The sequence below is a fragment of the Ammospiza caudacuta genome, chromosome 2 (assembly GCF_027887145.1).
Source record: "Ammospiza caudacuta isolate bAmmCau1 chromosome 2, bAmmCau1.pri, whole genome shotgun sequence".
Taxonomy (NCBI): domain Eukaryota; kingdom Metazoa; phylum Chordata; class Aves; order Passeriformes; family Passerellidae; genus Ammospiza; species Ammospiza caudacuta.
In genome coordinates this window covers 10,962,749-11,034,837 of record NC_080594.1, presented here as the reverse complement: position 1 = coordinate 11,034,837, position 72,089 = coordinate 10,962,749, and the positions used below count along the sequence as shown (strand labels likewise).

The 72,089-nt window shown below is 39.6% G+C and overlaps 1 protein-coding gene across 1 annotated transcript; it reads left to right on the top strand.

The window, feature by feature from the left end:
- The first annotated feature begins 19,945 nt into the window (after positions 1-19,945).
- LOC131571510 (putative uncharacterized protein ENSP00000383407) lies at positions 19,946-57,269 on the top strand. Its single transcript, XM_058824258.1, has 7 exons — positions 19,946-20,032; positions 34,267-34,403; positions 43,462-43,599; positions 49,712-49,752; positions 52,105-52,142; positions 53,622-53,708; positions 57,172-57,269. Exons 2-7 carry the CDS (start codon positions 34,380-34,382, stop codon positions 57,267-57,269), a joined length of 426 nt encoding a protein of 141 aa, XP_058680241.1. The 5' UTR covers positions 19,946-20,032; positions 34,267-34,379.
- The last annotated feature ends 14,820 nt before the right edge of the window (positions 57,270-72,089 follow it).

Below are 72,089 nucleotides of genomic sequence, written 5' to 3'. Positions count from 1 at the left end.
TGCTGGGCCGTGGAGGAGCCCTGGTGCGGGTCGGGGGCAGCAGCTCCTTCCCTGCCCTGCCCTGCCCGGCCCTGAGCGGGCCCCATCCCTGTCCCGCTGTCCTGGCCCGGTGCCTCTCGGCGGTCTCTGTGGTCAGGATGACACCGAGATGTCTCAGAGAGTCTCTTTTCCCACAAAAGGAGTCAAGATTCTTCTGTCCTGGTTTTCTAGGTTATTTTTTGTTATCTACAACATTGTTTCCCTGGCCTGCTGAGATCTGTCCAGCAGGTCAGTCAGTGGCACACTGCCCGCCCTGGCGGTGTTGTCTTTTTATACTAAAAACTACTTGTACTTAATTTTTTTAATACTAAAAATTACGTGCACATTATTTACAATTATTTTCCAATACTTATCACCCATGTTAGACAGTCCATCTCTACCCTAAACCAATCCAAAAGTGCCACCATCACCCAGAAGATGGAGGCTAGGAAGAAAGAGAAAGAAGGACAAGGCATGCCCAAATCCCTCCATCTTTGAACTCTGAGACCCCATTCTAAAAACCCCAAAATTCACCCTGTGACAAACTAACTATCATTCTACTTAAACTTTCGTGGCTTGTAAATCTTCATATAAGGTTGGTAATTCTTTCCATGGGTCAAAATCAAAGGCAAAGGGGTCTTGGGCTCTGTGCCAAGGTGTCTGAGCCCCCGGCAGGGGCTTGAACCATGCAGGGCAGCCAGAGGGATGTCCTGGGTTCCAACAGGTGCCAGGAGGCTCCTTGGCCATTCCCCACAGGCACTGACCTTGCTGGGTTACAGTAGCACCATGTACTGACTTTATTAAGGCACGCCCTTTCGTGAGAGTGTGTTTGGTGAGTATGTTGGGTCTGTAATTAAAATGCTAAAAGGTGGTTCTGGGAGAAAGTTTAACAGATGATTATCTTTCCTGCGCAGAAGAAAGAGAGTGCTAGGACATATCTGTTTAAAGTGGCTGTGCAAATGACATTTTGATGTTGCATATTTATAGTGCTCTCCCCCAGCCACTTGCATATAAAGGGCTGGATTATACCAGCCTGCCCCAGAAAGAGGTTGGAGAATGAGCCTGAGTCACAACCATTCCCGAGGGCCACGCAGCCTTCCCTCTTCACAGAGCCACACAAAATCATTTAGGCTGGCAAAGACCTCCAAGATCATCTAGTCCAACCTTTTCCCCTGCTTCCTGTGGCTGGGATGCCACTTTGATCAGGATAACATCAAAGCCTTCTTCTTCCATGCTGAGTTGTATCTCCGTGCTGGTGTGACTCCTAGCCCCTGCTTTCAAGATAAGCCAGAGAAGGATCAATATTGTCTCATCTGAAATCCAAGCTGCAGTTTTAACTCGCCTGTCCCACCATGAGTTTCACTGGGGCACTTTGTAAGTGAGACCACCTCCTGCTCCCTTCCACTGCAGTGTCTTACAGTGTTGGGAGTAATACACTCCTGGGTTTGTCAGCAGAACTCACTTGAGTCTCCCTGCACAATTTGTTCTGGTTGGTTTTTCCCTAATTATCTTTTCTATGGAGATTTTTGGAAAACAAACAAACGAACAAACAAAACAACAACAACAAAAAACAAACCAAACCAAAACAAAATATCACCAAACCAAAATGGAAGAGCTTCTGTAAGTTTTAATCCAAGTGCAATCAGAGAATTCCAGTCAGCTGACAATGGCAGGGTAATTGATGGTGCAAAATGTCCTATTGGCTTTCTGGAGATGTTTTCTGTGAGCTTAAATATTTGTGTTTAATGAATTCAAGGTACTTGGCTGAAGCTGATTCAAAACCCATAGCAGGCTTAGACCCATACACCTTATGGGCTTTGCAGGAAAGACAGTGTTTAAAAAATCAGTTGAGTGGAAAGACAAAAATTTTTGTATTCCTTTGCCATGTGGATCTTCTGACAACATGGACTTGTTGCATCAGCTTAACTAAAGCTGTGGAAGTTGGAAGAATCTCTGGTTTGGAGTACAAGATCCAGTTGGGTATGGAGTGGCAAGTCAGAGACCCAAAGACATTGATTTGCAAGAAGACTCCTTCAGAAAACAGTTCCAGAGGGAGTCTTTTAATTAACACTATATTTTTTCCCTGTTTTTCTTCCTTACTTGGAAAAAGATATAAAGTTCCTCTTCTTTGAGCAAAAGTGTAGTGCACCAAAGTTCAACCCCTTGGAAATTGGGTCCGCCAGAAAGGCTACAAAAGGGATTTTGTTCCTTGAATGAACCTGCAGAATTTTAGATATCTCTCCATACTGTCCTATATCCCACCAATGGCACAGGGTTATTCTTCTGAGTTGTTGAATTTCATCTCCTAAAAGAACAAGGGAAAAAAAGGTGTGAATGGTACTCTTATCTACCTGTGCGTTCATCATCATCACTAAGATGTTTGAAACATTTTCTGACTGTTTCAGGTTTTGAATAGTTCATACTATTTTTTACTAGAAAGAATACTTTAAAATTTGAAGACGGCATGTAACTGTAAAATTTGAAGACTGCCTTGATTGCAAGTTTTAAATACTTATTTAAATGAGACACTAATTTCACCAGGAGAACAATTTCTTCCACTATTTTTCCACACAGAATATATCTGCAGTGACTGGAGAGAAAAATGTAGAAGATAATCTGGAAAATTGTCAGCAATAAGGCAGCAACTAGGTGTCAACAAGGTACTACTCTGTGGGGGGATAGAATGTAAGAAAATAAAGATAGTGCAGAAGGCAGTCTCACACCTGAGGAGTTGGAGCTGTACCAATCACCAAAGATGAGGAACAGGCCTGCCCTTAATGGGCCACAGCTGTGTCCAATAAGAAGAGGAGTGCTATAAAAGAGTCGGTTAGCTGCATGAGGAGAGCTGGAGTTTGTTGGTTGTGCTGTGATGAAGAAGGAGTCAGTGCTGTGAGGAGCTGTCCATGAGAAATCGCCGAGAAGGTATGTAGATTTGAAATATGATGACAACACTATTCGAGTTGGTAAATTTCTAAGTCCTGTGATTACTGAATACTCCTCAATATTAATGAGACCTCCAACTTCCTGTAGCTCTGGCATACTTTTACTGAAACTTCAGAAAGTGCGTTTCTACTGGGAATGTTTGCATGTGTTTCTACAGCAGGAAAAACCCTGCTGACCTCTGTTTAAAGATCAAATTGACTTACAGTTGGGAAAGGTTTAGTGTTCTAATCTCTTTTTTGATAATACCATTTGTCTCTGTTGAAATCTTATCTGTGTTAGGGATTTTTTTAGTGGACATATTTATTTGAAGAGGTTGGGAGGTAGTGGGGAATGTTATTTTAGTGGGACTCCTGCTTTGGTTAACAGCTTCTCAATGTGGATGCTTGTCTTCACACACAACTTCTGGGAGCTCATTCAGCCCTGGATAATTATTCAATGGGACACAGCTGGTTCTTCCAGTGTCAGCACTCCCACTGATTTCACTGGGACTGCTGCTGCAGGGCTCAGCCCCTCAAGAGGTAAATAGAGAAAAGAGATGAAGCTGTTTTGCTGAGGCAGAGAACAATCATTGATGAAATAAATCCACTGGAGGAAGGAAAGGAAATATTACTGCAGCATTGTGTTGACCTTTGGGAAACTACTCTAAGGTATTTTGCCACTGCAGCTGGGAAGGGGCCTCAGGAAGAGCTAAGATACATGGGGCAAGTTGATTGCCTTGGGGTTTTTTGTTATCTTCTGGAGATTTTTTTGTTTGTTTACTTAGACTGTTGTGGGTTTTTTTGTTGTTGTTGGCTTGTTTTGTTTGTTTGGGGTTTTTTTAAAGTTTCTAATTAAGCAGGTTTGTCTGCTTTAGTTCCTGTTTTTTGCTGGTGTGACTTCTGCCTCATTTGGTGTCTGTTGGGGCAAATTTCTACTAGGACATCTATACCCAGACTAGCAGTGATGAGAAAAAGACAGAGAGTATTTTCAGGTCATAGGACAGAGAATGAAAGTGCAAGTTTTTCTAATGTGAAAGGGAAGAGGAAAACATGCTTAGTTTTACACCTGAGGTACTACATTTAAAGAGAAATGTAAATACAGTTCATGCTTCAGAATATCACTTCTCATTGGAAACAGTGTTGTTGAATAGAACTGAGGCCATTGAAATATGAGTAGTACAGGTAAATTATACCAACACCAACCCTTTCATTAAAGAAAACTGAAGCTACAGGATACAGCAGGACTTTAGGGAGTGTTTCAATAAGACTGATGGTTTTGAAGGTCGCTACAGAAAAAAAAATAAAAAAGATTTGGAGGATGAATAGTTCTGATGGATAAAGTGAGCATCTGATAGTGCACACAGTTTGGGGAAAGGAAATGCAGGTTGTTGCAACTAATTAGGGATAAAGTGAAAGGAACTGCAGGTCATATGTTGAAGAAGCTCATGAGGGAAGCAAATTCATGTGAAAACTCATGGCAGTTCATGGCACTTGCTGGGGGAGGGGGAAAGACATGGGGAGAAGGAAGAAAGATGAGCCTTGAGTGTGAGGAAAGCTGACAGTGGCCTAAAGCATACCAGGCAAAGCTGAAATCTAGTACTGGAGAGGGCTTTCAGAGAGAAATGGAGATGCTGAAGGCAGCATGAGAGGAGAAGGAAGGAAATTGCAGAACAAACCAGGGGTGAGGCCAATGGAAGGAGCCAGAGGAAACGAGATAAAATGAGAAATGGATTTGGTGAAGAGAAATATTATCTGAAAATTCAGAAAATGTGGGAGAGCTTTAAGGAGATAGTGCTCTTAATTTTCATCCTACAACCCTGCAGCAAGTATTGTAAAGGGGACATACCCAAATCTTTATTCATTGGTGATCTCTATCATAATGGCCCCTTGGAGTTTTGGCAGACTCCAATTTAAAATGGCTCTGAGATACACTGACATAAAAAAAAGGCAGTTTAGCTTAAAACTGCTGTAGCTCAATGAGGACCAACTCAGGGTTTGAGCTCAGCTTTGTATTTCAGTTTCTCCAAGGAGCTCCTGGTTTTACAACCTGATAATCCAGTGATCCTCTTCCCTGAGCAATATCACCAGAGGCAGTGCTGAATGGATGGGGACAGATGGGGGTGACTTAGGGCTGTTTTGGCAACTGTGTTAATGAGGGGGCTCATTAGATGGATAGCTTAGTGGCAGGGATGGTAATCTGACCTAAGCAGGGCTTTGCCTCCTCAGTGTAGCTTTTCCTTCTGACCTGACAATTTATGAACATGAATTTCTAGTTCTCTGCTATCTGTGCCTTCCTTGTTACTGCAGGTTCATAGGACAGGCTGTTTTCAGAGGCTCCCAGAAGCATATAATTCCCTTAAGGGAGTTAGATAAAAGACCTATTTCTCATAGTGATGCTTATTGGGAGGTTTTACACATCTCAGTGAGGAGGAAGGGAACCAAAGGTTGCAGATGAAGTATATCTGGAGCTCAGCTGAAAGCAGCTGTCAGCATTGTACAGGTTTGAACCCAGGACACTGTGCTTCTCTGTGGCCAGGTGGCAACAGATGTGGGCCTGAATGACATTCTGGAAATGAAAAGGAAGCCTGTAATTAAAGTAATATCAGAAATCTGACTCAGAGAGCCTAAACAGGTAACTTTTACTTACCCTGGTGAATAATTCAGGGTAATTGCATGTGAGTCTACCAATGCTTTATGCAAGTTGATGAATTAAAAAGACAGAAGTAGAGCTGGAGGTCCTTGCTGGTGTAAATCACATAGCTGAACTCAGTGAGACATGCCTAGTTGCACTGTTGCAAAACTGACAACACTTCTGAAGAGCACAAGAGATAAAAACATTAAATAAGAGAAAAAACTCATGGTTGTGGTTATGGTGTGTCCCTCCCTGGCGGTGTATGGACAGAGGAGAGAACAGAAATACTAATTATTTATGGATTATGTAAATGGTGGGTGTTTATTTTTCTGTTAATTCCTTCATGAGTTTTCTGTTGAAGAGGTCAGAGTTTTCTTGGCTCTTACTTTAAATTATTTGTCAACGTCTTCCTGCAAATGCTTCAAATTTAACTCATGTGCAAGGGTCACTGTGGAAGAGTTTTGAGCAGATGTGTTGGTGTTTTAGGGTCTTTGAATTGTCTTCTTCTCTCCTGCTGACTTTACAAGGATTAGGTCACCAGCATGAATGATGGATGCACATCAAAAAAATTGCACTTTAATAGCCATGAGCTACACTTGCTTTTCTGGTTTCATAGAAACAGATCCTGTTCCAGCTGGGAAATGTCAGGTTCTGAAAGACAACATTTTTTCCAAGAGAAGAGGGCTCTGGAGGCTCTTGTCCCAGCTGAGTTCAGTGAAATGTTTATGAAGCAAGTTTGAGAAATATTCTTGTCTCTCTAAGAAGGTGTTTCTCCATAACCTCCTTCACTGCAGTCAGCAAGATCAATAGTCAATTCAAAGGTGAAAAAAACATAAAGTGTCATTGCTAGTTTTCAATCTCACTTTAATATTAGAAACTGAGCCACTTCAGGCAGTCTGGGGCTGGTTTCCACCCACTGAAGTCACAGGTAACTCAAGCAGCTGACATGGGTTTTGTAAATGCTCCCAAACTGGGAGCATCTTTAAAAACCTGCATGCAGCTTGTTTACAGCACTCGTAGGAGGTCAGAGCCTGCCCTTTCAACAGAAACAGCTAAATCAAGAGGGTATAATAAAAGCACTGAAGGCTTCTTTAGACCAAAAGAGGATAGTTTGAAACTTATCAGCCCTTCTCCCACATAGAAATTGCTGTGTCTCACAATAACATTTACAGTTCTGTCTGTCTGGTTGTGTCAGCAGGGAAAACACCACTCGAGCAGGCATGGAACACGTTCTGAGGTTGACCAGGAATAGAAACAGACGCTGGTGCCTCTGGAAAGTGATGACCCAGATATTTTTCCACTGTGAAATTAACAGTCAAACATGTAAATGCAAGACTTGTAACACCTTGATATGAATTCTTACAGCATTTACTGTCACAAGTTGGGATGATGTCATGACACAAATGATGCATTTACCAGATCAGACTTTAACAAGTTAAGAATGAAGTGTTCCGAAACAGAAATTTTATATGTGCTGTTTATACACAAGGAGTATTAAAAAGAAAAAAAAATGGCCTGCCAAAGCAATGATGACATGCAGAATATTGAAATAAATAGCTGATGATTCAAAAAGTGCTGAGAGAGGAGTTTACTCAAGCAGAGCAACATTCATTGTGTGTTTGTATCATTTTTTGGGGCTGTGTCACACTGGCTACCACTGTTACAGTCCCGACTAGAGTGTATGTAGAACATCAAGGGCAATTTTTCTGCCATGCTGAGAGGCTATTAATTAATAAATATCAAGTTGTGTATATTTAAGTGTGAGAAGAACAGCTTGTTCACCCACCTGAAAGTTGTTGTTGTTCCTTTCTTAATGTCTGTCTTTGGCAGGCCTCATTCCTAAGGTGCCTGATAACAGCCTAACATTGGGAATTATCTCTGAAACGAAGTGATTCATATAAGAAAAAAATCTCCATATCATAATAAATCATCCAAACCCCCATAATGCAAAGCATGAGAACATCAACATTTGTATGAAATCTTCCACCCCAAAGTCTCAAACTTGCTCAGTCTAAACATCCTTTGTTTATATTTTTTGTTGCTATAAATACTAAAGAATTTCTTCTACATATTGCAACAGATACTTAAAAATCACTGATTTTTACACATCCTCTGATGTGTATGTATTTTTATTCTCCTTCCAACACCAAAATTCCTGTACTTTGAAGGTTAATGGTTGCTGCTACTGAAAATTATTCAGTATGATCTCAGAACAGCTTGTCAAAGGACATGAGCTAGAAACACCCAGTTGGTGAAATAAGGATATAGTTGGGTGATATAGAGTTACATAAGCAGGAATTCTCCAAGGACATTTTGATGAAGTCCTTTATTGCTGTGAAAAGCTGCACAAGATTATTAATGATCACAAGTGGTCAGATTGTTTTGCATGCTCAGAAATGGGATAAAAATAACACACCATTTTTATTTTAACACTGTGCCAGTGTGGAAATACTCTTTGCGTTATAGTCCCATCCTTGCTGTGATAGATCACGAATCTGTTGATCTATTAATTTTTCTACAAGCAAGTGAAGTGCAGTGTCCAGGGAACTGTGCATTCATTGCTCTGAGCTTGAGAAGCTCTTGAATATACCTGAAAGTAATAACAGATTTCTGAGGGGAAGCAACTGCAGTTCCCTGTAGAGACTAAAGGGTGTGTGACAATCAGAATCCCCCCAGAACAATGAGGGAAGGCCGGAAATGGGAATCACATCCTTGTTGGTGTGGTATTTTCCCAATCATGTGCTCTTAATGAAAATGATGGGGCAGGGTCAGTGAAAATCAGATTAGCCATATGGCGAGCACAGCGCTTGCTTCGTAATGCACGGGTTTGCCGAGGATTAGAAATCTATTAGAGAGCAGGTTTGGAATTCCATTGAAGAAAGTAATGAACTGCATTTTGGTGCAGGGAAAGTAATCTCAGATAAGGAGAGAGCACAGCCAGTCTGACAGGGTGTTGAAGAGGTTCAAGAGGTGAAGTAAAAGTCACGCAAAGCCACTGAGGAGATACACCGAGGTGAAGTTCTTTTATTTATTTATTGTGCTGTAGGTTTCTTGAGGAGGAGTTCTGTGAATGAAGTGCATGCAAGAGTAGGTCTATTAAAGGCAGCTCTCAAAATGCTGAACACATGGGGCTAAAGAAGCACTTAGCTAAGAAGCAGATAAAGTCTCAAAAATCATTCAAATAAAAAATTAGAAGTTAGTGTATTATGTTATTTCTAAATGTTCAGTGAGCTATTGATAGATCAAAAATATGTGTGAAATGAGCTTACAGGATACACAGAATCTGTAAACTTAGATGTGGAGATACTTTACATCTCAAAAATCTAAAAGGACGCCAAGAGGCTATCCCTAATTTTCATTTTGCAAACCAGAATACAAACCCCAAAACCCTAGAAAGGATTTCTGCACAGTGGTAGGTTGAACTGTAAATGAATGAGTGATTGTGGTTGGGTTTTGTCATTTATTTGAATTTGGTACTTCTGTTCCTAGTGAAATTGCATAAATACGTTTTTTCAAAAGAAAAAGTGGTACAGAAATCAGTATGCAAACAGTGTGTTGCTTCAATATCATTGCCAGGCTTCCTTGGATTCCAGACTTGACATGTCATAAGAATTTATTTTCTTTGTATAGCATGTATTTTTGGCCTAAATTAGCTGTCAGCACAGGTAGATGCTTCACAAGTAGTGAGTTTTTACTCTTTGCTTCTCTGTGCTATGGGGAGCATTAGCTCCCCAACTCTATGATGTGATGGGGTGTAGTTTGATTTCCCCCCTCTGCCCAACTGTAAGCAGACAAAAAATTGAGCCATTTATGGATGTCCCTTTGTTCCTACAATGTCAGAGTTCATACTTCTTACAGAGCACTGAGGTAAAGTTAAAATATTTGGAGACATAGCCTGAACTTCACAAGATGCTCTTCCATTAGTAGATCTATAAAAAGAGACTCTGCAGAGAGCAGGGGATATCAGACTTCAGTCTGCACCTCAGAGACAGTTCTTAGCTCACAAACTGGTGAGCTGTGAGTTCTTAGCTCAGAAACTGTCTGACCCGGGGTCTTGGGGTCAGTGTTTGGCTCTGATTTCTGTGTCACCTCACACAAATCATTTAATCACTGCACATGCCTGTTCTGCATTAATAGAATTCATCTGAAGTGTGGGATTTATCCACCCTGGAGGACACATGGTAAGAAAGTATTTATTCTCAAGATACTGAGATCAGCCACCTACAGGTCTTCTTGCTTGATCTTTTCCCCCATCATTTCTTACAGACAGTTGCAGATAATTTTTCATCCACTCTCAGGCTTTTCTTCTAGTTTGGGATAGCTTTTTCTTTTGTAGGATGTGTGTAGATCTGGTTTGCTGCTTGTTTTTAACTAGTATATTAATGCATTATTTAATTTCACTCCCTTTTGCCATTCAATGTGTTTGTTTCAATGTGTTTTCTAATTGCATGGTGTGCCCAAATAAGTTGCAGCTTAGAACTACTTTTGGTGTTCACCTTGTAGCACTTGTGTCTATACACTGCAGTTACAATGAATTCTGCTTCTCCATGCTTGTCTCCTCCTGCTGCAAAATAGTTTCTATTTCCACTATTTCCCTGGCTGAACAGTTTTCCTCTTCCAGCTGAAATTCCATGCTTATAATCCCAGTCACATTTTCTCCAGTTTGCATCCTGATTCAAAACTTTCCACACCTTCATTCTTGACTTCTCTGTACAAGTATCAGCAATTTATTCCAGTGAGAACCTTCCCCCCAAAAAGACCATTTGAGCTTCCCATCCTCTCCCAGATTGCTTTGCAGCCTTTGTAAAGATTCTGTGGTCTCTTCTCCCCTGAATCCGGTGGAAGTTCCTGACTATGCTCCTTCTTTCATCAGCTGCCTCAGTGCCATCCTGTTTTGCCTTCAGTTTGTATCTATGTTTTCCCTCTATTCCTTCTTTTCCCTTCCCACTACAGTCATGCTTCAGTCTTTCATAATACAAATTTCATACCCTGAGCTTCAATGTGCCTTTTATGTGTTCCTCCTTTTCATTTATGTGTAACTGAAGGTGCAATTTAGAACTTTGAAGGTCAACTTTTCTTCCCCTTTTGCTTCATCAGACATATCCCACTGAAGCCACTAAAACCTTTTCTCTCAGAAATAGCCAGGACTGTTATTAAGGGTTTCTTCTTCTTGACCCATCACTAACACTCATATCAAATATCAAACCTTTCTTATGATAGCCCTCATTCTTGGGCAATGGTCCCAATAAATACCTGCAAATTGTCATGGTTATTGTCTTATCATGTTTCAAATCTTCAAAATTCTTGTCAATGAAGGCATTGGTGATGCAACTCCTCTCTGCCATTCTCAGCAACACTGTTTCAGTTTTTCACATCTAGATCCATGTTAACTCTCAATGCTACTCATATTGCTCTTGTGAGAGTACCTGTCTTTTACCCTGGATCTGTGTATCCTGTGCCTCACTCAGGTCCTGCTCCATAATTGCTGCTCTAAGTTCTACAGCAATAGTAATAACTTAAACAGTAGACAGAATCCTATTGACATTCAGCCCTGTAATCAGCACCTCCAAAAATGCTTATAAATAGTACAGGGAAATTATTGGCAGGAAGGTCACATGTTTCCTAGGTTGCTTAAATAACAGAAAACAAAATTAAATTCCTCTTAATGAGCGTGGCTTGAGACTGATTTTCATGGATTAAAACAGATTAACCCACTAAACATAGCTTCAGATCCTGATTCAGTTTTTTTCTTTTCCCAAAGCTAAAAGATGTTTAAGTTCTTCTTCCATTGATTCAGAATTTTTTTTTTTTTTTTTTTTGTCTTTGGACAAAAAACAAAACAAAACCAAGGATGTAAATGAAAAATTTGGCAAAGAGAGGATTATAGGATAGGTTGCAGACCCCTCCTCTGAGTGTTCACTGAGGAGAAGAATAATCAGATGTGGTGAGCTGACTAATACAGATGTGGGCTGAGCTTTTAAAAAACATGAAGTCTTTCTGAAGAGGATTCCCAAGAGACAAGGATGGAAAGGTTGTTTTCTCTGGTGTGTGGCCAAGATTTTAGTGCGAGTATTGGGTTATTAGAAGCTGTTATTTATGTATGGTAAAGGAACAATCAAGACCTTCCTTATGCTTACATTTTTCTGCTGTCCTGTAAAGGCAATACCATTTGTACATCTCTCAAAAGATATTTAAGCTTTGCATGAATTTGCAGCATCCTCTCCTGACTTGTTTTGCAGGGCTTCACTATTCAGCTAGGTCATCATTTCATGATTAAGAAAAAGGGCTCTTTTTGTCAGGCTCAGTAGAATCTTTACCAAAACAGTGTTCTCTGACTATATTTCACATTCAGCTTCTCATCTTAGCCTCGCTAACTCAAATTGGCCTTGGATGCTCTCTATTTCTTTTGCAGTGATCTCCAGTTCTTTTTAGTGGCTGTCTTGTCAACAAAAGCTCTTTATTTCCCAGCTCTCAACTGCTTTGTACTTCTCAACAAGGCAGTCTCAAAGATTATCTTAACATGAGTATCAAACTTAAATTAACCATCTCTTTATCAGACTTCTAATTGGCAAAACTCTGACCCAGTACATGTGTTTTCAGAGACCTTTAAGATCATTGAGTCCAGGTGTTAACACTGTCGTCGAGTCTATCACTAAACTGTCTCCTTAAGTGCCACATCTGCATGTCTTCTAAATGCTTCCAGTGTTGATGCCCCCACTTCCCTGGGCAGCCTGAGCCAGTGCTTTACCCTATATCCATGAAGAATTTTTTTCTGATTTCTGATTGACCTGATCTAAATCCCTGCTAAAATAACTTGAGGCCATTTCCTCTTGTCCAGTTCTTGTTACTTGGGAGAAGGGACCGACCCCAACCTGGCTGCACCCTCCTGTCAGGCAGTTGTGGACAGTGATAATGTTCCCCCTGGGGCTCCTTTTCTCCAGATCAAACACCCTCAGCTCCCTCAGGTGCTCCAGGCCCTTCCCCAGCTCCATTGCCTTCCCTGGACACACTCCAGCCCCTCAATGTTTTTCTTGCAGTGAGGAGCCCAAAACTGAGCACAGGATTTGAGGTGTGACCTCAGCACAGGGGTACAGTCACTGCCCTGGTCCTGCTGCCACACCACTGCTGACCCAGGCCAGGTGCCATTGGCCCTTTTGGCCACCTGGGCACTGCTGGCTCATGCTCAGTCACTGCTGACCAGCACCCCCAGGTCCTTTTTCACCAAGAATCTTCCCAGCCACACTGCCTCCAGCCCATAGCACTGCCTGGGGTTGTTGTGACCCAAGTGCAAGACCTTGTTGAACCTCAGACCACTGGTCCCAGCCCATGGATTCAGCCTGTCCAGCTCCCTCTGTTGTGCCTTGCTGCCTTCCAGCAGATCAACACTCCAGCTCAAATTTGTTTCATCTGCAAACAGACTGAGGGTGCGCTTGATCCCACCATTCAGATCATCAATAAAGATGTTAAATGGAATTGGCCCAAATACTGACCTCTGAGGAACACCTCTAGTGACTAGCCACCAGCTGATTAAACTCCACTCATCACCATTCTCTGGGCCCAGGCATCCAGCTAATTTTTTAATTCAGGAATTTAATCTCCTGTGTCTCCTTATTACCATGTGTTTGTGTTTTCAGTTTCCATTTTTGCTTTCCAAGGTACAGTAGAACACAATTTAAGAGATGATTGAAGTGTTTGCATGGTTATTTCCAGCTTTATTCTTCATGGCTATTACAGTGTATTGATTATCAGAATTTAATGGTGGATGGAGTTTCAGGAAATTGAAAATTTCTTTGTGGTCTCTGATCTCAGTGCAACTGCAGGATTAGGGGGATATTGTCCATGTAACGAGGGCAAATTAAAGAGAAATTCTACCTTGAAAGGTTTCCACTGTCAAATCTCACAAGACTTATTTTCCTTGTGTTTTGCCAGTCAAGTAAACAATTTTTCCTTTCTCATTTTTTTTCTAGTTTATGAGAGAATCAGAAATTGAAAGGACTTGAAGTTAACCTCACCTAGGGGGCTGAAGTACCCTTCCTAACCTTTCACATCCATCTGGTTTTGCTTCTGGAGGGGAACAGGCAGAAGATATCGTTTTTTGTAGGAAAGGACTGACACATTTGCACCCTTCCAGGTGAACTCCTCTGGTGGCTGCAGTCTGCACACACTCTTTGTCCCCTCAGTATAGGGAAGGTGGAGTTTTCAGGATGCTTCACTGCCAGCCAGACCCTCTGGTAAAGACTTGGGTCTATCCATGCATCCTTGTAAAATACAGGATTTGGGCTAAATGGCAAAAGGATGATCACAATTGTAAGGAGTCACTAAAAGCCCCCTTGAATTTCTACAAAGCCTCTTCTGCAGAGAAGGCTGTGACTTAAGGGTTGTGGCATTTCTTGGTGTGGAATTTTTGAAATCTGGTGGGTCATAAAAACAAAAAGGGAAGAGTTGGCAGGAGGAAGGATGCCATTTCCATGCACAGCAACTTGCTATTGAGAATGGACTGTCTTGGGATTTTATACTTCTTCATACGCTGAAAATGGACTTCAGTCCCTAATACCATCTTTGGGTCTCCATCTCTGATGATGAGTCCCTTCAGGCAATATTTAATTGAGTAGTACAGTAATTTTGTGATCAAGATATCAATTTATTACAGACTAGATTATGACTGACAAACTCATTTCACCTATGACCTAAACTGAATATGAACTCAACTCTTCTCAGGTAGGAAACTGATAAAATTGTTTTCAACTCATTGCCAGGGGATTTAGAGTGCACATTTTTAGTGGTTTAATCTGGGATTTAAACCTGAAACCAGTTACTAAAAGAGTTGGCCAAACCCAAGATAGACAGATAAGGCATGATTTTTTTCCAGAGTAGGATCACCTCACAGAATGTTAGTGTTACCAGAATAGTGCTTTTGGTGGCAAAGACAAAATCCCTAGTTTTTATTTTAGCTTTAAAATACGTGGATGTAATATTTCTTGGAAACATGTCTATGTTACGTTCTTGACTATACACTAAAAAAAAGCTAAAGTAAATATGACAGCATTCACAATGTGTGTTTTTGTATGGTTTTGCTAGTTATGATAGATAAAACAGTTTTAAAAGATACTTTCTGTAAAATGGCATGCAGGCTACTCTAATGCAGATGTTGGTCAGCATCTTTTTTCAAAATAAATCCCTAAAAGTTTACCGCAGCTAGAAAGAAAAGCAATGACTTTCTCAGGCATTTCAATATGCTAAAATTAAACAAAGCAAAAATTACATTTATGCTGTACAGTTAATAACTTTTAACAATTATCAAAATTCTCTCTTTCTTTAAATAAATTAAGGACTTTCTAACTTTAAGGTTGAGTGAACAAAGTCTTTTCAAGAATGTTTTCATGTGGTTTTGTAAGTTTATTGTATAAATAGATATTCTCATTGGTCACTGTTTGCTTTACATTTTTTCACTTCATATTTAAAATTGACATATATTTGAAGACTTACTATTACATGGTCAGTGGAGCTATTCATTTAATAGGTCAAATAATCATTATATTTCACTAGGATGCTGGAGGTTTAATTCATTTAACATTTTAATCTTCCATCAGTTTTTCCTTTAAGAGGATTTCAGTGCATATACAGGATTTGTATAAATCTGTGGAGTAAATTTATTCTTTTAACAGTTTTATTCTTTCATCAGAAATTCATTTAAATGGATTCTACTATAGATCACATTCATTGCCAGGGTGGCTTTAGGTCAGGCTCTAATTGATGCAAAAGCAATGAGGTATTAAAAGAGAAAGGAAATATCTGAAATTGGAAAGGGTTCAAAAAGTCTGCCATTGTAAGGCCATGACATTCCTCGGATATAATGGGGGCAGGGGATGGACCACTCATAAACCATTTTTGTCCAAAGCCTGGAATAGCTGCTGATTTCAGGTTCAGCTGGAATCTGTGCTAAGAGGGCCAAGTCTGAAGTGGCACATCAACACAAGGATCTCGTGTCAGGGTTTAAATATGGTCCCCTCTATTTGAGACAATTGTAGAAATATCAAACCAGAAAAAATTGGGGGAAATGCTTTCTTCTTCTTCAGTTTGTTGGTGCAAAGGATTTGGCATATTCAGGATTTTGTGGTGTTGCTTGTTTTGTTTGGAGTTTTGCTTGTTTTGTTTGTTAATGTTGGCTGCTCTGTTGGTATGGCATGCACAGAGCAGTGACTGGAATATCTTCCTTTTCCCACGTTCTGAGGTGGATTTGTAATGGCCAAGCTTAGCAGAAGAGAAAGAAGGTAAACTAGGGGTTTTTCATGTGCACAGGCACAAACAGAGTGAATAGGATTTATGGGGAAAAGGAGAATGGTGTAGATATGCTAAGATTTCCTACATATAGAGAAAAAAGTAGCAAAAATATCTAAATTTCTACATGTCACCTACTACCATTCAATACATGCAGCATAAGGACAGACTCTTGAAAATATTAATCAAAGCTAATTAATGACTTAGCAAGGTTGTTGTACTGCAAGAGCTACAGGCTGTGGGTTCATACCTCTGTCCAGATCCAGCCCCTGTGTGGCTGGGTGGAAGTCAAAGACTGTCCAAAATACACCTGGCTGTGTGATACTTCCATTGGTATTTGCTGCAGGAGATGATGGAACTTCCAAGTATATCCGGGGTAGCCTGAGAACCTCTGATAGTGCTGGTGCACTCAGCCAACTTGCATAACTTCAAAGTAAATAGAAGAAAACAGTGGTTTTAAGCTGACAATAGACAAGAAAAAATTGTAAAATAGCTGACAAAAACTCAGAAATTCAGAGGAATACGCTAGAGGGATAGAATCTGTAATATTTATGTGTGTGTGAGGAAGGCTACATATCTTAATTCAATTAAATAATATTAGTAACATTAATGGAAAAAAGTTGCCAAGAAAATAAATTTATGGTAACATCACTTTTTTAAAGGAAAAACATAAACCTGGATCATTTCTTGTGTGTATGACACATAGAGTATATCTTAGTCAATTTAAAAAATTGTTCTTTTGCTGGAATTGCCAATAGTTGGAAGGAAGTTTGGACTATAAGTAGCATTTCAGCACTGATGAGGAATGGCTTATTAGATCAATGAAGAAAGATATAATGAAGGGTCTGTTGAACATGTACTGTGCTTCTGATTTTAATTTGGCAAGTAAGCTATAAAAATCAATTATTTACATGTATAACTAAAATGCCATCTCAGAAATTACACTAATTACACATAATGTTCTTCGTTTTCACAGAGACCTTTTGATGGTATCATGTAATTATTTCTTTTGTAATAACTTTTTCATTTCAAACATATATTGGGTACCCAGACTATGGCTGAGAGCACAACTCATTTAGGCTTATGGTTAAAAGTACAGTAAAGAGAAGTTTTAGTATTAGGAGAGGCACAATGCCTAAATCTCCAGCAGCAGTGGGGTGCAAAAGGGTTGGCGCAAGGGGCAATACCCTGCAGAACATTTTCTCTGCTGACAGCTTTTGTCATCTGGGTGATGGCTTTTGAGTGTGGGCCAAGTCTCAGCCCATCCTGGTGGTTGGGGTTAAGGTTAGGAGAGAGTTTGCACTTTCTTCACTCAACTTGATAACTGGTTTTTCATTTTCCTCTCTATGAGAGCTCTGTATTTATAGGATATCCTTCCATCACACTTGAAGTTGCACCCTTGGAGTGGTGTGATGGCTTTGTAGGCTAGGGATCTGGTGCCTTCAGCTTGCTGCAGTCAATTTACTTTTGACAACCAAGAAATTTGATTTTTATAATGAGGTGTAAATCACAGGAAAGGGTTGTCTATAATGGACTTAGTAGAGTTAGGAGCAAGAGTGCAGCAGCTCATAACAAGAGGATTTTAAAATAGCTGCACAGTAAAGGACATAATCTTCATGGAGAAGGAGAATTTGAAGAAATTTGGGACAGCCAGTTAATAGTTACACAGCTTGGAGGTTCAGAAGCTGTTGTTGACTTGTTATGGTCCATTGTGGCTCTGGTGTGGTGCTTGGTTTGATATATAAGAATTCCAGGAGCCAGGAGGCTGGCTGAGAACACAAAGATGGGGTGAAGTGCAGCATGCCTAAAACAGCTGCAGTGTCTCACTGCTCAGTACACTGAGCTGCATGTTTATTAAATTGAATTATACCTTTAAATTAATTCAATTGAATGTGAGACGAATGAATTATAGATCATTCTTGGTGAGGCTGTAAATATGGCTTGATAGAACCCAGCTCCACAAATAGGAAAAGCCTACAATAATGTATTTGTGTGTTTACATATCACTCCCCTGTGGTGGCTTAGCAAGCAGAAAGAAATCTAAAACCACAGGGGGAAGGCTTAAATAGGATGATGCAGACATTAGTGAATGATTAACCATAATTTCACAAAGGTGGAGGGTAAGCTGTTCATTTTGCAGAATCTCACACATGTGTTTTGAACGATTAACTAAATTTGCTTGGCAAAAGTTTAATTAAGGCTGCCACTGATTACCGGCAATTATTTAACCCAGTGTCTAGGCTGGCTACTCACACTGTGTGGAGAGCACAGCAGTAATGATAGGAAGGTGTTCAGGGGTTCTTGGGGCTGTCTGTGCTGGCTACCCCACCTGCAAGGAGCAGAGGGAATCAGAAACATCCCACAGCTCTCCTGAAAGGCCCCACGGAGCCCTGGTGGAGTCTCCCTAATGGAGAGCACAGACACAGCATCCATACGCATCCAGCCCTGTGGGCCACTGCACCAAAGCAGGGTCAGAGCCCTGTCCTCCCTGCTGAAAGGATGGATGCTGCTCTCAATGCCCTTGGCATTCCTACAAAGCTGCAAAACCAGACTGGGCCTCGTGTCTGCTAGGAAACTGCAGGCAGGGAATGAATGGAGCTCTCCTTTGCTCCTTCTTCCTCCAACAGCCCACCCTCCCCTTCCTTCTTGTTGCTCTTCTTTGTGAGAATGAATGTAATCTGGCTGGTTACACCAGTATTTTCAAATGCTGCTTATGGGTAATACTATTTAATGATGTCTGTTTCACATACTTTTTTTTCCTTTTCAGAAGGAAAAAACAAAGTGCTCTTAACAATAACTTATGACTAAGCTGATTAGGAAATAAGTATTTCCTTGAAAGCATTTTGAGAGGAAGAACAAAGCACAAATATTCCTTTAAAAAAGCACAAATTCTCTTCACAGGTTTATCACAACCCTCTTACTTGTATTTTTTACTCAATTGTTAAACATTCTCTCAGCTTTTCATGACCGAGATCCTGGTTTCATAGTGAGGTTCTGTTGCCTGTGTCTCAAGCCCCAGTGAGGTGTTGGTTGTCAGATAATGGCAGACCAGGTGAATTTCTGTGAAGGCTGCTAGATGCAGCTCTGCCTTCTTAACAGCTTCATGAATGTTGCTATAAAATTAGGAAATATGGTTCCCTTGGATGGTTGACACAGTGACATACAAGTTAAACATTTTTTATTATTGGTGTTCTTTATAATTAAGAAGACCTGTGCAATCTGGGCAGGATTTCAATGCCTTCCCAAGCCTTGACAAAGATATATATCCTCCTGTAACTGAAGTGTCCGCTGCTTTTATGCTCAAATCATGCAGTTTGCTGGTGTTCCATCCATTTGTGCCACAACTTGCTGTGAATATTTATTATTTTGGAGACACTGAGTGTTTCATTTATATCTCTGCTATATTGTGATGTTTGCAGAGTCACAAGCAGTAATGTCACACATTTCAAAAGTTCCAGCATTACTTCATTAGCAGTTTATATGAATGCTCAGTTCCAAAATATCTGTTACCTTGTTTACAATGATTTTCAAGCTCATACACAAATTTACTAAAAGGTGAACTCATGTTACTGTTCCATTAAGGAAGCCATGTCTTGCTCTATATTTGCACCTAAGACCTAAACTTAATGTCTACTATACCAAGTATGGTATTTCTATTTTTCTATCAGCAAACTATAAATCTGACTAATTTTTAGCCTGCGTGCTTTCTGTTTTTATACCTCATTATTGTATATCATTACTGCCTACAGCACTACAATAAAAAACATGTAGTCAAGAGGTATCATAGCCACAAAAAGCTTAAAAAAACCCCAAACAACTGGAAATCGTGAATTATCTTTGGATCAGGTTATTAAGAGTGTTCCTATCAATCTGCTTCTGTGCTTCGTTTGTCCTTTGAATACTCATAAATAATTAGCTTATCTCTTTCTATCAGTGTCTAAAATAAAGGACTAATGATGTCAGGACAGCTTGCTTTGACATTTATGAAATATGCTATGATCTACCTGTAACTGATTGTAGGGGTAGCTGGAAGAGCATATTTTTAGATTGCTTCATTTTCTGTTATCAGAAAATCTGTCAGCCTTAGCTGGAAGGTTTAAGCTGTTCCCCTACTTCAAGGAGGCCTCTCCGTGTCGTGCCCTTGGGAAGCATCTGCTGTTTAATTTTGTGAGCCGATGTTCAGGTAAAACTGCGCAAGATTAGCCAGGTCCTTCTCCTTTTTTTTGGTGCACCTGCTGTCCCCAGGGCACAGAGGGGGCTGAATGCTGTCCCTGGGGATCAGGGTTGTGTGGGAGGCAGACCCTGGGGCTGGTTTGGGGTTCCCAAGGAAAGTGTAGGGAGAAAGGAGGGAAGTGGGGGGAGGATGTTGCCAGCAGGTCCCTCAACCTTCTCAGGCTCAAGGTAACCCATTCTCCTGCCTCTTGAGGCACCACCTGTGAAGTGAGCTTTCCTTCCCTCCCAGAGGCAGGGTTTAGACCCTGTCCCTGCTTCTCCTACATGATCCCTTGCATTACTGTCTTTATTGATAACGTCACACCAGGTACCCAAAGGGGCCAAGTTAAGACCACACGAATGCCTTATATTCAGGTATTGTTATTTTCTCAAGGGCTTGCTGAAATTTCCATCTTTACAGTAGCATAGCTGTGCCACTTCACTATTACTTCAACAATATACAATTACAATTTAGCCCCGATGGGTAGCTCTTCATCATTACCAAGCTGCTTTTGACTCCATGTGTCACTTCTCCCACTGGTGAGCACAAATCCAGGTTTGCCCACTCAGGTGCCCTTTGCTCACCACCCACCCCACACCACGCTGGAGGAGCAGATGTGTGTGGGTCAGGTGACGGAGATGGGGCCCCGTTCCCCTGCAATCCCAGCAGCCAGCACTTGGCATGGGGCTAAAGAAAATAGAACAAAAATAGGAGTTTCTTCTGGGCATAGGCAGGGGGAAGCAGCGTTGTTTCAATGTCAGCAAGGTACTCTCTGCAGAGCTGGATTGCCTGCCCCCACAGAAAAATCCACGGTCCCTTTTCCCCACCCAGAATTAGGAGATTAAACTCAGGTCTGACATCTTTTGGTCTTAGAAGCAATTGACAGGTTTTAGCGAAAGTGCCGGATTGCCATAATCCGGTTGTAGGGTGGCAGATGTTTGCTTAGCTGGGTTTAGGTCACCAGGTGGGATGGCCTCTCTTCTTCAGGTTAGTCCCAGGACATAGGAGACGGAGTAAGATGATCTTTTGAAACTCAAAGTAACAAAGGGTTACAGAGGAACTCTTTCTCTATCAGAGTGATGATTTGTGGCAGGCTGCTTTAGATGCTGCACTGTGGCTGCAGATTCTTCAAAGTATCTGCTGCTTCTTCTAAGTATAATCTCAATTTTGTGGAGGTTTAACATGAACCAGCTGTTCTACAACCATATGGTGACCTGAGCAAGACACTGAACTGACTAGATTTTTTCAGTTTTACTAAGTGTGGTGTTTTATGTGGATAGAGAAAAAAGCAAGATAGAGAAGTTTATAAAATATCTCTCACTGCATTCACTTCTAGACTTGGAGCAGCTGCTTATGCTCAGCCTCTGAACTGAGTCAGTCAATTTACTCCAATAGATAGTAAATCAGTCCCTTTATCCTTAATGATTAGACAGCAGCAAAAGGCACATCTGATAAAACATGGAGAAATCCAACACAAAACTTAAGCTTTCCTCATGGAGAAAGAAATGAGCCCTAACTGTGACTGAGCAGGTTAATGGCAAAAGTGTACCAAGTAAAATCATTCTGCAAAGTGAAAGCAGGATCAAAGACATTAGACACAGGCAATAGCGTGTTTAAGTTACAATAAAGAGTGCCTCAAGCCATATTTGTCAGCTACTATTCCTGTCTTATAATTAACAGCAGATTACAATTGAGTTAAATCTTAACACTTCACATTGCAAATTTTCTGTAAACAAAGTAATTTGTTTGGTTTAATTCTGTATTCTAAGTAACCCTTATAAAAGTTTTACTTTGAAAACTACCATCCATCTCTTAAATTCAAGAGTTTTATCTGACCTGGCTTCCTTAGACATTTTACTTATTTTTTACCAAGATTAAAAATACACTGTGGAGTAAAATTATCTCAGCTTTGAAAATATGAAATTGCATCTGAAGCAGTGCTTCAGTATGTAGTAATTTACTGTGGTGCCTCTAAAGCACAGATGGGAGAGTATAGAAAGAGGATTAAGCTGCTTTCCATATCCTAAACTTTATCTGGGATAACACAGAAAACTGTGTCATTCATTACTGCCTGGGGAGTTCTTAAGTGTTAACAATTTATCCAGCTGATACAGTAGAAAAACTAGGAAGAATTTTTTTTCATTAGCAATAACAGACTGCAACTAAAATGAAAGTCAAAGTTGCATTGCAAGAGTTTTGTTCACCTGCCAAACAGAGGAAATTAATTGCTTCACCTTACATCTAAGCCAAAGCCTAAGTGCGTGGACTCAAGAAAAGCACTGCTGAAAAATTTATCTGGAGTCCTTGTTTCTGAAAAGGCTATTTTTGCTACATTAAAAATAAAGAATAATGAGACACTAGTTTTAATACTTAATGCCATGCAAAGTTTATGTTCATACACCATTCTTCACATCACACAACTAAAATGGTTTAGGATTTAGTTGAGAACTTATTAAAATCAGAAGGAATACACTCATTAACATTTAGCAGCCTTTGGATCAGAGCTACCCAAAGATTCAGCTGATAATACCAACACATGCAAGAGATAACAACCAAAGTTTTGTTGTCCCTTGTAATTATATATCCCTCATGTTTGTTTTCACTTGGATACTTTGGCAATTTTTCTAGACACTTCTGCTTAATCTGTGCATTTGGAATTAGCAGAATTTTATGACTGCAGTAGTTTTTCAATGATTTTTGAGTTTCTACAAATCCAAAGTTGTAATGCTCAAGTGGCAAGGGTATTGTGTTTTTTCTGTAAAGATGTCATTGCAGAGTAGTTCTTAAGTTTGTAAACAGAAGCCCATTAATATGACATGTGTATTTTAATTTAAAGAAAGAAAGAAAAGGTCTGTACTTGCAGGTTTTCTAGATGTTGTCACAAACCAGTTTATGGAACCCAGGGTATGTGTATATATATGCACATACGTATTTAGATAGATAGGTATGCACAAAGATTTCTCTGCCTCAAGAGAATGCATATAATCCTGAAAGTGGTAAGTTGATTGAAAATTTTTCCATTACATCTTTCTGTCAAATTCTGCAGGATTTCTGCATGAAAGCCTTGACCTGCATTGAATCTCTTTTTACATGGTATTTTTGTCTCAGTTTCCACTGAAAACTCTTGCTGCAGATCTATTTCTCTTCTCCTAGCTTTTGTTCTATTAATGTCTGCTCCCAGTTTCTTTTTGTAGGCTGGGCTTTATCTTCTGCTACTACAATTAGTACAAAACCCACAGGTAACATGGAGATGTAGGATACCATTTGAAAATGGGAAAACATCTCCAGAGTACTTAAGATCACACAAGCAGATCACACATTGCACTCAGATGTTTGGTGAAGAACAGATGAGTATCCCATCTCCAGCAGTGTCTGAAATTTTTATTAGTCATATTCAGAAATGTAATTCCAGCCCTCACATTGTGTTTTTTTCTTTTTGACTACCTAATCCCTTAATAATATATTATGCCTTTCTTGGTGTCTGTGAGATAAATAATATGCTTTTTTTAAGGAAGTGTAAACTACACCCAGCCAAACTTGTGGCTGTGGCTGACACCACTTGCAGAAGCAGTGGAAGTTTCCAGGCTAGGATATGTGCACACCCATTTATCTTCTCCTATTCAGTTTTCATATGGTGCCATCATTTTCTTTTAAATAAGATTCCCTGTGTCCAACTCAATCCAACTGGGTTTTTCCAGCAAGACACTGGTGACAAAATGGACTGATTGTGTGTAGCACTAAGCCTGTGGTTAGTGCTACACACAGCAGCAAGCTACTAAAAATCAGCCCATAGCATTTGGCTTTGCCACTGTCTTTTTGGAATGGCTCCTTCCTCACCCTCACTGTTTCCCTCCTGGAGGAAGGAATGCAGTGGTGAGCAGAGGGAGATGACACAGTAAGATGCATGCCAGCCTTTGCTCCTCAAGAGGTCACATAAAAGTAATAAAGAAAAAAAGATTGGCAATTGTACTAAATATACTGCACAGTTTACAAACTAACTGCAGAATTAGACTGTTTCCAGTTTCATTCAGAGGATGAACAAGTATCTTTGCTGGATGCTTAGTACACAAATCTGGTTTGTGGTTCAAATTTTGGTTTTCTTCTGATTTCTTCCTGAGCACACATAGCCAGTCCTCCAAAACATTCTATTTTACTTGCTGCAACAATTTTCATTTCTGCTTGAGTGAAATCAATATTTGTTATTGGAGCTCTGACTGGGGAATTCACTTGTATCCTCTGTCAAGTGATGACTGCTCTGGCAACCAGGCCAAAAAGTCATGCTCAAGCTCTTACACATTTATACACACCTCTCCTTAGCTCCACTGGTGTCTAATTAATCTGCATAAAGCAGAACAGCTGATTCAAGGCTCTGGAGAAGGAGAAAGTCACCTGGTGTGGTGGAATCACATGAAGGGAACAGAAAGCAAGAAGAAAATTTGAACCCTAGAGATAAGGGATGCTGTGACTGGTGGGTTGCAGCAGGAAGGGTAGAGTTCTGTCCACTCCTCTACCCTTATTCTCTGCAAAGATTGCTTGGGTAAGGCTGCTCTGAAGAAAGCAGTCAGATTAATTGCAGAGATACCATAGGAACATGAATGCATAAATTAGAGATCCTGATTTAGCTTAAATGTAGGGTAGCTGTCTAGCTGCTAAATATTGTCAAGAAATCTAGAGTGTCTGAATTTTTGCACAGATAGACTTTACATTTCTAAGTATCACTAAGCATCTTAAGAGTGAGGAAGCAACTGAAACCACAGATTTGAAAATCAGCATTTTGACTTCAGACATTCCTTCATCACTGACTGCTAGGTGACATGTATACGATTTTGGTTTTTAGTAGTACAGACAATAAACTCAGCTGTATGACAACATTGGTGTAGTGCTACATTCCCTGCCATGGGGCTGCTGAAAGGATAACTCTGCTAAAGATTGTCAAGTTTTAGATCTGATGCTACTGGTACCATGTGAGTGCTTGTAATGAAGGTGGGAGAGGATGGCCAGCAGGGCAACCTCTGGAGTCCCTCCCACCCACTATCCTGGGTAAAACTGCTTCTAGATGTTTGTAGCACTAAACCAATACCTGTGTGATTCAATAAGCTTTTCCTGATGGATATTTGGAGTTTATTTGTGAACATTTCTTTCTGCATACAGCAGTGTTTGACTTTTGGTGGTTTTAGGGTAGCAGGGTTTTTGAGCTACATGTGGATTCAATAGAGTTAGAGTAAATCTTGGCTATTCCATGCTTATCCAGGATAAAAAAACCCAGTAATCTATCCCACTGAATCCCACTTTGAAGAATTTGAGTGAAATAAGAGCAGGGAGAGTCACAGGGGAATGGGTCCCTCTTTGATGTACAAGCCTTTGAACTGTAACTGTGCCAGTTGTCCACACCCTTTTTGCAGATTGCTGGATGCCTCAAGAACTGTCCCAACTGTTCCTTGCTCTCATAAATTAAAAGAAGTTGGCCTATCCAGGTAGAAATTCCTATTTAAATACAGAAATACTGCCTTGGGTTTTTTCCCTGTTTCCCCTCTCAATCCATCTGTAATTCATTAGAGTGATAATTGTCCTGCTGAAAGACTGTTCTACTTAATGTAGAAAAATACTGACATTTCCTCAGCAGCAGGTTTTTTGTTGTATTGTTTGATGGTTTTTGTATACTTTTTTTTTTTAATGTATGTTCCAGTTTAAGTTATCCATCACAGGCTTTTCGTCAGTTGCCTGAGGTAATCATGTTCTGCTAAATCAGGGCATGGGGGCAAGAAAGGTTACCCTGCTCAACCTTTATAAAGTTTCTGGAACTGCCAATTCCAAGCATCTTGTTTAACCAGGATGATGAAAAGAGTGATAATATCCAGTTACTAGCTCTGAGACAATTTGGCCATCTGAGGTACCATGAGGACTCAGCTATAGCAAGCAAGGCTGTTCTCCACAGAAATGAATATGTGCTGGTGTGCAGCCAAGATTATTCTAGGGCTGCAGATGGCATCTACTGTTCCCACTGTATAAGCCTGGTTTAATGTGACTGGTGCAGACAGTGTGTAGCCGATGGATTTTTTTTTTTTTTTTTTTTTTTACTGATGGGATGTGATAATCAAATTTAAATTTTGTTTTCCCTAAATATTTTAGAACACACCAGCCATGTGTTGTTCTTACAACATGTCCTGACAGTAGTGTAAGAACTTCTTCCCCAAATATGGATCTTCTGCATATTTGATTATCTTAATAATAGCCTGCAATAGCTGGTACAGATGGGTCCTGTTTTGGAGGTACATGAAGTCATGAGTTGCCATTGGGCATGAGAACTGCCATTTTTTAAAGGGGCCATAAAAGGCAAATACAGTTTATCTCTCACATGGCACAGTATGTTTGTAGAAGTGATGGCAAGTGCTATAACACATGGGGAGGCAGTAAGACAGTGTAGCAGGGTTGTGGATAGTCAAAAAAGAGGACACTCCAAGCTGGAGGCTCTGCAATCACATGCACAGGGATGTAAACAGCTCAAATTGCCACTGTGTCAGTTGATGCCTCCTTGCCTCTAAAAAGCAGCCCTGTCCTAAGGATTAGCTACCCGGGTGTGACTGCTTGGGGACACCAGATCAGCTGGCACAGCCCAGAGGAGAAATATCAAGCTTTGCTGATAGCCACCAGCTCAGGATCTATCCAGAGCAAATTCCATGAATATCAATGTTCCATCCAAACAGCGTGGAGCTGTTAAGCTGAGTAAAACAGCAAGATGGGAAGAAGTGCTCTGTGGGCAGCATTCATTACTTGCTGAAGCGTGAACTATTTTATGTGGGCTATTCCAGCTCACGACTATATTTGCAGCCCTTCAGTGTTTGGACTGTTGTCTTCCAAGCAAATTTGGTACTTCTTGGATGCATTATTACTTGCACTTCAGAAGTCGTTTAGAATATTGGAATCTCAATGGATTTTTCTGAGTAGAGTTTGATTCCCAAGTTGCAGAGTGTTAGAGAAAAGCTTTATTTGACACAACAGCAACTGTTGCATTGTTGTACTCTTTAATGTAGAACTGCTATAGACTGCTGATCTTCTCAAACTGTATCGAGGAATTGTCTTTTTTATCAAAAAATGGTTTTATACAGCTCCTGAATCTACGTTAGAATTGGTGTGATCAAAATGTGTTTCTTGTACAGCAGAATTTGTTGGGAACAATATATAAAAGAATACATATCTAAATCAGCTAAGAATCCATGGGATAGGTAAGTGAAAACTAAGTGGAGAATTTCTGAGTTGCTAATTTGGTTTCCAAAATGGGGAGTCTCACAGAAACCTAATAAGAAAATGAGAACATGAGACAGGAGCTTACCAGTATAATTGTTAGGCTTTATTTATTTACTTTTATTTTAGATACTGCTGCAGCCTCACTGTCTGCTAGTGAGTTCCTCCTGATTTGATGAGCGTGTTAAAGAGTGTTGGGGAAGATTCCTGAGGACAGAAGAATAATTTTGTGTTGGGTGTACAAATTTAGGCAGATGCAAGCTGAACTGGCTGGCTAAAAGCCAGGTCCAGCCCTAAAAACAGCAGAAAATAGGGTGGTATGGACAAAATAGTACATTGTGCTGAGAGGCTACTCCTGGAGATGTAGGGGTGGAGGGTGGGCTGTGAGAAGCAGCTGGCTCCTGTTTCTCTCAGAGCGTGGTGCTGTCAGCAGCCATCTGTGGCTATGTCCTGAGGATAAGGCAGTGCTTGGGAACAGGAATAGGTGTCTGTGGCCACAGGAACTGGGGGAAAGTTAGGATAGACTGGGGGCAAGTTAGGATAGACTCATAATCATAGAATCACAGAGTGGTTTGGGTTGGAAGGGATCATCTCCTTGCAACCCCTCTGCCATGGGCAGGGGTACTTTCCCCTATCCCAGGTTGCTCAGGGCCCCATCCAGCCTGGCCTTGAACACTCTCAGGGATGGGGCAGCCATAGTTTCTTCTGGGCAATCTGTGCCAGAGCCTCACCACCCTCACAGGGAAGATTTTCTTCCTAACAGTGACTTTAAACCTACTCTCTGTTAGTTTGAAGCCATTTCCCCTTGTCCTGTCATTCTAGGCTCTTGTAATCTCTCTGCCTGTCTGTAGGCTCCCTTCAGGTACTGGAAGGTGCTCTAAGGTCTCCTCAGAACTTTTTCTTCTCTAGGCAGAACAACCCCAGTTCTCCCAGCCTTTCTTCCCAGCAGAGCTGCTCCATCCCTCAGATGCCCTCGGTGCCTGCTCTGGGCTGGCTGCAGCAGGTCCCTGTCCTTGCTGTGCTGGGAGCCCAGAGCTGGATGCAGCCCTGCAGGTGGGCTCTCAGCACAGGGGGCAGAGGGGCAGAATCCCCTCCCTGCCCTGCTGCCCACGGGCTCTGGGTGAGCCCAGCACACGGGGGGCTCTGGGCTCCCAATGGCCAGGCCAGGGCCAGCCTCTCACCCACAGCACCCCCAGGGCCTTCTCCCAGGGCTGCTCTGGGTCCATTCTCCTCCCAGCCTGTCTTTGTGCTTGGGATTACCTCGATCCAGGTGTAGAACCTTTTGGTTTTGTTGAATTTCATGAGGTTCACACAGATTCACCACTTGAGCTGGCCAAGGCCCATGTGGATGGCATCCCTTCCCTCCCGCGTGTTCACAGCTCCCCACATCTTGATTTCCTCAGCAAATCTGCTGAGGGTGAACTCAGTCCCACTGTCCTGCCCCCCCACCCTCAGGCTGTGTCCTACATAATGTATAAATTGCTAGGGGAACCCTGAATTAAATTGCCAGAAATGCTAAGATCAATAGATGGATTCTTCTTGGCTTCATTTAGCTCTGGATCATGCTCTCAAGGAAGAAATAGATGACTACAGGCCTTAACCTGAATTCTCATAGGCAAGAGTGGAGAGGTAATCTTTCTTGCAGAGTGGATTGGAAAAACTCTGCTAGCCTTTCCAAATTCTGTTCCAACTGCTCCCACCAGGCCTGGGTGGCTTCAGACTTAAATGGCAGCACTGATTGTTTGGAGCTCTTTCCAGCAGGGTGCTGTCATCTTGATATTAAAAAAAAAAAAAAATCCATCAAAGTAAAAGGTAAGTAGGGTGATGGAAAACTAAATGTTTGCAAAACAGGCCAGTTCTTCGAATTTCCCAGTCCATTACATAACAAAAATGCGTGAACTGTGTGATTAAGAATACTAAGTAGTAAGTACAGAAATCAATTCTGTTTAGTGAAGATTCAAATCCCCTTGAGGATTTAAAATGTTTTTTTAAAGTCTGAGGAGGTGTGTGGGGGGTGACATCTTTTCTATAAATGCATAGAATTACTAAACACGAGGGATTTATTTAACCAGGAAACTTACATTACTGAGATTAGACATCTCGTTTTCAAGGTGCTCTGGGAAGATAATGACTCCTATACCCATAATTCACTGTAGACATCAGTTTTGTCTGATAATACATAAATTGACCTGATGATAGAAGTTAGCAGTTTTCACTCTAAATTGCAGTATAGTGCTAGATAGCAATAAAGAATGTGTGGGGGTGATTCATTGAGTTTCTGTAAATTATAGAGCAGGGGATTTGGCCCTCCTGTTTAGGAAATATGCATTTCATCTCTAGAACAGAGATGCAGTTTTTCCTTTCATTAAAATATAAATGCTCTGAAAAACAAAATTAAATCTTTTGGAACAAGGGAAAGAACAATGTGGTTATTTAACCTGAAAAGAAGGTTAGCCTCAAGGAATAGCTGAATGTTACAATGAATCACATGGAAAACACCTTAGGCTTTTGTGATGCTGTGATTAAATGTGATCAGTTAGCAGGAGAAGGTGCGTGAAATTCTGATTACAGAGAATTTGGTGGGACTTTTGCCAGTGACTTTATTATGCACAGAGCTTCCTTTGGATCCTGGAAACTGTGAAAGCATTTTACTTGCCTATTTGATTTTGAGTTAGGGAATATTGGCTCTTCTTGTCTTTATTTGCCTGATTTTTCTGGGGTGAAGTAAATGTTAGAGCATTTTATGTTGAGTAAGATTAAAATAGAATCTAACTGAGCTAAACTCTGCTGAAAATCCTTGTTGCAAAGGTGTAAAAGCTGCTGTATTGAATTGATCCCTGCGTCTGTAAGGTTTTCTTCTCAGAGGAGGAGCAGACTGTTGCAATTTGGCAGAGTTGAGGAGGATTGTGAAGCTTTTTCCTTACCAATTTTTAATTAGCTGCTGAATGTAAAAGGAGGAAATGAAGAAGCTGCCTCTAAATTGAAGGAGATTCTAAAAGAAAAAAAAAAAATCAATACCGTTTAAGGAATTAGATTTTTAGTTGGTACTTCATGGGTCCTTTCCAAACTATTAAGTAGATGTAATTTAGAGCCACTGATTGGAACATCTGATTCAGGAATATCAAATGTTAGTAGCTCTGTCTTAGAGACTCTATTGTGTTTGTGGTCTGAAATGGAGCTTTCTACCATTTAGAGTGTCTTGAGGGCATGTGCATGGCAGGAAATGTTTAACTTGTGTTACAGCAGAAGTCTCCCAGGTTCAGACAGGGATTTCTCATGGAGCTCTTGGCCATGGGTTGTGGGTCACACAGCTCTGCACAGAACTGCTTTGTCACCTGCCTGTTGGAAATGAGCAGGAGCACCTGAAAGGAGACAGGGGTTTTATGCAGTGTGCACCAGTGTGATTGCCCTCATGTGTCAGGGAATAAGTGGGGTCTGGAGTAGGCATTGGCTCCAAGGAAGTGCTGAAAGTTTTTCTCTCCAAAGAAATGGGACAGCAAGAGGGAAGCCTCTGACTTCATTTCTGAACTTCCACTTTCCACCAAGATAATAGCAATGCGCTGTGTTTACTTTGAAATGATATTAAAGTAATAATTCAGCCTTTTACATGGAGTGACTAGAGAAATGTGGCCACTCAGCCTACAAGAAGTTGCGTGTTTAACACTCAGACTATATCAGGCAGTAGCATTGTTGCTTTTGGTTTTCAGCCTGTATGAAAACATTCAGATGACAAATAAATGATGATCAGAAGACAACTAGATGTAAATTTAATTAAGGATTGATATGCTGTAAGAGTAAAAACTGGAGGAGGAAGAAAATAGGAGCAAAAATTATTTCCATATTTACTGAAATGCGTCCAAGTTAACAACTACTAATACATTTTTTTTATCTTTGTCCATCACACAAAGAAATCTGTGAACCACACAGCCCAGCTGAGTTCTCCCAGTGGCAGATGAAGCTGCACCAGTAGAGTGGCTGTCATTAGAAGGGGAGCCTGGAGCTAGGGCTCAGTTGAGAGTACCTGCACCATAGCTTGACCTTTCCTGCTTGTATGCCAGGTTAGATTATGGATTCCTACTTACTGGGAACACATACCTGAAATCCAGTCTCCTCAAAAGGCCAAGGATGCCTTGAGATGTCAGCTATGAAGTCTGTCATTGTGCAGGATAGAAAACTCAATATACGAAAGTCTCAATTTGTGTGACTTTTTTTTTTCTGTTTTTCCTTTTTTGTTTTTTTTCTTTTTTTTTTTAGGATTTAGAGCCCAAGCATACAGAAATCATGGAGCAGTGACAAAAGAGAATTAAATGCTAACCATAATGTAAGATTAAAGCTGCAAAGTGAAGGTTCAACTATTTGATAAAAAACTTTTTCCTGTCCCCTGTTATAATGGGTTTGCTGTTTTGTTATGCTACTGCTGCAGAAAAATGCACTATTTATAACAGATAAAATATACTTAGAGGTTACAACACTGATGCCACTTTCAAATTTGATCTATTTAGTTACTGTTTTTTAATTATTCCCCAACTCAAATTCCTTCCACAGAGCTGTGGTGTCAAACGGCATTATGAACTTACTGAGTATTTTATTTACATTATTCATCCTGATAATGATCTGTTGCTTCTTATTTTAATTATTCTAGTAGGTGTTTCCTTACAGTTTGTGATTTATCTAGTAGTCTAATGTCATCTCTAGTTTAGGCCTATCAACAAACTTGACCCTTACAGAAAGTTGTATCAGTGAATAACAAACATCTAAAGTGTTACTTTTTCATAAGAAGAGTTTTTTACCACTGACAGTATCTAAAACCATGTAATATGTGCATTTTTGCCTTCCTACACAATTTCCTTGCCATATATTTGTATCTGTAGCTGTAGGTACAGCTTTTTCTATTTTAATGGTTATTCTTTATTTTTTCTCTGTTCTGCATGTCTATAAATATAAGCAAAATGAAAACTTAATAGCTTTAGTTTAAGGTCTGCCCTTGTAGTTATTCTTTCCTTGAGGATCTGCAGTATAAAATCAAGAAACTTTCTCCTAAATATTTCAGAGTATATAGCCAAATCACTTCTAAAGCTACAATCCAAAATGAAGAAATTAAATCAGTCTGAATGGAAGATTCAGAGTTACTAATTTTCATTTTACTATAGTAACTTATATAGTACTCCAGTCTTTCTGGAGTTTTCCAGATAGCTATTACTGTAAATAGGCATTAAAAAAAAACAAAAGCAATTAATTCTCTGTAGCTGGAAAGGGTGCTTTTGGTCATTACTTTCATAGTGCTCTGCACATGAGGTTTCTGCTGGTAGTTTAGTTTTTCCAGCTGGAGAACCTGAGGCACAGGAAGGATTAGTACTTGCTCCCTCACAAGAAAACTAGCAAGTGAGCCATAAAGCAAATGCAAGCCCATCTGTGGCAAGCTTGGTCTCTCAAATGTCTATTTTTGTGTCACTAGGTGGTAATTGACAAAATCTGGTACTATTCCTCAAGTTTATAGAAGAAGTAAATGAGAAATCTCTCATCAATTTTCTTCCAAACAGTAACGTTTGTCATAAAGCTCTTCACAGCCATCCCTACTTTACTAATATGTGAAACCAACCTGAAATTATAACTGGAAAGGAGGCCTGGGAAAAGCCTTCAAGAAGACTTCTACATACTTCACAGCAAATTGGAAACATGTAAATTAAGGATTTATCCTTTTAAAATCCTGTGTTTGTTTGTGTGAGCCTTGTTTGGGTTTTGCTCATGGCAGAAACTAATTTATGTTAAAATGTATTTATCCTGCCAAAGTACAGACATTTCAGATTTGCTGGCATGCAGGTTCAGACTAAAAAATTACTAGAAAAAACTGAAAAAGTCAGAAGTAGGGGTGATGAAAGAGATACCTGTCCTTTACAAATATGAAGCTGTGGGCCCAAAGAAAAGAAATCAAGATCATGGTCACAACACGACACTGCCTCTCTGTTAGTGGTGAATTTCAGCTTCTCTGTTCAGTACCAATTGCTCCTTGTTCATGTAATCAAATTTCATAGCATTCACATAAAAACTGTCAGAAATTAATTTATGGGAAGTTATTTGTGGGTTGGTGGGCAATATTATTCCCAACACTGTCTAATTTCAGGTATTTAATAATCTATAAAAATTGAGACTGACAGTGCTTTTTCTGCATTAATTCTTTGTTAGACTGTTCTACTTCACTATTGGTGATGGAATTTTTCTGGTTTACACCAGTTAGTGATATAGACTAGTGTTTTTCTCTACAATCCCTTCTTCTTTGTTTGCTTGTCTGTATACATTAAAATACCTCTTACTATAACCCATGGATCAGTTTTAGCCACTCTCAATGTTTTTTTTACTTTCCAGATTTGCCAAGTTTTCAAACAGCAAAATTGGTTTAATCCTAATCTTCGTCATCAAGCAATCAACATGTTAGGCAGTAGTTTGGTAACTGTGTTTTAGAGCACAGGTGAACAATTTGAGATTTTGCTTGATTTTTCATTGGTTGGTTGTGGGTGTTTTCAATCATTTGTTTGTGACTCACAAGTTGGGGTTATTTTCCCCAAGATCTGTAAGTAAGAAGGTTCCATTCATAATGTAGCCACTAATAATTACTGATTTTTTTTATATTAATTCATGTGTATAGGAAACCAGCATTTCATGAGAATTTCTGTTTTTTCATAATCTCAGTAAATTGAGAAGATCTGCCTTGGAGTTAGTTGTATGTGCCAGTAGTCTCAGATAGAAAAAGTTTTATTTCTCTTAGATGATAAACTTTAATGGAAACAACAGCCTGCAAGAGAGCATTTTCTGAGTTCATGAAAATCATTCAGACCGTGCTTTTGTTTTGCTAGTAAACACTGCTCTTTAATTCAGAAAACAGTTTGTATTGGCCTGGGGAAGCCTGTCTCATTTGATAATGGGCTCTGAATCCAGTGGATTATTGCAGGGATTTTATCTTGCAGTAATCTCCAGGGAGAAATGTACAAACAGCTGGGAGAGCAAGAAGGAACCGCATTGTGCGGCAGGAGTTTGTGGAGCAGAATTTTAGGGTGCTGGAGTGGATCTCAACACCAACATGAATCTTTTCTGTTTTTCTCTGGTAAGTGTGAACAGACGTGTTTTTTTTTTTTTTTTTAGTGGGTTACTGAGTTTATAAACTGAACTGGTGGGTGTGCTTTTATGGAAAGTAATGAAGGGTTTAAATCACAAACAGTGCAAGAGTTGTATAACAACAGTGAGTCTCTCTAGCCTGGACGAAGGAGGTTTTGTGTAAGAAATTGCATGTAGCAAAATATGATTCAGTAAAAATATAAAGCAGAGAATATATAATAAATGTGCCATCCACTATCTGGGACTATTGCAAAAACAGATATGCAGATTTAGTCATGAGGCATTTAATCCAAATACAGTAAAACACCTCCAAAGTAAGATAAAATTACTAAATATATGTATGTTATAATTTGTTCTACATGAGAGATTTCTTTAACAAGATAATAGTATCCTTTTTTCCTTTTTCAGTATTTTGGGAGAACTGCTAGAACTTTTCAAGCAATAGTTTTCTCTAAGCCAAACATGAGAAGATGGTAATCAGGAATAAATTAGTCATGGCAATATTTGCACAAAGACGGAGGACTTGATTTAAGAGCCTCTTTAGTTGGTTTTGCTTTTTTGCACTTTCTGTTTGTTTGTTTTCTTTGGTTGGTTGGTTTGGGGAATTTTCTTTTTTTTTTTTTCCCTTCTCTTTCCTTGCCCCAAGGCAACTGCTCAGAATGAACAGGTAAATCAGGATAGGAAATCCACAGAAACTGCTTTTGTTTTAAGAGCTTAACCATCTGCCAATACCAATGCCCAGTATTAGTAATGGTAATTAGCTGAGTATATTTGCTGTGTTAACCCAGCACAGTAGATCCGTTTGCTCATTTTTCATCTTTTGTCCTGATGTTTAGTATATCTTTCCCATACATTTAGAAAGAACAATAGAAATCAATATTCAAACTCAAATAGGGCAACTGCTTTGTGTAAATCGTTGCTCCTGACTGCTAATACTATCTTAGTGCAGTGTCCCGGTGTTTTCCAGATCATAAGGATTAAAAGCTGGTTTGTACTTAAAGTAAAATGCAGTGGTATTTCAGGAATCCATGACAAGAACCTCTCAAAAAATAATTCTCTGGGAACTCAGTGACAATTTTGGTCATAGTTTAGTGTGAATGCCTATGTATTTGTACAAAGTTAACAATGGCTTTGTGGTACAGCCTGTAACAGCTTGAAAATACTCATTTCAGAAGTTCTCTGGGAAAGAACTGTTCTATCAATATTTTACTGTTCTGTTGGAGCAGCTCCTTGTTTTCTAAGTAGTTCACTTTTAAAAAAGGTGTTGAGCCTTGTATTGGTAGAGAAACCAACATTTAGATAAAATGTTAGGTAGATTGTGTAGGTGAGAGGTTCCAGTTTCCCTGTTAGACTAGATATGCAGCACCCAGGGTTTCTATGGGAGAGACAATGAGTGCTGTGATAATGGATGGTTCAGACAAGTGAAAGCTGGTGCCATGGTAGTTTCTGTAATGAAATAATTAGTTCTGTTTAAAGATTGCTGCTAAGAAGATAACCTCCCTTCTTTACAAGCTTTACACGGGAGCCATTCCGTCTGCTTTGGTAATCTTGTGCTCACCCAGCAAAACACCTCTCAAGTTATCCACATCTAAAGATAATTTATAGATTATTAATGGGTTTCATAAAAGGAAAAGCCCTGTGCAGTCCTCCCTGTGCCTGTGACAGGGGGCAGTTGCTTTCAGTATTCAGATTGTCTAGTTTGGAAATGAGCTGGTGATCCAAGTATGTGCATGGGCCACTTTTACTCTGTCACCCTGTGACGATGGAAAGGCTGGCTACAAATTTATCAATATAAGTGTATTTTTCCCTTCAATGGAGTCAAGCCAGAAATAATGAACAGCAACAACATAATTAGGATTCAAAGACAACTTTTAAAGGTGTTATGGGAGAGAGTTGCTTAGTAGATGCAAATAGCCACCAAGGAATAGAAATCATGGTTGATTTACATTGAGTGAACATCTGGAGCAACTGCTAAACCTGAAACTGTGGAAGAGAAATTCAGACTATTGACAGACAGAACAAAAAGAGCTGTACAAAAGAAATATTATTCTCATGGAAGTATTTATCTCATGTAGACTGACTGGCAAGACTTCAGACTGCAAAGATTGTGTGTATGTGTACTTATGTGTGCACATGCATAGACTGTTAAAATACACTGGTTTATAGCTTTTTAAATACCTTTCTACCCTGTAGTGGAGTATAGTGATTGAAGTAATCTACAACCTAAGAGAATGACAATAATATTCTGTTTAAACAGACTTCTGGCTAATCCAAATTGGTGGAACAACCAGGTTGTTAGAGGAACATCTGTTCATACTGCTGAATTTCAATTTATTTGCTTTCATATCTGTCCATAAAACTGAGACATAGTTCTAGTATGAGACACAGTGCTATGGGCCAGTCTATCACCAAGTGGTGATGTGGAGGCTGGAAACACATAATAGTCACAAGAAAATTGTGATGAGGCTTTGGAGCCTGAACTGGATTGTCCCCTTCCCAGTGAGGCAAACAGGAATTACTCCAATCTGTCACCACTTGGGAGTCCTCTGATCTCCTGGTATGAGTGCTCCAGCATGGGGTGTTTCCCCAGCATTACTTGGTGTCCTGAATTGACTTTAGAATGATTTGGTTTCTCAACTGAGATTATTTATCTCATCAGACTCACTGCCTTGTTCTCAAGAGATTTGTATGCAAATTACACTTGCTTTCAAAACCTTGTGTCCCTTTTCTGTTTACAAAATGATCAACAGGGTAAATGTCCCTTTTTTTTTTTGTAGATATGTTAGAAGGTCAACCTTAGACTCTACATTTGCAGTGTCTTTTCCATCTCATGGTGTTTAGCATGTCAGACAATTGAATCAGAACAATACTCTTTAAACCCTGTTTTTGTATGCATTGCAAGAAATTATGCTGCTAAACCACCTGTTTTGATACACTGCCTAATAAATATCAGAATCCTACAAATCTGATCAATTAACTATATATCTGAGCTGTAAATTCCTTTAGTTAAGGTCGAATTTTTCCCACATTATTTTCCTAAGTAGGCTCTCCAGTATCAAGGATATACACACTAGGGTTAGCACCAGTTCACCTGGAACAGTACCTGTTAAACCTATCCTCACTAATACTCACAGCCCCTGCCCTTCAGTAAAGTTTTCATAAGAAAGCACAGCAGAAACCTGTGTAAGAAGCCAGCAGAGAAAGGCTGTGACACTCCTAATCACAGTGTTGTTCACATCAGTTATTCAAGTTGAGCACTGCTCTTAGAATTTAAGCCAAAGAAGATCCTTTTCATTTGTCTATTCCTTTCACATATGGTGCCTTTCTAACCACCACTTTTGCTAGGAAAATGTAAAGTTAAGTACTGAGTGAAAGTCTAATCCTCTTAGTGATTTTCAGTAGCATTGGACTAGTTAGGTTTTATTTTGATTGTTGTTTTAAAGATGTGCTGACAGCACAATGTAAAATGTATTACATGTAATGTTATAAGCTGAAAAAGCCCTTGGCACTAAAAGCTAATGTTTCTATAGTGCAAAATGCAGAGAGAATGAGTATTAATATAAGTGATGTAGTGGATAAATGGTGAAATAGCTGGAGCCTCTGTGTTAAAGAAACCATAGAAAGGTGCTAATGCTGCTCTGACTAGTGGGACATGATGGGACTTAGGAATGGACTGGACTTAAAAATGTGTTTTACCAAAGAAGGATTGGCTGAATGTGGAAAGACCTTAATCTAAAGTGGTGCATGATTAGAAGAGATCTAAGTGGTTGAAATTTGTAGGGCTTCCCATGTAATCATCTCTATGTAGCCCTTGTTCCTTTTAGCTGAATTGCTATCATCCCACCACAGACAGGGTTCCACCCCTAAACCTGAAATGGAAAATAACCTGGCTGCATTACTAAATTCTCCTTCTTTACCTTTTGATGAACCTAGTCTCTACATGCCATGATGATAATAATATCATGCAAAGGGAAGAGCTACAGGCAATTATTTTCTTCTAGATCTGAACTAGCATATTTTGGATATTTTATCCCATGAAACTCCTGAAGCAAAGAGCTTCAGAAAGCTTTTTTATTCTGTGTAAGATAAAGGAAATGTGCTAACCACTCCAGAATTAAGCTCATATTTTATTCTGCTGTCTCTCATTTTCCTCTGTGATGTTGACTATGCTCAGGACTACTAAAAGAATTAATGTATGAAATGAAAAAAACTTTACTGACTTGGCAGGTTTTGGTATAAAAGTAGATTTAACTCTAAGATAAAATACAATAGAAGGGAGAAAGAAAGTTTCAGTTAAATACTTTGAGTTGCCCTCAAAGAAAGGCAATTACTACCAGGAAAACATACATTTATGAAGTATATAACCAGCAAGCAAAGAAAACAATTTTGAAAACTGAAGATGTATTTTCTCTTTTTTGGGTGCTATCCTTCTCACTCCTGTGCTTTTTTTGTGTGAGTTTTCTTTATTGCACTTGCTTTCCTGGTTGTCCCCTCTCACATCCTTGCCCTCTCTGTCATGTGTTCTCACTCTTTCCTGTGGCTGCACTCACCTGAGCCCACAAAAGCCTCCATTCCATCTTCTTTTGCGTCCCTTTCTTATCTTTTAATTCTTCTCCCACTCTCTCCTTTTACTGTTCCTTGCCTTTTCTCTCCCATTATATATTTCTCATGCTTCCCTTTCACAGGAGCTCTCTTCATGCTTCTCCCTTTCTTCAACAATGCCATGTATTATTCCCTATTGAGGAGAAGCAGAGGGGTTTCATTTTACGTTGCAGAATCCTGGAAAGGTTTTAAACTCATCCTTTTTGTCTAGAACCTGTGATTCTGCTCTCTCACCCATTTTCTCTCTTCACGTGACCTCACTCTCTTTTCTGCACCACCATGCCCTTTCTCCCTTGCTTAACACTTCATGGCCACTCAATCTCATGCCCTGGTGCTCACTTTCCTGCACCCTTTCTCCTTCTTTCCTGAGAGCTCTGTTTGTCACAAGGATTCCTTGCCCACCATTTCTCACATATTCACTGTTTCTCACAAGCTGTCCTGCTCATTCTTATCCCTGTCCTCACAACCCCTCTTTCTTTTGGCCTTGCACTGTCTTCCCCTTTCTCGTGACCTCACCCCTTCCCTCACAAACTCATTCTCACTGTGTCTCCTGCCTTCACACGCAATTCTTGCACATGCCTTCTCTTTCTTGAACAATCTCTCTTTTGCACACCATCTCTTGCTCATTCTTCACTATGTTATTCCCATTCCCTTCTTCCCATGCCCCCACTCTTGCTTCCTTGTGTTAGCTGATTTTTTGCATGCCTTATTTCCCAGTATGCTCTCTTTCTCACAGTCTTTCTCCCTTTCTCTCACATGTGCACTTTCTTGTAGCCTTGCTTGTGCATGCTGGTGCTTCTTTGCACACTGCCTTCCCAAGCACTTGCCCTTTCTCATGATGCTGTTTTTCTTGCACCCTTGCTCTGCCCTTTTTGCTTTCCTTTATGTGCTCTCCTGCCTTCAACCCTGCCCTTTCTTGCACCATCTCCTTCCCGTGCCCTCCTCTTTTCTCATGAGTGTTCTCTGTTATGTGAGCATTCCCTCTGATGTGGGCTTGCTCTGCCTTACTGTCATATTTGCTTTCTTTTTCTCTTGTACACACATCCTTTCTCACATCTCACTCTTTCTTTCATGCAGGGATGCTTTCTCATGCTCCCTCCATTTCTCACACCTTGATTTCCCTTACATTCCCTTTCTTGTGCCCTCACACTCTTTCTCACAACCTTGTGCTTAACCCTTTTCAAACCTTGGTGCTTGTTTTCTCACTCCATTTCTCTGCCCTTCTCCTTGTGCTTTCTCCCTCTTTATTTCTCTTTATTTCTCCTTTCTGGAGGGAGTGGCTTTGCTTCTCTTGTGACCTCCCTCTTTCCAGCACCTCCTTGCACATGCTGGCAATGTCTCCTGCAACCACGCCCTCACACACCATGGGTTTTGTCACACCCTTTCTCACACTTTTGCTCTCTTGCCCATGTCCTCCCTTTGTCACACCCTTGCACATTACCCTGCATTTGAGCTTTTTGGTGCCCTCCCTCTCTCATGTGCTCGCTCTTCCCCTACACTTGTTGTTTCTCGTGTGTTTACTGTCCACACACTCCCGTGCTTCCTCTTGCACTCACAACCTTTCCAGTCCCTTATGTCCACTCTTCCTCAGGAAAGCTTTACTTCTCATCCATGTAAAAAAAGCCAATCACTTGTTTGTAAAATTTTAAAAGTTTAATAGTAATAAAATGGTTATAGAAATAGCAATAAAATTAGAGTAATAACAATTTGGACAATTTGGATTAGGACAATATAAGACAATAAAAACAAAGAGTTACGGACATCCGGGTACCTCTTTCTGGGCAACATAAACCCCAAAAAAAACACACGTTAACAGAGGGTTAACCCTTAAAAACAGTAACCTGTTGCATATTCATACAGCTCATACATGATGCATAAATTCCATTCAAACACAGGATTCTGTCTGGTCAGTGTCAACTTCTTCCTCTTAATACTGACGGCGTCTTCAGAGATGCGCAAGGTGGGAAGAAGTTCGTTTCTCCTGATAATGGAGCAATAAATTCTCTTTCTCTGAAAGATTTAGGTGTCCTGTGGCTGCTATCTCTCTGTGGGTCCTTTAAAAAAAGATCTTTAAAAAAAAATCTTGCATAGCATAGTTTCTGCTTTAACATTTCGTTAAAACCTAAAACTATATTTTACACACTACTTGAGAAAATTAATACAGCATTACTTTGTAAAACAACACATATAATATTCATTTTAATATTTGTGAAATGCCAACCATAAAATACACTTTTTTTTTTTCACAATCCAACATCTCTGTCTCGTGCTCTTTTTTCTTGTCTTCTCCCGCTCTCACTCATGGCTTCTCTTCTTTCACACATTCTGTCTCTCCCTTGCTACCCCATCCCTTTCTCTCTCTTCTCCCCTTGCTCCCTGTTTTGTGTGCTGGCTCTTTGTGCACTTGCTTTTCCTTTCTCACAGAAGCTGTGCTTTCCCATGTTCTCCACTTGCCTCCTCCTCTTGCTCATGCCCTGGCAATTCTTCATGCACATCCTACTCCTTGTGCCCTCATCTTTCACATGGACCTGCTGTTTTTCCTGCACACTGGCTTTTTCTTATGTACTCAAGCTTTCTCACACTCTTGAGTTCCATCTTGCTTACACAAGATCTCTCTTTTTTGTGCCTGAGCTCTTTCTCATGTTTTCCCTGTTTCAAGCATCAATCCTCACACGGTCTTTCTCCATTTCTCTAGTTCCTCCTCTCCTCCCTCTCTTATCGTTCCTCTCTTCCCCCCTTCTCCTCCCATCTTTTTCTGTATACTTTTGGTGTATTTTCTTACCCTTTTCCTCCCCCCACCACTCTCTCCTTTCACTGTTCTTTGTCCCATCTTTCCTCTCCCTTTTTAGCTCTCTTACACTCTCCCTTTCACACAAGTTCTTTTATGCTTCCTTCTCTTCATTAAATAATCTCTTCATCAAAGTTGTGCTCTATTCCCTATTGAGGGAGCATTTCACATTTCCCTGTGGTTGCATTTCACATTGCAGAACCCTGGAAGTGTGTAACAAGTTTTTAAACTCATCATTTTTGTCTAGAAGTGCTCCATCCACAACTTCAGATGGGGAGGCTGAACCATCTGAACCATCGTTGCTACATGGCAAAATACTTACAGTGGTAAAAAATAAATGCAGTAATAAAAAAAAAATGCAGTTGCTGTCAAAACCCAGGCTCAGCTGGATGTTCAGCACTTCCATGTGTTTCATAAACTAGGCACCAATTTCTCAGGAAGCATTAACTCATTAGTTTCTAGAATAGGCTCAAGTATGTAACTTGAGTATTTTCAAGAAGTTCACCATGAAATATTACTCCCAAAATATTTATTCTAGTTTATCAAGAATCTAGCAGACTGAGGCAAATAAATATCCATTGATAAACATTGTGCTTGCAAAAATTAGTCATGTCTTTGAACTGCTGCTCCACCAGTCAAAAATATTGCCTGTAAAGCTTTATGTATTAATAATATAACTTCAAACATACATCTGTGTTTATCTTCTGTCATAAAGGAACAAATGCCTTTAAATAATAATATACTATGTTAATTTCAATGGTGTTGCTCTGCTGTAAGTCATGCTGCTATAAATTTGATTTATCCCTTAATTAATGCAGTTAAAATTAGTAATCAAAATTCATTGGGAAAATATTCAGTGCAGATCAAAATGGCAACATCTAAAATTTAGGATCATCAGTTAGAGTGCCTTTAGTTTTGCCATCTGCTTTCACTTAACTCTTGAATTATGAAATGGCAGTGTGTACATATAATCCCATCTCTTGGAGTTGTGGGATAAATGTGAAAATCTTAGTTTCTATTAAAATGTTTATATTCTTGGTGATTGGATAAAAAGAACCTTACATGTGCATTAAAACCCAGAGTTCAAAAATTTAAATGCAAATTGAATTTTTAATTCTAGCCATTATCATTATTTTGGGGACCTAAACCATAACTGTTAAATTCTGGGTGCTGGCAGCACTGTTTCTCTCTAATTTTTAGTAATGGGGTTATCTTTCTGCATCAAATTAACTTTACTTCTTTTTTTTTTTCCTGTATAGAAGTACTAGCTAGAAAACATTTTTATGGTTCATATAAAAGTTTTCATGGTATATGGTTTTCATAGTTTTCACAGAAATTTTCATGTAGTGTTCAGTTGGAGATTTACACCTGGTTTTACTCCTTCTGATCAGATAGTATTCATTTTTACTGCACCCTCAGCTTTAACATGGCAATCTGTGGTGTCTAAGTCATGATGCTGTGAACTCCAGCATTTGGATGCTTACTAAAATCAACATCTATATGCCTTTTCAGAGAAAATAAAACTAAGTAAAGGATTTCAAAAGATGGGGGAGGTAAAACACACACCATTATGCAGATCACACAAGCATCTTCCTTTTTAAATTACAGTTAATTGAATATATTTGTAAGTGTTCATCTCGGTTTAAATGTATTTCAGGAGGGCTCGATGGACAGCCTGTATGAGCCTGTCCCAGAGCATCAGGAAGCCAAGGATGCAGCTGCCCTTGAGAGCCAGGCTAGCACTCCAGTGAGCACACAGGGAAACTCTGGGCCACCTGACAGGTCCATGTCTTTGGTAAGTAACATTTCATTCCAAAGCATGCAATGCATTTTGCAAAAAAACTCTTGCTGTGTACATGGGCATGTGTGTTTTCTGCTGGCTTATCTGCCAGTTTGAGCTATTTGGACTCTTTAGAGCCACTGCTCACCTCTCATCTCTGTAGCCAATGACCTGATTTCTGTCCAGTCACAACCAGCACCCTTGAAAAGCAGGTCATGAGTTTCTCTACAGCAAAGGGAGATTAGTGCAGCTGCACCGGGCAGGGGAATCTCTTTGCAAGTAACAGAATATGAAAGCTCTGGGTACAGTTATTGGTATGGTTTGTCTCTAAAGAATCTACTATCACTGTCTTTGGTTGTCCTTTTTATTAATACAGAAAAATGCATTTCTAAAGCTTGAGTAGCAGGAATTTTGTAACTGATGGCCTCTGGAATAAACTTGACATTTTACTAGACCTCATTAGGCAAACATTTGAAGAAGGTTGTCTTCTGGGCTTTTTTTCCCCTTCCTAAATGTTGTTGCCCTACTTAATCCTTTCTTATTTGCATGTTATTGGTATAATAGATGATGCTTTTAATATACTGTGTTAAAGTATTTGTCAATTTCATAATCTTATTTATTTCAGAATCTCTGTTCTCTGCTTTGTAATGTGCCTTTGCTTATAATTACTGTTTCTATTTCAATGTAAGATGCAGTCTGGGGATTGAATGAAGGGGAAATCAGGATGTTCATCATTCAGAGGAGACTGTCCTCCCTTCAGATATTGTGCCAAGTTTTACCCACGTGCACTCTGGGTTAGGTACCATGTACCTGTGATACTGCTGGGCCTTTGGTGCTGCAATATCACACAGCAGGTTTGCACACAGGATTTGCCTGGAGAAAGTGCTGGAGCTGGTGGGATGGGAGAATGCCTGGGGAATTATGGCATGCACTTGTTAAATTGCTAAAGGACTGAAAACAACTTGTTGTCAGACCCATCTGCAGTAACCACCTCACTTTGTGCATGTTCCTCTCTTCCACATAATCACCTTGGGACTGTAAATAATGGTCCTGCTTTTGAAAGTGTAGCAGTGCAGAGATCTCAAGATGATTCCTCACAGCATCAGCCTGTGGTGATGATCTATGAGCCTGGGCTCTGAAATGTCCCTACATTATAATTTTACTGCAGTAGGTGGGAGATGGTCTCCTGAGTGACAGGGCTTTTCCCCATTACCAGGCTGTGGTCTTGTCACTATAAGAATAAGCTACCAGTTAAGAGTGTAGAATTGTGGTTGTGAAATGTGGCTGTAACCTCATCCTAGCTTGACTGAAGTATGTTCATTGTGGGAAGCTCTGGGTATTTGTATTTGTGCACTGCATGCCATTCTACATGCCCAAAGATGAACATTATAGTACAGTTGCTACATTGATCCCTTTGCCATGACTCCAACTTAATTTTCAATGACTGCTACACTAATATTTCCTTGGCCAATAGATGTTAATTTGTTAGAAGCAGTATTTAGACAACATAAAATGAAAAAGGCAGATTTGTTTTTTTGTTTGTACCCAGAATAGGATATATGACATCCTAATGGACTTAGCAATAGAAAACTAATAGAAATTGCCTTTTCTTTTCTCAAGGTATGGTAAAGACACACCCATGGCACTGTGCTCTGCTATGGTTTTCACAATGTGTAAAACTAAGGCTTAAAACTTCAGCAGTTATTTACATCAGGCTGTTTCTTGCTTTTTCTTGTTTTATTCTGCTTTTTATGTGGCGGCATCTTCAGACTTTTCATTGTATTGGGTTAGAGTTAGGCTTTATAAATTATTTGGCTAAAGAAAAATAATCAACCTATCCAGTAAAGCATGTTGTTTTCCTTGAGCCAGTCTGCAGAAGCAGATTTGCTACTAGTGCAGGATTAGAAAATCCCATACTTTGAACAAATTTTAGTGAAATATCTTTCACATTGTGGGATAGTACTGCATAGCACATGAAGGTACGTGTATAACACTGAATAGAAGAATCCAACACTTTGGTTTCTGCTAGAAAGTAATATAAAGGAAGTATCATGTGTTTTTGTTTTCTTAAAAGAGATGTTATGGTGATGGCACATTTGTTCATCATTAAATATACAGCTCATTCTCAATAAAAACAACACTAAACAGGGTAGGCACACTTGGCTTACTAGATACTAACAAGCTTCCCAAGGCTGGCTCTAGGTTTAATTTTCTGGTTTAACAGAAAATAAAAGAGTTAAGCTCAGCACTTAACTAAAAATAACTGGATGCTGTGTCACTGTGCTGGCTATAGAATCAACACGATTATTTATAAAATACTTTCTAGAAATGGAAAACAAGATTAGTGATGACGTGCCGGCAGAAAGACCTATGGAAAAATGTGGCTGAGGCCAGAGGCCTGTGTGTAATCTTATCTGCTATTTCTGGCCTGTGAGTTATTACAGCTACACCTTGGATGAAGCCGTTAAGCTTATTAACCGAGCCCATTTGTACTTCTCTCCCATTTTTAATTCCGTCACTCGGTTCCAGGCTGCAGGACAGCCCCCACAGCATGATAAATTCAGGACATTATTGGCTCCACTTAGCCATCCATCATTATCCAGTAATGCACGTACATAAGTGCACTGCTAAGTAGGTATGGACTGGAGTGAATCTTTGAATGGTTGGCTGAAGCACGGCAGGTTCCATGGAGCTGCTAAATCTCCAAAGGGTGGAGCTGCCTGGCAGGGCACACTTCCTCCTCCAAAGGAGGCTTTGGCCCTTCCTTTTTCCTATAAAACTTCAAAATCAACAGGGCAGGCATGCAGGATCAGATCTCCTCACATTTAAAAAGGTGATCAGGGCTAGGGAAAATTCTTCCTCGTAATGCAACCAAGGTAGGGATACTCTTGCAGCGAACTCATCTGTTGTAATTTGTCCTAATCATAGCTGGGCTGGGAAGTTCTTCTGGTGATTTGGGAAATACAGGGTAGTGTGGTCTCTGAAGCTCTGCAGGACATCATTCACTGAACACAGTCTTTGGGCATGTCTTTTTGAACCACGGCTCTGGTTCAATCTTCTGCCCAAATGACACATCCTGTTGAAGAAAAAGCTGTCTTTCATGTACACTGTTCTTCTGCTTCACATGACTGCAGAGACCTGTTTAGTATCCAGAATTATTTGCCAGGGATGTTCCCACTCTGGGTTCCTGTGGTACTATCATGAGCCTGTTATTCACGCTTGTCTTTTGATTTTAATCCTCCTGGAGAACTGACCTGTTAACTTTGTGATTACTTTGCCTGTTGCTCAGCTTTAGTGATATTCTCAGAAAGAAAGAAAACAATAGATTTATGGAGTTGTTTTTGTAGTTCACGCATAGGAAATCTAAATTGGGCGTTCCTCAAAAACTGCTGGTAGCCATGAGCACATAATGAATCACATGGGTACTCTTTGCCTGTCACTTTTAATGCTATTAACTGGGAAACTGAATTTCTACCTCTTGTCACCTGGTGTCACAGTCTTGTACCTCATGAGCTGTCTCCAGCTTCTCAGGCAAAGAGCCTTCAGTATTAAAACCATTTTCATGTATGTCCTGTCAGGCTGAAATCAGCAAATGTCAAAAGATCCAAATATTTTTAACTTGTTGACCATTGACTACCCTATCTATCAGAAGAGTGCCAAAAATTCAGTTGTTCTAAGCTGTTGGCAGGAATATCAAACTCAGTTGCGATACCTGCCTTAATCTGCAGTGTTCTAATTGGCCTTTGATCCCAGTGAGGGCAAGAAGAGGGCTGCTTATCTGGAATGGTCATTTCCCTGATTGCAAATTGTAACAAACACAGGAGCTCTAGCTTTTCTCAGCCAGCTTGGAATCCCAGAGGGTTTGATTCATTTCCTTAATTCAGAGCTTTATGATAAAATCAGGAAGAAAAGGACTTTATCAGTAATTTCCTCATGCAGGGTTTCTCCATATGCAGTTTTTTCCTAGGAAACATTTGGGATAAGGAAGGAAAGAATTGTTCCCATAAACAAGATAATTATGCTTTTTAGAGAATGTGCAGAGTAAAGTCAAGGTGAACCTTTATTTACATTCTAAGATGATGAAATTTGTTTTTAGAAACTAGTTTAATTTTATAGTTACACATAATTGTAAATTTAGTGAATACTGAAAAGATACTTTGAAAAAGTACAAACCAGAGTAATTTATTCTTGTACCCCAGTTTAGCCACCTGATTCAGAAAGAGCAGGAAGAACATGTTGAATGAAAGGTGCCATTTTTAAATGGTAATTTTAGTCCACTACCTATTTCATTTTGGCACTGCATCCCATGACATCCTGTGAACCCACATTACTCATCACCTCAATATATGATGCACTGTCATCAATGCAAATTTGCAGGACTTTAGGAATTGGTTTCAAGTTGTGGAGCAAAAGATTAAACCCTGTTTCATGAGCTACACCAGCTGTGTGAAGATGTGAATCAAATCTATGTATATTGCCACAATGGGGCCTGTCTCAAATTTTTTCCCTGGATCCTATACAGATTTTATGTTAGAATACCCTTTGGTCTCTGACCTCCATGGATAATGCTTCCTTTAACAAACCTGTTTGAAATATTTAATATTTTTCAATGAAATTTGACACTACCCTTTTAAAAAAGCCTTAAAATCACTTTTTAAATTTTTTTTACTTCTCTGTAGTAATTTCTCTTGAGTTATTGAAAATATTTGTCCCAAGACTAAAATGCTTACACTTTTTTCAGCAAGAAATTTGTCTTACATAGCCTACATTATTTCAAAATGAGTGAGAAATTTTGTATACTCTTTTAATCTACATACAGCATCTGTGAGCAAATTGATACAGGCAAAAAAAATGATGTTGAAACTGCGTACAGTTATTAACAAATATCCATGCTAGAAGGGCCTCTTACACTCAGTTAAAATAACTTAGCACAGGAAAAGAGCCTTTTCTTATTTTCACTCTGTGAAAAAGCTTTAAAAAAATCTTTGAGTTTTATTGGGAAGAGAGGAGGGGGAGAAGTATAAAATGCTCAATTTAAACTTACATGGTTTTATGTAGTACAGGTTTTGGTTTTTTATCATGTCACCTGGATGGCATTTTTAAATTACTGTGGTCAGAGCCATGCAGATGTAGTTAGTGCTACAAGAAGGAAATAAATTAAACTCAATATCATGAGAAATAGGTCCAGTTAGACTAAATTTACAGATTTATAAAATAATGAATGGTTATATCATTTTTTTTAAAGCTTCTTGTTGCACAACAGATTGAAGTGGTATCATCATGGACATTTTTAACCCAGTTCCTGCTTTTCAGGCTGGAAGAAATAAATAAGAAGAAAGTGATCCAGTGCTTGGATAACCTGTCTCAGGAGATATCACAATAATATAGGGACAGAGATCTCTTCTGTCCTAGCCTGACATCCTTAGGTTTTCCTACAGTTAAAATTAACCTCAAGTCCATGGTTAACTGCACAGAAAAACACGCATTGAGATGTTTTGGCATCATTTGCCCAGCAAGGCACCTTTTTGTTCTCTCTTTCAGCAGCTACATCACTTCTCCTCCTTCCCACACTTGTCAGGGTATAAATATTTATTGTCTGGGCCCTGGGGCCTGTGTGATCTTGCTTCCAGGCCAGTGTTTGATTCTGATTTGATTCTCTTTAGAGTTTTCCATTTTATTTCCTGCCCTCTTGCACATTCCCTTCTAAGTTTGGGTTTACAGAGCCTGTGTCCTGTGTCCATCAGGAAACCACATCCCATTGCAACCTGTGGGTATTTTAATCCTCATAAAGTTCCAAAGAGTCATACTATGGAAGAAACATGAAATTCATTCCTGAGGTATGAGCATGGTTCTCTGGTTTTTCAGGGGTATTATGGTTGTCAGCATCCTGGGAGCTATGGATAACTGAAGCCTCCTGAAATTAGGCTACATAATTACATATATTGTTTGCTGCACTGTGTCCTCCACAGCTCCAGCTGTTGGAAAAAGAAAGACTGGAAATGTTAGTGGCTATTAAAAAGCACACATCAAAAGTATATAATTCATTGTCTTTTCAGTGACAAAAATAATGGATTTGGATTAAACATTTTGGATTTTCATAGACCTTTTTTCTCTATCTTTTTAAAAGGAGTTTCCTGACTTTGAGAACACACTGACCAAAAAAAGAAAGTAAGTTGAGACCAGTTCAAGGTCTATACAGTGTCACTCTCTTTGTCTGTACCTTTCATCCTTGTTGTTTTATTACGGTTTACCAATGTTGCTTTCATTCTCACAGAGTACATGTATTAATGTTGCAGCTGAAGAGCACATTGTAATTCTTTACTAAGGTTCTTTTGCCATGACTTTTTCATATCCACACAGCTTTCTTCCAAAATATCAGAACCAGGACAGCTAAAATCAAATGCAGTTAATCTGAGCTTAGTTTAACCATATGTCTGCTTTTCAGAGATTGAAGTGGTAACCTATTTTATAGCATGTTTGCACCATTGACCTGATAATCTCCTGAAGAGGTTTTTTTTGTTTGTTTGTTTGTGTTTTTAATCCAAGCAAAATATTTGTTTGCAAAATGGTTCGGATAAAGCAGGTCAGACATAATTTTATGAATTATTTCTGTGATAGCAACATGTTTTGAATCCATTCATGGATACAATGCTGTGGTTTGAGCTAATGATCAATATTTATTAGCAGGGAGAGCAATTTATTTTGAAAATTCTTTTTTGTGCTTCATGTTGAAATCTATTGCATTACTGAAGTGGACCCCTTCAAATGAAATCTGAAATCCTTCCTAATGGAATGATACAGACAAATCTTATCTGTCTGCTGTGACAGACATGAAAATCCCTGGAGTTTTTGTTGGTCTTTGTTTTTTTCATGTGTAGGAGGGGCCCCAGTAGATTCAGAACATCAATGTTATCTGTGTCTGTTGCTGAAAAATCTCAAAATGGGTAAAGATTTCTAAGAAAATTAAGAGCTCTTTTTTCTTAAATAATCTATTTCTTGTCATCTGATAAAAACAGTGGTAACTTATCAGCTTCAAACACAGAGACATGTGCACTCATCTGTGAGATCTCAACTCTATGTCACCAGTCAGGACTCAAACTCCTCCCAAAATTTCATTAATTAAAATATGTCCATAACTTTAGTACTCATGGATTTCTCATAATTCTCTTACACTGTAGAGTCAAACTATTGTGTAGGCCTTATCAAGCTCTACCAGGTATGATGAAATCACCTGGATGTGTAAAAGTGTTCTGCTTAGATCAGAACTAGGTCTGCCCCATGAAAAAAAAAATAGTCTATAGCTAAAAATGTCAAATTTTACAATGCAAATAAAACTATTCTTTTTGGAACCTAATCCTATTGTAAAAAAATTATCAGAATTTAGAAGCATTGTTGAGATAATTTGACTGATAATTAAAAAAAAAAGTGAGTTGGAAGAAAATAGTTCAAATCAACATGAAAATATTTTGTAATGAAAATTATTTCATTGTGTCCAGCCATCACTGTCCTGGCATGGCACTCCCAGTGATAATGCAGAAATTTCCCCATTGATCTTTCATGTAGATATGAGGGAAGTGGATGAGGAATTAATCATTCTGTGTTCCTCACAATGGGGCAACAAGGAAGCACCACACTATATGGAGTAGCAGAAATAGCATAAGTATTCCTTGTTTAGACAACAAGAATTAAACAGTGGAGTTCTGAAATCACAAAATCCAATAATTTTAGAAGGAAGTAGTGGGTAGAGACCATTCCTTAAAAATCCCCCAACAGTTGAGCTGCACCCTCTTCCTCAGGAAACCCTTCAGCACCTACATAACTGAGGATGCAGTCCCAGATTTTGTGCTCTTTCCCTTCTGCTGATCATTCTCACACATTAGACAGTCCCTGCTCTTACCTATTCCAACCACTGCTCATAAAGTACTCTACACTGGGTTTTTAATGGATAAAATGAAACAAATTAACCTTTATTCAAAGATTTTTTCATTTTTCCAATCTATTCAAGTTGTCCTCTATGAACTACTGACCACTGATGGGACCATGAATTATGTGCAAAAAAGCTCAAGGTTTACTGGGGCTTTTTGCACATTGAAGGTCCTGGGGATGCTATGTTCCTATGTAGCTCCTTGGTTCAATCCCTTATCATGTCACCAAACCTAAAGCAATAATTCTGAAAGTTGTAGGACACTTCAGATCATGTCTAAAGGAAAGCATCTCTTCTTTTCTTCCTGGTGGGTTCCCTGGATTCCAGCATGAATTCTTCACTTCAAAAGGAAACTTGAGTCACATATTCTTGCAGAATGGAGCCTCAGATCCTTTCAGAGCTTTGTGTGGCATGTGGGAGTAGATGACTGGGTGAATGAGACAAGTAACTACAATTAAAGCCACTGGGAATAATACAGCTAAATCCCTGTGCCCTGCTTTGAAGAATTAGTTTGAAAATACCCATATTTGATTAAACAAGCTTTAATTTTTTCATTCTGACTTTCAGCTAATGGTAAATTCTTTTAATTCTTTTAGATCCATCCAGAAGTCCATGTCTGAAAATGAAGCATTTGGTTAGTAGCTGCTTAAATTATCTGCTGTTTACTTGCTAATCTCAGAGAGCCAACTTTAATTAAGGGTCTGGTTTGTTTTACAGCTGTTGGAGCAAATGCAAAGGAAAGGAAAAAATAGAATTAAGCTATCAATATATTCCCCCCTCTTCCCTGCTTTCCACACACACATCTGTAGGTAAATATTGAAAATAAACTAGTTAAATATAGAAACTACACTGAGATAAAGAACCTGTTATGGGACAACATTAGAAATACTCAGCATTTCCCATGTTTCTTTTAATCATTTCAGTAAAACCCTGAAATGTCTCTGATCTAAGAAAATTCAGGTCCCTGCCCTTTCCCATTTTAAACTACTTTGTGAGAATTTTCACAAACAAGATCACCCAAAAGGCAATTCAGGGGTTTTGTTAAACCCATCCTGATGCTGTGTATTGTTATCTATGCTTGGGTTTCAATGGGTTCTATCTTGTAAATACTCTACAGGAAATAACAATCAGCTTCTTAAAAGTAAAATTTCCTGGATTTTTTTTTTTTTTTTTCAGTGAGAGCTTCCTGTTCTCATGCTTTCATTTATTCTTTGGAGTTTTGGTTCAGTTGTTGTATCTAGTCCTTGCTGAGCACAAAGGCTATTGTATGTGGCTGTAATGATGTGGCTCTTTTCCACAACGTGTCTCAGAGAGATGAAAGCTCCCCTGTGATAAGGCTTCACTCTGCAGCCCTGCACAGGGAACACTTTCATGCAGGACAGCAAACAGGCTGTAATGAATTCCCTGCACCTGACAGGATCAGCAAGAGTTTTCACAAAGAAAATTTATTGAGTGAAACCCAGCATTAAGCAAAACTCAACAAAACAAAGCCAAACAAACCCTGAAAGCACAAACCCCAAATAGCTGTCTGCATGTTGTGAAACACAGGCACTCTGAAGTTCACTGAAGGAGCAGGAGAATGGCCATCTCCTTCCCAGAGCCAGCCTGGTTCAGCCAGCCAGGCTGAGACAGTCCAAGCCTTGGAATCACAGGGCACCCCTGTGGGCATCCTGGATGCTATTCCTCGCAAACACTCCAGCTCGGTAATGATAGACTTAAATAATAATAATAATTATACAATTAATACAATGTATAATTGAATAATTATACAATTCCTGGAAGCAAAACAAAGGCACAGATATTCTATGGGATCCTAGGTCTTAGATCCAGGGTTAAGATAACAATCATTCTGATCATGTGTTAACAGTGTTAAATGAGGTATTGGACCACAGCAAAAGATGATAAAACTTGAAATAAATATCATCCATCCATCCATCCATTCATCCATCCTCCTATATTGCAAAATCATTAGTTCATTTCCATGTCTGAGCAGATGCTCCAGGGTTCTGCAAGCTTGTTTGATTTGCATGCTGATGCTATTTTTATAGAATTTCCTGTTATTTCGCAGGTTTGCTATGAATTCAGGTGACTGCTCTCTGTGCTTTTACTTTAGACAGGAAAAATGTGAATGGCACACTTTGGCAGGGTTCCAGGAAGCCAGAGAATGATTCCTACATCAGAAGGCACTGCCAGCTTGAAGGTAATTGCTAAACATATTTCAGCTGACTTTGCATTTTCAACAAAGTATTTAAAAGGGCACCTTGAAAAATTTCTCATTTTTCACCAATAATCCAGCTAAAAAAATTGTCAGGTCTTTTAGAGGTTTATTTTGTCCTCAAGAGGGGTAAAAGTTGTTAGAATAAAGCTTACCTTAAAACTGGGAAGATAAGAACACACTCTATGACCAATTCACTCTGTAGTCCATGGGCCAAAAGAGACTTTCCCTGCAGTAAATTGCCAGAGTTGTGTTGTGTAGGGCTTGCCAGTTTAGTAATCTCTGTTTCCTGGATATTTTACACAGCTCAAGATATCCAACAGGAAAAGGGTGCAACTTTTGTCAGAGGAAACTTTTTGTTGCAGGTGCAAAAGAGAGTTGGCCAAATTTTAGATGCAAGTACTTTGTCTGTTTCTCTTTTGAAACCTGTTCTGACTAACTTTATTAAAACAACCTTACAGCTAATGTTAGGAAGTTGCTAATGACACTGCTTAAGAGTGTACCGATATAAATTCATTAAAATAACATTGAGTATTAACAAGTGAGCAGTTACCTCACCTATTTAAACACAAACTGGACTTTAAAAATCAACATATAATCTGCTTGATGTTGCTTCCAGGAATGGCATTTATATTTGTGCTTTTCAAAGTTAAGGTAGAACTCTTACTGTTGTTTAATCAGACCAAACCAGACAAGGCTCAGCAGAAGCAGGAGCCAAGATATGTGAGATTAAAGTGAATGTATGTCTTGTTCTCAATTTTAACTAAAAAAGTGGGGATTTCTCCTGCACAAATGGTCTAGAGATCATCCACTGATAGGAGATTCCACTATTACCTGGATATGTCAAAGAAAGCAATGGACAGGGTGCCAGCTTTCCTTCTGAATTTAGTTCAGCTCACCATTTCAAGTTAAACTCTTAAATGTTTGGAAATTGATCTGAAATTGCAATAGGTATTGCATTTGCCCATCTATGGGCAAATTTGGTTTCTTGAACCAGAACCAGAAATAAGAGATGACAGGAAGATTGAGAGGAATTATTGTACTGAGCTAGTGAGGGGGAAAGGGACCTTCAGTAAATGTCATTGTCTTGCAAGGAACAGGTTCTAATGATAGGTGAAAGAAATATTGGGTGTTTCCCTCCTGACAAGTCTTACTTTTAACCACAACCATTTTGGAATGATTCTTCCAATGATACTCCAGAGGTTGCTGGATTGGAAGTGGGGAGAGGCTGAATAAGAAAGTAGAACTTTTTGACCTTCCTCCAAAGTCTTTTCTACTCCAGGCATTTTTTACCCTTTTAAATATCCAAAGCATGCAAAAGAAGCAGTGCACATTTTAAAAGCTGACAAGTGTTGTAATTGAAGGGCAGGGGCCCAGAGGGAACAGGAAGCAAAGCTGGCAGCTAAATAAAAATCTCCCTTTCCCCTACTGCAGTAAAATTATTTCAAGGGAAGTCCCCTTCACACAGTGGTGAAAACATTTGCAAGGAGATTTACAGTGTATCGCTATCGATCAAGATAATTCATCACTATTGATCAAACTTTTCTCTTAGCAGAGATAATCCTTCAAGGTCTGCACATCTATTGCAAAAAATTAATTTCTGTTAGATTTTAATAGCTGTGTGTTGTGGTCACCACAGACTTCTCTGCTTTCTTCTGAGCTGTATCCACAAACTTGTCTCAAATCTCACTAAAATAATTGTAGGGGCTGAGCCTGATAGCCTTTAGATGAAGCCCTTGATTACATCAAATGTATTATTACATCTACAAACCCAAGTTTTCCAGGATGAAAATGCAGTGAGCACCTACATATCATACGGACACAATAGTGGAAAACATCTGCCTTTGCTCTCCAGGCCAAACTCAAATAATCAGCACACGATCTGCCAGCCTAAAAGCATCATTGCTGAAAAGTTGACTGTGGAAGTCACAGTCATTGGGTTTCCATGAAAGATTATGGAAACAAACAGGGAAGAACCAACACCTCTCAGAGCCAGTGGATGTCATTCTCCACTGCTCCTAATTCATTCCACAGGAGGGTGACTGGTATCTGTTGGCAGACTAGGAAGGCAAGAACACTGCAGCTCTATCTGAAGTTCGTTTATATATTTTGCATGGGGTTTTTTGTGTGCTTGGTGGTTTTTTTGTTTTGTTGTTGTTGCTGGTTGGTTGTTTTTTACAACAAACATCTTATTCCATAATTCAGTGGGCTGCAGAGCTGATCTAAGCAAGATGTGAGAGCACTGTGGCTGCAGGCATACTATGGCTAAACAAAGGCATTGTGGTTTGGGGGGACCACTTAGGTTTGCTTTAATAAATTGCTGTTTTAACTTGGGTTGGAACAATATTATGCCAAAAGCAGTGTCACTGTATATAGGTTGTCAGGGGCTTTCTATGTTGCCCCACAATTGTGATTCAGCTGCAAACAGCTACTCAGCAATGGTATTTTGGATTAGACTATAGCAGGACTTTGGGCAAAGAGCTGAACACTGCAGGATTGAATTTCCAGAGTAAGCTGACAGAGTGTAGGGATGTGATGTACAGAGATGCCTGCAGGAGATGGAAACAAGTTCCTGAGGACCAGAAAGAACCCAGTAATGTTAATCTGGTATTGCATGAGCACTGCTTAAAATGAGTTATGGTGCTCCTGGAAGTCCAGCTAGCTATATAATGAAATAAACAACCAGATTGTCAGATGCCAGGCCCTCTGTGACTTAAGGGAGATTTGTAGGTGCTTAAGACAAAATCTGGATCAGGATCTTATGTGCCTCTTTGAATCTAAATTTTAATAATCACATTCAGATTTTTTTTCCATGTGATAGCTAAGGAATCTAAGTCACAGAATTATTCCCTGAATTACTCTTTCTTTTCCTGTTACTAGTAGGGAATGCAATCACTTTTGCCTGCATACAGTTAGTTTTTGTGGATCTAGATGTTAAGTAAGCTGTCCTTTTGCAAACAGGAGAACTACTGATGCTATAAGGTATTGCACAGAAGCAATAAAAATGCCAAATTAGGATTAATGAGGAAAAAAGATTCTTGCTGTTTTCTAGTGAAAACAGGTAGAAAAGGTAGTGTGATTAGCAGATATTTTTCTTCATTATTTTTTTCTCCCTGCAATGTCTGAGTGATCCTGATATCTGTTCTGATGTAATCTAATCACTAGGGCTGTCCTACAGTTGCACAGTGGTGGGTGCTTTGCCTTAAGACTGGGAGTAAAAGTAGATCTTTCAAAGTAAGCTTACTTAAAATATTTTTCCAGACTTGTTTGACCTATTATTGCTCATTGTTGAAGTGAAAGTTAATACTCTTCCCATCCAAACATCCACTTATTGCAAGAGAAGGAAGGCTGTTCATCCTTTGAAAGCAATTTCTAATCTAATCTAAATTAAACCGATTTAAGTTGAAAAGATAATTTTTGCCCATCATTTTTTGTATGAATATTCTAGACTTTGCTGTTGTAAATGAGCAGGGCAAGAGGAAAGTCACAGTGGGGTTCTGGGTTAGTAAACTGAGGACTGAGTACAGGAGAAATAAGCACGAATGAGTTTTCTTTCTGTCAGTCAGTTTGCCAATTTGTTCTGCAGCCTCACTTCAAAGCAGTGTAAGATAAAATGTGCGCTTAAATGATATAAGATTAACTTCAGAGAGTCAAAATGTCAGCTCAAAACATCAAGTGCAATTCAAATTATACTCCTCATTAAAACATAAAGCAGGACATTTTAAAGCATGTTTTCTCTTTTTTGGTCATAATTCACAGAAGATAATATTATTGCTGATGGAATACATTTGCTCCAAGGAAAGAAGATAGAAGAAACAACATGTCAGGTGAAACAACTACTCTTTTTTTTCAGAATCTAAATTTTCATTCAAATAGAATTTCATTTCTTGTTTCCATTCAGCATTTGCCTAGCCTAAACTTCATACTCAGCATGCCTCTGTATTTTAGAAGCTGATTTTAAAAGAAGACTCTGGTGACTTCCAAAGTTTTTCGTGATTTTTCTTTTGCAGGCCATATGGATTTCATTGCCTAGAAAACCTCTTCCTTCCCTGAGTGAATACATTTCTGCTAAATTGATGTGCTAGAACTGTGTCTGGCAAGATCTATCCTGAGTGGTTAGATCTGTCTTGCATGATCCATACTGGCACATGTATCCTAATGCTCTCTGAATTTCTATCAACATATACCATATTTCTTCTTCCTACATCTGTACTGGTCATCCCCCTGGCATGAGGAATGAACAAATTCTGATCACTGGGTTTGCATAATCATGGCAACAACATAAAATTAGGGAACAGCCCATCAGATGGTGAGCAGCAGAGGTGAGGAGAAAGATTTGTAGCTCTGGAATTGGAATGAGTGGTGTTTGGGTTTTATTCCACTTCCAGTCCAATGTTTGCTCTGATAATGTTTTACTTCAGTTCCTATCTGTGGCAAACCAGCTTAGCTCTGCTGATTTCACAGGACCTAAAATTTTACACAGTTTGGGACTAAAAATGTGTAACACACCTGTATATATGTGTGTGTTCTAAATGAGGAATGAATACAATAAAATTATTTAGAAGCTGAAAATCTATTACATTTTCCTTTGCAGAAAACTTTTAAATTCAAGGTGAGCAATAAACTTTAGAAAAAGCTCTGAGCTGAGCTTCCTCTCTTGTTTCTATACAATGTCAGGAGTCCTTTTAGATGTTTAGGTTAAAACCAAGAAAAAGCCCGTACATTCATGACCCTCAAGGGATCTGAGACAAGACAGGGAACAGTGAAGACCCAATGTTTAGGCAGTGCTCAGCTCCAGTGTAGGTCAAAGTCAAAATGTGGGTTAAAAAAAGAGTCAAATGATCTGCATGTTGGGGGGCAGAAAATTTCCATATTGGAAACCAAGGAAAGTCACTGTGTCCCAGGTACCTCCTGCTTTCCCTCAGGGCTTTGTCTGTCTCTGCACTCTTAGTTTGTTCTCATGATTATCTCCTCTCCCAGCTGACAAAAGAGTATCTGAGGAGGAAGGAAAGGAGAAAAGAACTCTTCGTTCTTTTGCATCTCTCATTGTCTTTGATTTCTTTCTCTCATTCTCTAGGTACTGTGGAGAAAGATTATTCTTTGATTTCCTACAATAGCTCTTCTCTTAGTGTGAGGGATCTCTGGCTCTGTCCCTATCCTGCCATGGCAACTTTGGGACTGGCTCCTGTAAAGGTCCAGGAGATCATTCCTTAGACATGACAGACTATGGAGGGGAAAAGGGAATAAGGCCTATGTTTGCTTTAAGTATAAGCTCCCATAAAATCCCTTAAAACTTTTCCCCATGAATTATTTGTTCCATTTTAGAAGCAAAGTCCTTTTTTTGACTTCTCAAAGCATTAGAGGATTTTTTTTTCAGGTGCATGAATAATGAACTGTAGGGACTTCGGTTCCTCCAAACTTTGGTATCAGTTTAAGATCTATTGCACTTGTTTTATAGAAAATTCAAGTTTAATGGAATTATTTTGAATTTTAGTGATTGTTACCTCATGTCTTCGTTATAATATGTCATCATTGATATAATTATTATATCATCATTAATATAGTTATTATATATCATCATTGATACAATTCTCTTTTAAGCTTCCAAAATAGTCTGATTATATCTGTTTTCATTTGCTGCACTACATTATGCACACAAACAAGGAAATGCTGAAAGAACAGCATTATGGGGGAAGCTCTTTTTCTGCAAAATCAGCACAAATGAGTGCCCTCATGAAGTGCCTGTCTGCTGATGCACACAGCATGGGGAACAGACATGAGGAATTAGAAATCTGCATGCAATTGCTCAACTGCAGCCTCAGGATCACAAAACTGGGCTGGGATAGCTCACACAACTCAGCTGTCCCAAAAAGTCCAGGGAATTACAGGCTGCTACTCCCAGGAATGTGATGGAGCAATGGGCACAAACTGAGATACAGGAAATTTCACTGAACATAAAGAAAGCACTCTTCTAGTATAAGAGTGGTCAGACACTGATGAAGCTTCCTAGACAGGGTATGAGAAGTTCATCTTTGGAGACATTCCTGTCTCCAGCTTGCTCTGGTGACCAATTCTGAGCAGGGAGCTAAACTAGACAATCCCCAAAAGAGCATTCCTACCTCAGCTGGTCAGAGGGAGTTTGTGATTCTGTGGGCCATGGAAGAGGCAAATTTACAAGCAGGAGTAAATAGCACAGATTAACACCTTAGATTTCTTTTTCCTCTCGTTGAAGGAAAAAAAATAAAAAAAGAGAAAGCAAGTAAGTTTCCCTGAGTGCTTCACAAAAAGCTTTAATCCTTCTCCATTTCCTAAATTGACATTCATTCATTCCATTCATTCTGTAAGTGCTGGAAAATGGGGCTTAAAACAGAAGTACAGGTTGAGGGATATAGCATGAGCACTGCTGCAATAATTGTACCTTTCCATAAAAAGTGCCTTTATTTTCTGCACCTTTGTTCTTTTTTACTTGTGTCTAGCAGGGCTCCCTTGATGGCTGGAAGCCTCTGTAGCATATTGGGAAAGACATAAAATACCAAGTAACGCAGTCTTTGGGCTAATACATTTTCAAAAATGTTTCATGCCTCATTTCTCACGTAAATTCATAGGTTGCATTCAGCCTTCAACGTGTCATTCATATTCATGAAAGGAAAAGGCCAGTGTTCATCACTTTCCTGCTGAGCTGCAGGCACTGCCAGGCTTGCCCCCTAGGGGCTGCGGCAGTGCCCCAAGGAAGGTGGATTCCCCTGGAGTTCCTCTCCTGAGGACACTGTGACCAACAAATGGCTTATGGGCAGATGATCAAAGTATAAATAGTTTTGTCTTAGTTCTGAGGATTGTCCCATTTTTCTCCACATTGTTAATCCAGCTCAAACTCACACCCTTGGTGCTCAACACCCCAGGAAAAATGAGGTGAACAATGAGGTGAACTAAGCAAGACCCTTTTTAGAACTGCATCAGTGATGCTCCTCAGCTGGGGAGCTGCTGCTTGCCTGCCTTTCCTGTTCATTGAGCAAGGAAAGCCAAGATCTAGGATGAGATCCAAGGATCCCACACTATAATGCACACCTCTGCCATGGTGCTCCTTTCACTGTGATGTCTCCAAGATCTGAATCCCAGATAACTGAGGAAATCAAGATAGTTCAATTCCAAAACAATTTCAGTGGGTGGCAGCTGGTGTATGTCAGTCTTTTGCTTTCATATCCACACAGTACCAGCCTGAAAAACTGCTGAGCTCTTGTCTATATTTAATTACATGACGCTAATTATGCTTATTCATCTTATGTAAGCTGTATTATTTAATATATATTACCTTTCTTACTATCTAGGTGATAAACTATGAGCAATGGATCCCACCACGAATTCACAGTCCAGGTGTGCCTGGTAACAGTGAAATGGTGAGTGACCATGAAAATTGTGAATTTCTTTCACCAGCAGCTGGGAAGAACAGGCTGTTTTTTCCTGTGCTATATGTTCTTTTTCCAAAAGCTGAAAGATCTTTATCCATATCCAGGTTATTAATTGTGATATCTCTTTGTCTTCTGTAGAATACCTTATTATTGCTCTGCTATTAATCATTATATTTCTTTATCATTTAGAGAATATTGTATTATTGCTGTGATTCCCAAGACAGAATCTGCCTGTTATCTTAGGCTGCCTAGTTTGCCTTGCACTGGAGTACCAGCCCAACATCATGGGAATATTTCAAGGTCAGATATATATGGACAGGAGCATAGGAAAGTCTGCACAGTACTTCTCTATACACTGGCTGACCATGGCTTTATCAACATTTTTTAACAGAAAATTTATCCAAATTTGGTGTGTCTTACAGAACTCTTTTAAACAGAGCAAGAAGTTGTCTATCATCACACACTATTTTAACATTAATTATGTGCAGCCATGTTATTACTGAAGCTTCCCAAACATTAAGGTACCATAACAATTAGCACTATGGACACAGTAAACACACACTAATATATATCTTCTCACTATTAGTCTGTACTCTGAATTTAAGCACATTGGTAGGCATGATTAAATCATTGCACTTCTTTGGGAAAGGCAAAGCAGTTGAAGAAAAATCACAGAGATTAGACTGTGCCATGACTAAATTCTTTCTACTGAGAAGTGACATGCTGTGCAAGTAGTTTTATTGAAATTAATGCAGTTACACCCAGGAAAGAGAGTGCTCAACAGGGCTGAGATTGCAGGAATCTGACCAGCAGTGTTTCACACTTAGCTTCCAAATTGCTGTATTGCTGTCACCAGGTTAATCCTCATAACATCTCACTGGGCAAAGATTTCTAAGGTATTTAAAATACCTTTGTAGAAACTGGAAACAGTTTATCAGACACAATTTAGGTCTTTCTTCTGTAATGCATTTTAGAATGCATTTTTAAAATGTATATTTTTTGTGCTTAAGTATTTCTGCACACTTCATGCAAATTATTTGCAACTGAAGGGCAGCCTGTGATTTATTTTTTATACAATTCATTTTGATTTGTGAGGTGGCATGATTTTTTCATCACTAAAGCCCATTAAGTAGGGAAATCAATAATATTCTTGGTTCTTGTTCATGCGGGAATTCTTTCCTTATAGATAGCTTTGCTTATAGATTGGGGCAAAGCACAGTTCACCTGATTCTCTGGTTTCTACACCAAAGAATGTTTGGATAGGCAGATAAAAATCCATGTTTTAATGCTTAGGTAAGCCAAAATAAAATACTGTAAATTTAAAAGCTGTCTCACCACCAGCTGATACTGCATGAGCTTTTTTCTCCATGAAAGAGAGTTACTGCATTTATTATTTAAGCACTTATGACTTTTCCCTAACAATGGACTCTATGAAATGAGTGCTTTTAAGGAAAAGAGGATTAGAGTCTGCCATTAATGAAATTATCTGAATAGATTATCTTCCATTTATCTTGATGTCTCCATGATGGAAATCCCAGAGCATAAATCAAAGTCATCATGTTTCTTTTGTGTCGTTACTTACAAGTGAACAAATTATTATTGCTACAAGAGATCTAATATGAGAGCAATATTAGCATTTTAAACCCCTGTGATTTATTTTGCAAAGACATCTCACAGTGAGAGACTGAAAAATTGCACCTCAGTTTCTCTTGTTAGCTGAGGTAAAAATGCATTCCTGTTATCTTGAATTTGGGAGAGGAAAGAACTCTACAAACAAGTGAAGGACAGAAAAAGCACAGGAGAACAGTTGGTGCTGATGAGCTGATGTCCACACTGTGCTCACATCCTCTGTTGGACACCAACCAGAAGCTGGAGGTCATCAGCTGAACTTCTGGAAAGTGTCTTTTGTTTTAATTTTATCTGTAATGAGTTCAGGTTGTGGCACTTTGTGACCAAAGTGCAGCTTTCAAGGATAGCTGTGAAATTCACTGCAAAGCTAAGGCACTAATGAAGCCATGACTTAGAGGGGACACTGGAGACATGAAATGGTGTCAACTCTCTTCCTGCTCTGCTCCTGAGGTGGATTCCCAGTTTCCAGAACACTGCAGATCTCATGAAATATAGCTTGCTGCTGAGAAGGAGGGAGTCTAAAGCCAAGTGCTATCCACTGTGGGAACTTTTGCATTATTGTGATTAAAGAAGGAGGACTCCTAGGGTCCTATCTTTAAGGAAAGAAGTCAACATAGGCTCCATCAGCATCAGTGAGATTAATATCACCCATGAAGGCAGCCCTTAAAGGTGTATCTAGACATATAATAAAAACAGCAACAACAATAATAGTAATAATTATTATTGCAAATAATAATAGTAATGATAATAATGATAATAATAATTTACATAACTAAGATTATTTTATCATAACAGTGTCTGAAAGAACAAAGCAGTTTCAGATTTTTTGGGCTGTGTACATTATTTCACTTGGTCCTGTATTGAATACAAGCAGGACCAAGTGAAATAAACAAAATATATGTTTATTTCACTTGGTCCTGCTTGTATTCAGTAATGCTCGGGTATTCAAGAAAAGTAATATGCAAACAGCAATACGAACAGTGGTCTAAGCTTGATGTTTCTTAGTTGCCTTTCACTCTTTTTTTACCTCTTAGTCTGAAGCAAGGAAAAGCCTGACTTTCACAGCATTGTGTCAATGATCAGTTCTTTGAATCCAACACTTGGTCATTCTCAAGATAAACATCATGTTACCCTTAGTTTTTATTTTTACAGTTTGAATGATTTTAATGTCTTTCTTGTTTTGGTTTGGTTTTTTTTTTCTTTTTTGGCAGGGTACAGAACCAGACAATACAGACAATAAAGCTGAGTCCAGGGGAACATTAAAAAGATTGCAGAAATTGGTCCGAACAAAGAAAACAAGCACACAGAGCTTGGAGGATGTCAAGCACGTTCTGGTTCCCCTCAGTAAGTACAGCATCACATCAGCATTCTTCCCAACATTTGGCAAATGACACTGGATTGAACATAACTGTAAACAATCCTGTCCTGGTCTGTCATTCACCACCCACAATATTCAACCCCCAAGTGAGATGTTACTGTGATACCACTCCAGCTCTGACTTCCCCAGAGTGTGAAAACCTGTTTCCTGTCACTCTAGCTGGAGTTTTGTAACAGTAGATCTCGCAAGTGGGGATTTTAGGTAAATAGAATTGTATAACAGCAGGGTCTCCATGCTGGGGACACTTTGGGTTTTCTAGTTTTGTATCACATTTCGGGTCAGAAAGGCAAAATTCACAAGTGGGAAGATAATTTCCAGTGCTAATCCATGGGTCAGCAGCATCTGCAAGTGCAGGAAGGTCTGAGGGATGATAAGCAAGTCAGTCTCTCATCATACCTCAATGCCCAGGGCTATAATACACAGAAATTCTGAATTAATTCCGGCCTCAGCTGATTTTCTGGAGTCTCCTATGGATCTCTGGTCTGACTGTGCAACAGTTCTTCCTCTAAACTTTGTTTTGCCAACATTATTTTAACAACACACACATTGGTTATACAATGCACTTGTTTATATGATTATTTATAATTCAGTATTAGCAAAATGAGTTTAAACTGTCTGCTGAACTACTGCTCCAGCCAAATCACTGCCTGGGCTGAAACACATGAGGGAAATAGGGAGTTTTGTAACACAACATACATACAAGGGGTGGGAGGGCAATTGTCCAGAAAGCTTCCTGAACTTTTCCAGCTCAACTCATGCTGTCTGAAACTATCAGCAATATGACATTCAGTTAGCAAATTTTCATGGGCAGAACTAATAAAATTTTCCACACCTTTGAGGGAACAAATGAATATAGCAAATGGAGAATAAATCTCACTTTTGGCTCTGATGCCTGACCTAGTAAAAAATCCTTTCCATCTCCCTAATTATCATAATTATTTGGTTTTGGTTTTGTTAGGGCTTTGTTTGCTTGTTTGTTTGTGGGAGGTTTTTTTGTGTGCATGTGTGGGTTTTGGTTTTTTTTGTTTGTTTGTTTTCTTTGGGGTTTTTTTGTCCTTGACTTCTTCATTATATAGAGTGAAAGACAGCTATTAAGTTAAAAGATAAAATTGTGCTACTTTCTCTATGAATTGCAACATACTATAACAAGTATTTGCATTTTTAAAGATACCTTAGAAGATGCTTATCTCTCTGAAGAGGATGAAGAAGCATTAACTTCTTGCATGAAGCTGACAAAGCCTCAGGAAAAGAAGACATGGAAAGATAATATAAGAAGAAAAGAAGAGCCTGAGACCAGGACAGATTTTTTTTCTGCATCTCTGGGCCGCTCATACACTTCCAGACTTAATAACTTAGGAACTATTTCAATTCATTCTGAAACAGAATTTCACTTGTGGAGTGACTGGAAGCCGTTTCCTGACAACCAGCTCTGTCCTTGTGACTTTTTAATTTCAAAAATAGAGGAATGGGAAAACTGTACTTGCTCTTCTCATCAGCCACATCTTACATATTCCCTAACAGATATGGATCTACAGTACTCCTGGGTAAGTAGAAGTGGTTTCTTTTGTGCTGATATGCATAAAAATTGGTAACTTTTTGCTCTGATTCAGCATTAAAGAGATACTGTCATCTTCCATGTGGTTGTGAAATGCTATAAACCAAATTTAGATTTCAGGTAAAGGGATGTGAATGCATTGTTCAGACTAACACCAGGGCTTCCTATAGCCCTGGGTAATTCATTTTTAACCATGCAGACATCAGCAGCTTAGAAATGGGAGGCTCCAGGCTATTCTGTTTCTCATCAGCACACTCATGTTTTTTGGGTTTTTTCATCTGTACTATACTCATCTTTCCAGGCTTAGAAAACTTTCTGCAAGTCTGGGCTAAGTCAGTAAGAGAGAATGGAGCCAATGGACTTGGAGCAGGTTCCTAGAGGTCACTGCAGTGCTAGTAAAGGTCACTAGAGTTATTTAGGCAGATGTCAGAGGTTGCAGAGGTATCTGTGTTTCCATCATCTTGGTCAGCTTAGCTGGTGGAGCCTATTTTTGCAATTACCTGTGTGGCAGCAAGAAGATTCTAGAGACAGAAACAAAGAAGCAGAGTTTAACCTTGTTCTGAAATTATCTTCCTGCACAGATCTCTTGAGGAGGTTTTTGTGGTTTAATTGCAGGCTTTTTTAAAAAGGAATATTCAAAACTAGAAGAGCAAAACCAAGAGAAACTCTTTTTGGTGAGATATACAAAATACAGGCATTACAACAAGGATTTTCTCCCTCTCCCTCTCCTCACTGGGCACAGCAGGTCTTCTGACACTCCACAGAGTGGTGAGCACACAGAGGGTGACTGGTACAGTGAAATACATCAGGGAAGCAGTAAAAAGCAGCCACTTTTCCCTTTCTGCCTGTTCCCTCTACAGTGCTCCAGGGACAGATCTGTCTCTCACTGTGGAATAAGACCATCTCCCAGGAAAGTTCAGCCAAGCCACAGGAGGTGAGACACCTGCAGAAACCTGAGCCAGCTGAGTGTTCAAATGTAGGGCTGAGCAACCACAGCCTGAGATCAGAGAGTTTCCTGCTGAGAGCAGCATGATCTCAGAGTGCCCATACAGCATTAGAGAGGTAATAGATGGGGGTCTGAACAGCAGCCATATTTCTGAATTCATGGAGGAGGTAATTCAGCTCCTTTCCAATGACACAGTAGCTGACATACCAGGCAGGACCTGAAATGTGGGATCTATCTAGCTGTAGATTTTCCTGGGATTTGATGTAGGAAACAGAGTCTGAAAATTTGAATGGTGGATAATTAGAAAAAGAAAGGAAGGAAACTACCCTAAAAAAAGCTGAGGGAGATGCATCAGAGGAACCCTGGACAGCCTCAGCCCTGCACAGTCCCAGGGAGAGCACCTGCAGGACAGAGAGTTGGCTGAAATGGGTTGGGAGCTGTGAACAAAGGCTGTGATCTGTGAGAGGAGTCCCCCTGCATGCCAGGAAACAGGAGTCTCTGCAGAGAGTGAATTGTGTCAGGGATGCTGGCCTCCATCATCGGCCTGGCTCATTTATGCAAGCAGCTGTCAGCATCCCCAGGGAAGACTGAAGTCCCAGGTAAAAACAGTAATAGAGGTGTTGGTCAGATTTATAAGAACAAAAGTGTCAATTCAAATAATTTTATTTCATTTTGTCACAAACGGGCTGTTAATGTTCCCTACCCTGGTGAGATTTGTCCTACCCATGTTACTATTAAGTGCCAGCAAGGGGTTTAGTGCTTTTTTTTCCTGAATTGTTTATTTTGCCATCTGCCTTCCTGATGGCCTCTCTGACTTTAATGTATCTCTGTGGGCTTAGTGCCTTTAGATTTAGGTTACAGCCAATGGCAAGACTCTCATTCTTTGCATCTGCATTTTACCAACTGGCTCAGTTGAAGATTACAAAGGCTGGATTTTCAGTTTTGCTGTTTAAGGATCAAAAAGCGGACACTGGTGGTTTTGCTATGAGAGGATCAGACAGAGGGGATGGTGCAGATGTTCTTTCTGATGTTGATTTACTTATTAGAGGAAAAGCAATATATTCCATAATACTCTTCCTTATTCTGTGAGAAGGAAGGTATGGTTTCATTTTCTTGACTTGGTAACTCCTCTGTTGTGTCTGCTGCAGCAAGTTGTGGAGGAATTAGCTAGATATGAACTATCAAAATGCTTCTGAGACTAAAGTGGTAGATGCAAGACAAAGGTCCAAGACTCTGCTATTCCATCAGCAAACTGCTGCTGATCTGGCTTGAGGGACAGACAAATATCTAGATCAGACAAATATTATCCAGACAGAGCAATGCAGACAAAGCTGATCAGGCCTGGCCTTTATTAAAGCTTGAATGGCAGACAGTGAATTAAGCAGTGCTCTCCTGTAATCACAAGGAAAGACATGGATCTCTCCATGAAAGATTGTTGTTTAGAGAGACAAAATATGAATAATCCTAATTCCCTTCCTCCAATTTCTTCCCTTGACACCTTTCTTCCCTTGACTCCTTCCTTTCTTCTGCCCCAGCACTTTTCACAGCTTCCCTTATGATGCCTCATATTGCCAGTTTTTATTACCTAAACCAGTAAAAATGCTGACAGAGGTCATCTAGACAAGGACTGTGAGAACAGACTCCAAAAACCATATCCATCTTCAGCTCCATCAGGCTCCTCCAGCCACTCTTCTCCAGCCTCCCCCATTTAATCCCTCAGTAACCTCCTGCATTAGCTGGACAGCCTCTGGCACAGGGATATTGCTGACCACCCACATTTCACCCATCCTGCCATGATGCACCCATTAGCTTCTTTGTGCAGAGTTAACTTAACCACAGGTCTTATATGTATATATTTTATCATTCAGCTTCTTAAAATATAATTAGTGGTTGGCCAAAATTTTACTAGGGGCAACATAAAGCATTGCATTTTTTGGTGTGTCAAGCTTGTCATGTGAAATTATTTTTACTGTTATTCTTTCCAGAGGACATGTAGTTTATAAATACTTCTTCCTTAGAAAGTGGAAGAGTATATTTTAAGAAATAGAGTATACTTGAGGGAGAAAAAAAAGAAAAATGTTCTTGCATGCTTGGATAAAGTAACTACTATGCTGCATATTTTTCTATTATCACAAAGAATATTGGGGCTATCTGGGCTGATGTTTGTGATGTTATGAATCAGCTTAAAAGCAGGCAGAGAGGCAGAGGATGGAATAAAAGATTGTCCAGACACCACTTTAACAACCACTTGACCCTAATGGGAAAGGTTATTGGATTTTTATACTTCTTTTTATTCCTCAGGCTTAGCCCTGCAGAAAACAGTTAAGCTGTCTGTCTCAGACTATTTTTTTCCCTTTTGTTTTTGTGTTTACTAAAAGCTGTCCTTCTGTCATTTGTATGCTAAGATACTCAGTACCCCAACAAAGTAGTATACTTAGAAGTGCCGTGTCCATATGACTTTTATAGAAGCTCTTTCAGCCTTCTGTTGCTTTTTCTCAATCTGTGCAATTGCATAAGACTTTTTCAACCTCACGAGGCAGGAAAAATCCACGGTCAGAAGGCTGTAAACTGCAGGAGCTTGCTGGGCTTGAATGGACCTGAAAGGCACAGTGAGGTCCTCTTCACAAAAGGGTTCCCAGACTATCCTGGACAGTCTGGGACAAAGAGAAGAAAAGCAGATAAGTCCTTTTCTCCATCACTGGCTGACCCATCCACTCTCCCAATATCTGTGAAACATTGAAGATGTATTTGTAGAATCACACAGGCCTCCTTTACAGGAAAAGGAGAGGAGACAACATCCTCTGTTGGAGACAAATCAGCAGAGAGTTACTGGAAGTGGGTTTCTCTTCTTCACACCTCTCAGCAGCATGGTTAAGTTTTACAGAAGAAGGATTTAGTCATTGATACCATAAGAATATTTTTTTGGTGCAACCTGTGTTTGGCATTCAGTGGGAATGAAGTATGAGGGACATTCCCCAAGACTAAAAAGACCTGGCATTTTGATGAGGAGACAGAAAAAAAATCTAAAGGTACTGCAGAGGAAGATAAACTTTCTCTCTCTTTTTCAGATTAAGAGCAGATTCAAAATCTTTGAAAGATTGGCTTCTATCCGATATGAATGTGTTGCGTTGTGGTAGAATGAACAATAAGTTTGGGGAAACTGCAAAAGACTTTATGCCAATTTCTGTGTTCATTCTCTCCATGTTCCTCTCAGGAAAGCGTTGTATGTTATCGGGATAATGTTTGCCCTGCTGTTACTGGCCATGGTTCTCTGCCATTTCAGTGACATTGTCACTGTCACTTTTCTCCTGGTCTGGCTGCTTCCTAGTCAGACAAGCCATTTCCCAGCATCTCCCTTTCACCCCTAGGAGACATGGCTACTTTGACACTCATTTTTTTTTTTTTTTTTGATGAAGAAACACTCCAATTGTCAACCCTGGTTTTGTACATTTCCTTACTCCAACTTTTCCTGACACATTGTGCATAGGTTCTGGCTGCTGGTTGCCCCATCACAGCCTTGCTTCCTTGCTTTGGTTGCTCTTACCCTGCCCTCTGCACCTCCTCTGATCATTTTGGCTCTCAAAAACGTGCTGCATATTGCCTGGAGGTTTATGCAGGTGTGGGGCACTGTGATTCCAGGGACTGATCTCTGCTCCCTGGACTGGTGGAGTGGGGAGGAAGGGTACAGACAGCTGGTAATGAACAAACAGGACAGAGTGCTCTTCTCCAGCAAAATGTGCTCCAAAGCTGAAAGTTGTATTTGCACTGCCCATAGAATTGCTGTGGGAAGATTTCTGCTCCATTTCAGCCAGCAGTTTCTGCTGCACACCAGAATGCTGTAGGCTTTAATGGACTTTCTGACTGCTCAATTTTCTTAAGCAATTTGGCTGTTTTCTGCAGTTTTTCCTTTCTTCAGCTCATGTCTTTCTGTTGAGAGACACCTGAACATGCCTTAGAAGAGCTTTCTCAATTGCATTTTGAATCCTCATTTGGCACAAATATAGCACTAAAAAGAATGCCTGGAAATCCCCAAATTGCTTTTCTGAGACACCAATTTTCAGCTGCTCTGGTCACTCTGGCTGCTTTACTGTCAGTAATAAGTGGTCCTTTTAAAAGCTGTGGCTCTTGTTCCTATTTCAGTGACAAGGTAGGAAGCCAGATCCAAGTATAAATCTATTTTCTATGGGTGTTAGAGTGTCCTGCTCAGCTGTAGCCAAGCTGAGGCCCAAAGTCTTTGCCCAGAGAAGAGATAAAGGGCAGCTGGAAAGAGGCAGTAAACAAAACCAATCAAGACCATGATATGCATGTTCAGGTGACAAGCTGTGGCTAAGGCATGAAAACAGGATTTGTTTTCTAAGATATGAAACTGTCCCCAGCTGCTTCTCTTTCATCTTGTCGTATCTTCATTTACAAGGCCCTCAAGAGGTTTCCTGTTGCTTTTTATAACATTCTGGCTAATTTCAGTGCTCTCCCCACTGTTCCACCAGCTCAGCCCTTCTCCCTCTGCGTTCAGCACCTCTCTTGCAAGGTAAAGAGACACCTAGAAACACCCCCATGCTCCCCAGATTGCAGACATGAGAGATACAGGAACTGATAGGCAAAAAGGAACAGTGCTACAAAGCAACTCATCTTCTCCCCAGTTCCAGAACTTTGTGAAAACTTATTTTGAATTTTAAGATTTGTGAGCAGGTAGGGATTGTGATTTATTCAAATCTATTGTAGTAAAGTGCTGGTGACATTTGAATGGCTTTGTTTTTTAAACTGATGAAAAGACAAGAGCCACAACTGAAGTTTCAGTGTTTATTTTCCTGGAAATGTGAAGAAAAAGATGGATTCAGAAAAAAACCTACGTAAATACTAGTGAATTTAGGAGCACTTATTTTCTTAATGCTTTGGAATCTATAGAATTTTACTTTTTCTACTTTCACAAGAACTTTGTTCAAGAAACAGTTACAGCAACAAGTTGGTAAACATTACAGGGCCTGCTTCAGTTAAATACAAAAAGTGAGAGAAAATCACCTCTTAAAGTGCAAGGTTTCTCACAAGCTTTGTTCTGGGAAGACAGCAAACTGGGAGGGTGTTCCAGCATCTCTAAAGATGCACCATTCACTGTGCTGATAGCAAATATCTGTCAGCACCATTCCACTTCCTACAGTGATTTTTGCTATTTCTTGCATAGGAATGTGAAAATTTTAGTGTCCTCATCTGTATGTCTTTGACCATGCAGTCTTAAATCAGGTTTTAAAAAATGTGAAAAATCTGATGCTGTTATTCTTCACTATGGTAACCCTTGCCCTATTTTTTATTTTTAATACCTGACTAGAATTTTCATAGCTATATAGGGAATGATATCATACCTTCTATTAATCTTAAAGGCATGTATACCTAACTCTACCAAAAAGCTTCCCAAACTTTTTCTGCCACAAACTTCTGGGCTGTTTTGTGAAGTTGG

What these genes read in the sequence shown, in the direction of transcription:
- LOC131571510 (XM_058824258.1), top strand. Translation starts at nt 34,380, where the DNA reads ATGAATCTTTTCTGTTTTTCTCTG. An exon ending in ATCTTTTCTGTTTTTCTCTG is followed by an intron (nt 34,404 to 43,461) that starts GTAAGTGTGAAC and finishes AATGTATTTCAG; the next exon opens with GAGGGCTCGATGGACAGCCT. An exon ending in GTCTGAAAATGAAGCATTTG is followed by an intron (nt 52,143 to 53,621) that starts GTTAGTAGCTGC and finishes CTTTTACTTTAG; the next exon opens with ACAGGAAAAATGTGAATGGC.